This window comes from Polyodon spathula, chromosome 4 (assembly GCF_017654505.1).
Source record: "Polyodon spathula isolate WHYD16114869_AA chromosome 4, ASM1765450v1, whole genome shotgun sequence".
NCBI classification, from domain to species: domain Eukaryota; kingdom Metazoa; phylum Chordata; class Actinopteri; order Acipenseriformes; family Polyodontidae; genus Polyodon; species Polyodon spathula.
Genome location: NC_054537.1, coordinates 28,358,581 through 28,419,528, shown reverse-complemented (window position 1 = coordinate 28,419,528; position 60,948 = coordinate 28,358,581). Strand labels below are relative to the sequence as shown.

General features: G+C 36.7%; 1 protein-coding gene across 2 annotated transcripts; it reads left to right on the top strand.

Moving 5' to 3' along the window:
* The first annotated feature begins 20,986 nt into the window (after positions 1 to 20,986).
* Positions 20,987 to 39,068, top strand: LOC121313825 (protein ALKAL-like). 2 transcript variants are annotated; one of them, XM_041246618.1, is made up of 4 exons: positions 20,987 to 21,254; positions 37,154 to 37,207; positions 37,831 to 37,911; positions 38,995 to 39,068. In XM_041246618.1, exons 1-4 carry the CDS (start codon positions 20,987 to 20,989, stop codon positions 39,057 to 39,059), a joined length of 468 nt encoding a protein of 155 aa, XP_041102552.1. In that variant the 3' UTR covers positions 39,060 to 39,068. The 2 variants fall into 2 exon arrangements, 1 of the variants encoding a protein (XP_041102552.1); XR_005950045.1 differs by lacking the exons at positions 20,987 to 21,254; positions 38,995 to 39,068 and having other exon boundaries at positions 37,147 to 37,207; positions 37,828 to 37,900.
* The last annotated feature ends 21,880 nt before the right edge of the window (positions 39,069 to 60,948 follow it).

Sequence of the window (60,948 nt, the reverse complement as noted above, 5' to 3'; positions counted from 1 at the left end):
AATTGAAGAGCAATTATTCAATATTCCGTACCTGGAATTTCAGCCTAAGCTTCTAAGCATTGTCCTTTTCTTTAATTCTTCAGCTACGAATGTAGCCCAACAGTCTTTTAGATCCTTTGTAAAGCAGTAGACCTAGACTTGTTTGTTTGAAGAGTCCCTTTTTTATACATTGTATGTATATTTCTCATCCTGCTAGGGTCTCGCAGCTTCTCTCCCCAAGGTCCTCAGACTCTCAGGCTCCGACCAACATCCAGTTGAGGCTGGCTTTGTGGTTTTCTTCAGTCAAGGAGCAGCAGCTTTGGGTTTGTGCAGTTTGAGAGCATGGGGTAAATGGTGCACTCTCCATATAAGGTAATAATTTAAGTTCTAAGAGTTTTAGGTTTTGTAGTTCATTAAAATTCCATTGAATACTTCATCTAATTCTCAGAAAGAGGTAGTCCTGCTGATCATTCATTTTATGGTAGGAAACTCTTGATCATATCTGTCCTTTCTGTGACCTCTTGTACGTGCGGTAAACATGGCCACACTCACCGAGGTTTGTTTGCCCCTTTAAAAACCACTGACCCAAAACAAAACTTTTTTTTTTTTTTTTTTTAGCACTTATACGCATGTTTAATAATACAAAATAAACAAAAACTAAAATAAACACCTCGGTGAGTCAGGCACTTCACACAGCAATTGCCCAGAAGAGAGCAACTGCTTTCTTTAAATACCCTGCACCTGGCTCTAATTTAGAATAGGTGCAGGTGATAATTAAATAAATTAACAATAATTCAACACATTTACACATGTTTTTGGCATGGAGGATTTTAATCCCCTCCCTGCTCTGCTACACACTATAGTCATGTTGCCAGTCATTTCTTCTTCATATTTTACTTAATTAGTCAGTTTACTGGGAATACTTCCTGCATAAATAATCAGTAATTTAATTTCTGATGATAATAATTACACAATGTACTCATATGAGTGGTTTTAATGGCATAGGTGATGGGAGACTGTATTTATTTTTTTAATCTTAAAATAGATTAATCTGCTTCTATAAACTGCTTATCCCACCCCCACACAACTGTAGCAAAAATATTCAATTATTAAGCAGACAGGAGAGATTATGTTTATTAAACTCTGCAGCTGAATACTTTGCACTAGAATACAGCATAACTAAAATAGTGTTTAGCGGTCAAGGTTTATTAAAGGCCTCTAGATCTTCTGCTTTTCAATTTTTTAGCTTAAGAATACATTAACTGGTCTGTCTCTTCCCATATGACTTCCTTTGTCAAACTACCCTACATGATCTACCATAGTGTGGCCCTTTGACCAGGCCGTGGACAGTGGTTGCCGACAATCGCTGCAACGCCTGATGAAGACACATTGTATAGAAATGTGTTTGTTTCTTGTTCCCTTTCAAGTATGAAATGTAACCATTACCTTGTGGGTATTTACCTCCTAAAGATCTGAAACCTGAATAAAATCTGAAACCTGAATCAAAGCTGCTCGCAGAGCCTGTGACGCAGTCGTGGCCCGCCCCCGAGGGCATAAAATGATAACGTTCACAGACCTGTTTCTTTTACTGCTATAGATTTTCTCATTTATTGTGTTTTTATACAAAATATATGTGATACAGTACACCCTTGCCCTTCAGTATAATGAACCTTCGGCTATAACGAACCTGGCCCCTGGAACCCAAATAAAAAAAACAAAAAAAGATTATATTGTAATGAAAAACAATTGAAAACCCCTGGGTTAACTGCTTATTAAATTTCCATTGCGGTATGTCAACTTTTTACTACAACTGTATGTGTAGTTCTGGGGAGGACGTATGAACTGTTTTGATTTGTATTTGTTTAGTTGGGTAAATGGCTTCTCCGCCCTGACATTAGATAGGGACCACACGGAGTACTGTTTAGTTAGCACTCCAACTGAGAGCAAGCTTTATTTTGTTTGTATTGTTTTATTAGAGGTTGTTTCCCCACTGCAGTGTAAGAAAAATAAAACCAACACCAGTTTTAAAATGTAAATCAAGACTCCAGCCCCATTATTTACACTGCCCTAGGCCACATCACATTACAATTAGCAAAAGCACCTCAGAGCACCAGCAGTTTTAATACAGTATACAAATGTCAATGGTGCTCAATCACTGAGGACAATGCATCAAAACAAGTCCTCGTGGGTAAACAACTTGTTATATGATCACAATTATGTTTACTCAAGGCTGAGAAGAGATCATCTTGTGAGGGTGCCTAGTTTAACTGCTGTGCAGTGTTACCTGTGAATTAAAATGACATTACAGTACTGGTACAGTATTTTACTGTCAAGACTACTGCAGCATTTAAGCATCTGTGGATTACTTATTTGTAGTTGCAACGCAATCTCTGTTTTCTCCCCAATTTCAAATTGCCAATTGTGTTATTATTAATCTCGGTTCATAGTTTCAACCCCCCAGCAACTCTGGGAAACGGCGGCTGACATACGCGTCCTCCGAAACATGTCCCTGCCAAGCCATCTTTTTTCGCACCGCGGATCCACAGCGAAGCCATCAGAACTATAGTGCAGGAGGTCAACACACATCAGAATGGCTCCACTGCAGACCCCCAGGCGCCCTGTCAGCCACAGGGGTCACTGGTGCACGGTGAACCATGGATTGCCCTGCCGACCTAAGCCCTCTCTACCCGGGCGGCGCTCTGCCAATTGTATGCCGCCCCCCTGGGAACTCCCTGTCATGGTCGGCAATGGCATAGCCTGGATTCAGACCTGCGATCTCCAGGCTATAGGGTGCATCCTTAGTTTTGATCACGATATACAGTTGATTCTTACATCAATGATTCTTATAAAAGGAGTGCACTGTATTAATTAGTCCCTCCAGGATTCTGCAATCATGGAAAAAATCATAGAATTTTCTCTCTTCCGTGGAATTTAATTTTTTTTTGCAAACACACCCCGAAAACTCAAACATTTGCTCCCTACTATCACTGTACATGTCACTGTGCATACACGCTATTTGTATAGTTTGAAGTATGGAGAGTTTGAGTGCGATCTTTAGTTTAGCCATGGAGAGATTCTTAAAGCCATTGGTGAGCTCTGGAAACAAATCTAAATTAGCACCGAATATAACGGCAAAAGATAGAGCACAAATGCAAAATGCAAGCCAGTATTTCCAATAACTAACCATCATAGCTTCTGTTAAAACGGCAGAAGACAGTGACAACGACCATGGATAGACGTAGTGGCTACTGAAGAACAAAATAAAGTAAGACTATTATTATTATTATTATTATTATTATTATTATTATTATTATTATTATTATTATTATTATTATACAAAAGAATTTCATAGTTTAGTCTCAAGTTCAAAGCAAAGCGTTGTTCTGTTACTCCTATGTGAAAGGTCAGAGAAAAACAATGAGGACTTTGCTTGTACTCCCTATGGTGCAGGTCCTGAAAGATGTAATTCTAATTATATATGGAAATATACATGTTTTTTTGTACATGGTGTAGTAACATGAATGCTCAAAAACGAAGTGAGTGGTGAACTATATTAGATATTATACGATTACTTAGAACATTTTTGTGAAATTTTTTTTTTTTTTTTTTTTTTTTTTTTTTTGTAAATCAGCGCATTTGTAAAATTACCAGTGCTAATTTGAATCCCAGTGCATCACTAGTCTTATTTGTACAAATATGGTCCAAGCCTAAAAAAAAAAAAAAAAAAAAAAATAAACATTTGTAAAACAGTCTGCGATTTGTAAAATGTAGATTGCCTATTACAAAAACAATTAATTAAACTTCCCTAGGTAGTTGTTATCTTAGTATGTTTTTATTCTCTGTTAATTAAATTATATTAATTGAAAAAGGCAAGAGAGAACCAGGTTGTTATTATTTTTATTGTTTTGGTTTAATATAATATAGCAGGCTAATGTTCCTATTGAAGTAGGCTAAAAAAAAAAAAAAAAAAAAGCTTTCATATTTTGTTGTTAAAAATAAAAGAGCATTAAAAATAAAGCATTTTATGAGATTTTTAACTAGAGGTCCCGGGAATTTGACTCTGCAGGCCCAGAGGTTTTGGCACAAATTAAGCACTGGTAATGTAACGTTACTGTTACTTGAAGTGTATGCAATCTGTTACTTTTACCCTGCTGTAGTGATTGCCCGCTCTCATTACAAAAACAATTAATTAAACTTAGGCTAGGTAGTTGTTATCTTAGTATGTACTGCTTTTTATTCTCTAAAACAAGTTTGATTGTATTATTTGTAAATTATATTAATTGAAAAAGGCAAGAGAGAACCAGGTTGTTACCAGAAACGATGTGATGTAAGACCAGAAACAGAAACTACAACAAACAGGTAGTGGCGGGACAAAGTGAGCTGCTACGACACTCAATGCTTTATGTAATAAATATAAAAGATTTAAACAAATAGAAAACACTTTCAAAATAAAAGGGCATGTTGGTCAAACAAACAATAAAAAGTAACAAGCAGCAATTGTATTCGTTTTTGCTATTATAACTCCTAACTCCACACCCGTTCCCCACTCACGAACACGCTCTCTGTGTGCAGCCAAACTGCAGCTCTTTTATATTCTGGCCGAGAGGTTAATTAGCTATTAATTATCTTATTACCCCTCAGCCATAGTCTGCACAAGTTTATCAAGTCTGTGTGACTGTCAGCCAGTTAAACAATCAGTAGCCGACAGTCACGCATTTTCACGAGGCATTTAGAAACATAAACACGAAATGGCAGGTGGCACCTCGCTCCTCCTGCCAAATAATACAAAACATAACATTTCGCTGTCATATATAATATAGATCATAATACAAATACATCATAAAAATAGCACGAAAATATACATAGGTGTGCAGCGCAAAAGGCTTCAAAGGCGACCTCCCCCCTTAAAAATCCAGCAGCCTGGGTCAGGAGTCCTGAGCCAGGAACAGAGGCTTTAAGCCAGCGGCAATGCTGTCCGTGGAAATGCTGGCCACTTCCCAACTGACAATGGAAATGCTGCCAGCTTCCCAGCCAACAGCAGAAATGCTGCCAGTGGAGCCATCAACGGCTCCCTGGTTGGCTCCTCCAGCCCCAGAAAACCCCGGAGGTCAGCAGCAAACAACTTCCAAGGCAGGCATCACCAGGCAGTAGTGCAAGGGCAACCTAAGGCGATGCAGAGCTGGCGACCCCAGACGACGGCTGTGGAAAATATATTTTTAAATGTTTTAAACCGAAGCGCAGTTGCGCAACGTTTAGCTCAGGCTTCAGCTGTCAAGTCCTGAGTCCTTCAATAAATTGCCAAGGAACTTACAGAAAACTCGGCGAGAAGGGCTCAAACAAGAGGTTACTTATACCCACCTTACATAAGAGGTTAGTTATACCCACCTTAATAAAGAGGTTAGTTGTACCCACCTTACTTACCTGGTTGTGAGAGGCAAAACAGAACAAGCTTTCTGTGTGGTGACTATTTATTACCTTGGTGAGGCGGGACTGAGGACGGCACTTCACAGTGGGGCCTATCGGCAGCTTTGATATAAAATGCTCAGTGAATACCTGACCTGTGCAGGCATATCCCTAAAGTAATTGGCTGGTGGTCGTCTTTAAATTGAAATGGAACTCTGAATTGCAATTGACTTAATGTCTTCAGTTACTAGGAAACTGTGCACAATTAAAACCTGCCCAACAAACATTATTCAATCTCTGGCTAGTGCTGTTATTTTTGCAGTCTATCACAGTAATAAGACAAAATCAAAGCTACACAGGTTGAAGTTGAACAGGTGTGTGCAGGTAGCTGTCCAAAAAGCTTGAGAACCACTGTTCTAAGGGACAGGATAAATGTAACTTCTGTAATGCTGCTGCAGACATAATTGGTTGGAAGGATGCCATCTGTGAAGAGGTGTTTTGCATCCCTGTGAAAATGAAGTATTCTTCTATTTTTTATTATCTTGATTTTTCTCCAAGACACATGGTGCCAATATCAAGCAGTTAATGCAATAAAGCTTACTTGTGCCTGTGCAAAGCCCTTTAGACCTGTGGTGGTAGGATCTTGTGGCCCTTCATTTATTGCTTGCACCTAATAAGTTTCATAGCTGCGCTGTGAATATTTGTTTCTGCAGTAGTGTAAAAAAATTATGTTTTCTTTATGGTGTCTTTAAAAATCCAAATCTCACAGTTGAATAATCAAAGCTGTATGTAAAAAAACAATAATAATAATAATAATAAATAATAATAATAATAATAATAATAATAATTTTAAAAAGATACAAACAAGTTGACCAATTATTGGTGAAACTGTGCATTTTTTGCTTATAAATATGAATTTGAATGATCATATATCAAGGAAATGCTTCCTCTAGCCCAGTGGAAGCATTTCCTTGATATATACAGATGTGGAAATACTGCTGCTGTTTTACCCCCACTTTGATTTTCTGACCCCCTAAATAGCAACACAAAGGATCCCTTTAGAGTTACCTTACACATATAAAGGTCTAATCTGTATTCCTGAGTAACATCTTATCTGTACTTTTGTTTCCCCTTATCTTTCTACATTGTAAGCTACACTGTTAAAGTACAGCATTGTTTGATGGCTATTTTTCATTTCTAAATAGCCCATCAAACCCACACATATATAATATACTGCTCATCCACTGGAAAAAAAGGATTACAACCCCCACTTGCATCTAATCCAATCAACTGAAGATGTACTACAAGCAAACACTACTGGAGATTTAACACCTGAGCCTTATCATAATTCATAAGCTCTGAAACCACTCCTACTAGAGCCATATGGTTCTGAAGCAAATCTACACCCAGGGCAAACTGTTCCTCAGCAAAAAAAAAAAAAAAACTTTAGATATCTGTCCCATTTTGCAGGATAAGCAAACAGCCCAATAGGACTTACAATAGGTCAGAAAATCTAAACATAATGTTATGAACTGGAAAAGTTCAAACTACAGTAGCTCATGCAAGGAACAGTTTATTTTGATACTTTTTTTTTTTTTCTCTCTGTGCAATTAATGAGTAGGCTTAACACAGGTCATTGTTGTTATTCAATGTTTTCTAAAGAATCTGTCACAGGCTATTTTTCATTGGGACAACCGACATCACAAGAGGCATGCTTACACAGCTTGCATTTCCTCTTGAAAGATACTTCTCAGGTGAAGTCTGGTTCCACTCTTCCGTGTCCCAGGGCATGAAGAATGGTTCTGTCTTCATCCTCCAGTTCTGGAGTACTGCATTACCATTCACAAGAAAATGACTCCTTCATAAATTGTACCTGTAAGACGTATTACAGAGTCACAAATTGAACAAGACTTCTTGTTCACCATCACTACCTAGATCAATCTACATTTCCAGTGGACGCAAAGACAGAAGAGTCTATAGGTGCTCCCACTCCAGGGAACAGCACAAAGAACCAAACAACTGGCATGTTTAAGAATCTCTCTAGGATGATGTCTGCAGCCCAACTGCCAGCTCCTCCCACATTTGCATAATTTTCATCTACACATTAATCTCAGGTTATTCATACTCCCCTACCTACCATTCAGTAGGTGAGAAATGGTTAGACATTTAATGAATTTAACTAACATATCTACTAGCAGCATTTTAAATGCGTCATGATCATCAAAATGGTTAAAAAACATATCCCAGAAAGAATCTCTATCATCTCAGTAACCTATGCTGGAATTACTAGGCTGTCAACCGTAATCCTTTCATAGCATGCCACTTTCAGAGGTTGATTTATGTTTGGTACACTACTGCAAATTCTAAACACTGTTGGCAAAGGCAAACAAACAATACAGTTCCCCCATAATAGTGGCATTAAATTAGTTTTGCTTGTCTCTTCCTTCAGCCTAATCCACATCATGGTCTCATTGAATCCTTTCACCTCCTGGATTAAATACAGGCCAAAATCACAAGTAAAACAAACACAAAATGGTTGGTGGTCTAATCTTAGCCCGCAGTGGACATTAATCTATCGCATAAAACCACCCATTTTGTTAACAATTGTCAGTCTTGTTTGAGAGTGGCCCAGGATGGAATTAGTGTTGATGTCCCTTTAAAAAAAAAACACTCTTAATCTTGCTTGGAGTTTTACATCAAATTGGATCTAATTTTATTTTACAGTCCACAGAGTACCAACGTCATACAGCAAATACGATGTCAGAGGAGAAATAGCAGACAAAATGGTAGCCTAATTCTTTGTTTATTAAACTAAAAAAAATGTCCAGGAGTAATAAAATAATTGATAAACAATATTTTGTTAATTAATATCCTGGGCTACATTAGACTTGGACTTCTTTTGTTTTTTAGAGTGGAACCTGTTTTGCAGTAAAGAAGTGAAGAAAATATTCTCAATCACTTCTCAACTGGCCCTGTAATACTTTTGCCCTTAACCTTTTTCCCCAAAAATTTACAATGGGTAACACAAAATGTATTTTAATTCAGGGGTGCAAATTGTTTTGAAAATCTAGCGCCATAGTGCCAAATTTGCACCCGTAAGTAGTTCAAACCATTCAGAATTGTCAGTTTCCTCATCTCCCTTTTCTTTATTTCTCTCTCTCTAGTACCATGTATTTTATGAGTCCCCTGAAGTTAAATGCATTTTAACCCCTACAGTTTTTTTAAAGATATTTAGAATGTTGAACACTAATTAAAACTAGAACATATTTCTATATAACTGCAACCAGATAAAAAGGTTCTGATTTCAAATTTGGAGCCAGTCTGATCTGTAATGATTCTGTGCTGAGATCTATGATCTATGCATATATATTATATATATATATATAAAGTAATCCCCTAGATATATATATATATAATAGATATATATATAATATATATATATATATATATATATATATCATGTGTGTATAACCAGTGCTGTTGGAAATACATCAACGGAGAACCTAACAAAGGTAATTCAAAATGATCTAGACAGCATTCAAAACTGGGTACACACATGGCAAATTACATTTAATATAGAAAAGTGTAAGGTACTGCACCCAGGCAGTACAAATGTGCATTATAAAATACCATATGGGAGATACTGATATACAGACGTACACCACTTGAACATTTTAAAAAAAAAATCAAACTTCTGTCCAACAGGTGCACTTAATCCAACATTGACCACTTTCACAAAATCAGTAGAAAAACTTTAATCTTAGCTCAGCTGAGAACAAAGTCATCCGAGAACTTTGATTTCCGAATCCTTAAGTCAGTTTATTGATTACTTTATTAAAAACATTGTAAAATGGTTACCGTTTTTTTTTTTTTATCTGGCACAATTTTCAGTTCCTAGTAATGCTATACTTGTTACGCTTGGTGTTGAAAGTTTGTATTCCAATATACCCCACAGGGGGGGACTAGAGGCCTTGTCATTTCTTCTTTTAAAAGAAGAAAACATACACGTTAACTTCCTATTGGAATTAAGCATATTTGTCCTGACAACAAATTATTTATTGTTTAAAAACAAATATCAAATTAAGGGCACAGCAATGGGCTTGTCCTTTTTCCCGAATTATGCTAACTTACATGGGACATTGGTAAAGCTTAACTATTAATGACAAGGCCTCTCTAATCCTGTCCTACAAGATGTGTTATTTTGGAAGTGATACATTGACGATGTATTAATGGTTTGCACTGGCTCTGAAATTGATTTGTTCCTGTTTAAAGATTATATAAATAATACCAATCCTAATTTAACATGAAACATAGCCGATCCTAATTACAGTTTTTACATTTACTCATATCTGTCAATATTAAGGGTACATTTGAAACATACATTTTTCAAAAATTAAGCGATAGGAACACAATTTTGCATGCTAGTAGCGACCACCTGAAACACATGCTCAAAAATATACCACAGGCAATTTTTACATTTAAAACGCATATGTAATAGAATATCTGATTATGAAATGAAAGCTCTAGATATGCAGAATAGTTTTCTCGCAAGAGGTTACAATAGCACAATTATTAATTATTTAACCTTACTGCCAATAATCTTTAAAGCAATCATTTTGAAACATTGGAACATTTTACAATGTGATCCTCAGCTTGGTACAGTTGTCACTACTCCACCGAGATTTTGTTTAGATGTGGTAAAAATACCAAAGACTCAGTTCTATCCTTAAGTATAAATCACCTTCTATAGAGAACTGGTTAACAATACCCATATGTGGCAACTATCGTTGTGGTAAATGTATTCATTGTCCTATTACATACAACAGTAAATACTTTAATCATCCACATACAGGTCAAACATAAACAATCAAGGGATTTATTAACTGTAATACACTCATGTCATCTATATGTTGAAATGTCCACGTGGCTTTGCATATATTGGACAAACCAAAAGAAATGTTAATAGTAGAATAGTGAAGCAAAAAGCTGCTACCCATAATAATGCTGACTATGCAATAGCTAACCTTTAAGCGGTTTGTGATGGTGGTCCACAATGAAAGGCGCTATATAAAATAAAGATTGATTGACTGATTACACTGTGTAACAAATTTTTTTTTTTTGTTGTTCCTGGGTAGTAAGTGTTATTTCCTAATTGCTTATGCCTCAAAAGTATAGAAAATGGCTATTATTCCCCACAAACTTTGCTTTTTTGACCAGGACAGTGATATTTCAAAATATCACTATTTCCAATGGGAAAACGGGCAAATGTGTGTCTTTTCGTTCACATAAAATCAGAAAAAAACAACATATGAATCCAAATTAACATGTATTTATACTAAAGTAATACAAAGATGACTACAAAAGATTTAGAAGTGAGTAGTTTTTCGAGATTTACAATTATACTGTAAATACAGTATAATTGTAAATCTCGAAAAACTACTCACTTCTAAATCTTTTGTAGTCATCTTTGGGAGTTAGGTTTGCAGCAGCAGGGAGAAGCCAGAGGACAGGAAGGAGAGTGGAGGATTACAGGGATATTAAAGTTAGTCATGGCAGGAAGCAATAGAGAAGGGGAAGTGGAAACGGCTATGGGAGAGGGTGGTGTCGAAAGGGAGGCAAAAACAGACAGGTACAGGAAGAGAAAAGAAAAATTAATGCAAACCTGGTCTGGAGTTGGAGCTTTCACATTTGTTGCTTGGATAGAACATTTTGCAGCCGGTTCTCATTGGCCTGTCCTCATTTGGGCTACCTGTTTAGACTACCAGCCTTTGGTAATAAGGCCCTTTGGTGAGATGGCACTCAGTGCTGGCGCACTAGATTAGCGTCAGTGCTTATATAGTGCCCTGGAGGTCGAGAGCTGTGTGCATCAGACAGTGGCTTGCAAATTACTCTAAATACAGTAAGCCGTGCCCTGCTGTTACTTGGCAAATTGTTAATTCAACACAACTCGCTCACGTTATTGCATCAAACTGGGCAAAAGCCACAAGTTGATGCAAAAGTGGACTTGCAGCTCACATTGAGGTTGCACAACGCTGTGTATGATGTAGTTGTTGCATTCACAGGGAAGTGCTTGCTGCAAAAGCAATGCCAAAAGAGCTGTCAGATATACTATTCGCTGCCGTAAAAATAGTTAACTTCTTAAAAGCTTGACCACTGAACTCAACGCTTTTCTCAGTGCTATGTGAAGAGATGGGATGCTTGCACAAGCAACTTTTGCTTCTTAGAGAAGTTTGATGGCTGTCATGGTGGGAAAGGTTTTGGCTGAAGTCTGCAAACTCAGGAAGTGTTGTATTTTTTTGATCGACTGACTTACCACTTCAACCAACACTTTCAGGTTTTACTGGGCTATTTGGCTGACATAGCTGAGCTGACATGCTCAATGAACTTAACCATTCTTTTCAAAGTAATAACTGTAACTGTAACAGGAAAAAGTACAGAGTTTAACCCAAAAATGTTTGCTTTGCAGTAGCTGTGTGATGCAAGACAATGTAAGTATCTTCCCGACACTGTCATCTGTCGTTATGGATTTTGGAATGTTGGTCCTAGAAGTTAAAGATGGGATAGTTGAGCATTTTTCTTCTTTGTATGCAATTCAGAGAATATTTTCCTGAAAGCGAGGCAAATGAATTGCAGGATTTTTACCTGGGTCGAAATCAGTTTTCACAGAACTTTGTAACAAAGGCCAAGATTCTTGTGACTCTAAAAGAGAGTTTGATTGACGTTGCTGAGAGATCTTTTTAAATTATGCCTCTTGACCACTTTTGGCTCTCAATTTGAAAAAGAGTTTACTGAATTGTCCCAAACAGCCATCAAAATACTTGTTCACTTTGCCTCAACATATCTGTGTAAAATAGGGTTTTCTTCGCATATTTAAATCCAGAACAAGTACATATAGCACTCGAATGTAGAAACAGATCTGAGGTTGAAATTCTCCAAAAGTCAAGCCGTAGGTTCAGCCAGCTCACTGAGGTAAATGTGACTCATTATGTGAATTTCATATTTATTAAGTGTTTGAATAGTGGTACTGTGCTACTTATGTTGCTTTCTGTCTTCAGAAAAATATGTTATGTAGGGAAAATCATATTTTTCTAAATACTGTACTGTTCATTAGAAGGGGAAAATGCAAGGGGCATGCATCTCGGAAAGGGGGCGCAGCAAAAACAAGTTAACTCTGTAGGTGGCGCAGCAAAAAAAAAGTATGGGAACCTCTGACCTTGGGAGTGTTTACCTCCCACCCCTATCACATCTTATTAGCTAGCTGTGGAAAAGGCAGCTATTCTATTGGTTATAAAAAAATACAATAAAAACAGAAAGGGCTGTCAAGAGAGGCTCAGGCATAGACTGCATCTTGTAGTGTTTTAAAGTTAGTTAAATCTTTATCGTTAGCAATTAAATCGGAAAAAACTAATCTGGAAAAATAAATCTGTTTTTTTGCTAAATATTTATTGTGCAAGTTAAATCTGAAGCTAACATGCAAATGAGTCCCCAAGTGTCTGATGTAGGCATGCCAAGAATAGAACAGGGGGGAGCGGCGGAGAGCAGTGTTGCAGAGTGTGCTTTTTGTTCCATTTTGCAGAAGATAATGATGCTAGGCGGGATGTCTATTTTTGGATGGTTTTAGCAAAACCCTGCAAGTTTTTTTTTTTTTTTTTGGTTTTTATTTTACATTTGAAACAGTGTTTTGTCAAACAATAGAGGATAGCTCTCATGACTGACACAACACATTGAATCAGAGTAAGACACACACAGACACAGACCCCTCCCCTGCTTAATTTACATGTTGGCTGAAGATTTAATTTGCAAAATCCAGATTTATTTTTTCATATTTAATTGCTAACAAATCTCTTTAAAATACTGAAACAGCGTGTATTTCAGATTTGTCTGTTGGCTAAATGTTGTAAAATAAAGATTTAAGTTCTGTGTTCTTTTTCACCGATTTATTTGTTAGATTCCCAGATGTTCTCACTATATATGCTTCCTTGTAGACATGGGGTAAATTACCATTGTTATGCGAACAGCACACAGCTTTATTTGTGTGTAAAGCCAGGATATACTGATGGGCTACTTACAGCTTGTCTAGCAGATATTAAGTGCTGGATGACTCAGAATTGTCTGTTGCTGAACTCAGAAAAAAACAGAGTCTGTGCTAGCGGTTTCCAAAAAACAAATAAATAATGTGGTATTACAAGAGCCTGAGCTTAGTAACTTCTTTTCAGGTCTTAGATCTGATATAAAAAACGTAGGTGTTATTCCTGACCCCGCTCTGTCATTTGAGAAACTTAGAGAAGTTACAAAAGTTTCCAACCATCATTTGCGAAATATCGCAAAAATTAGACACAGCATTTCCATATGTGATGCTGTGACAAAGTGCACGACCCTGTGTATATTATCTGTTATATGTTGCGTGTGGTTTGTTAAATGTTGGTGTATAGTCATTGGTACACGGGATATAAACGGGTCTGTGTAACACGAGTGATTAAAATGTATATTTGTATTTAGGCACGAGAATTGCACAGCACTTCACGTGCAAGTAAAAAGTAATAATATGTGAGAACGGGGAATTGCACTTTATTAATTCACGTGCAGTTGTACCGAGACTCCAACTGAATGATTGATTAGCAATCGAGTCTTGGTACAGCTGCATAAAAACAGCTCGTTTTCACCCACTCGGGGTTGGGTGTTCGGTGAGTGGAGAACGGGAAAGAGAGTAGGAGAGTTATAATTTCAATTGCTATTGCGTGCTGGTGGGACCAGCACGATACTTGCTTATTTAACTCACCGTGTTTGTTTGTCGATCTGCTCACCATTTGTAAAGTGTTAGTCCGTTTTTGTTTGTCTTTTTATTTTGGCGAATGTGCCGTGTCCTGTGTTTTTTGTGTTTGTTTAAACCTTTTTATTTACAATAAACCGGCGCAAGCAAGCATCGCATCATTTCACATTCATCTGTTCTGTCTTTGTGTATTTCATTCCTTCCTGGTTCTGACGCCGCCCACTTCGGCCGTCTCTGTGACAGATGCCAAGAGATTTATGCATGCATTTGTATAAACCAGAACTGATTACTGTAATGCACTCCTCTCTGGTATCCCAAAAAGTGTGCTATTTCGACTCCATCTCATCCAAAACATTGCCGCTAGGATCCCTAGCAAAAGGGAACACATTAACCCTGTTCTGGCATCTTTACATTGGCTCCCATGGAGTTTAGAATTGATTTAAAGATTTTAGTGCTAATCTATAAAACCCAGAATGGCCTGGCACCTGTTTATTTACAAGAGTTACTCACCCCATATGTACACAGTCATTCACTAAGATCACAGATGCAGGTTTTTTGATTGTCCTGAGGGTGAGTAAAATTAAAACGGGTGGAAGAGCTTTCTCTCACAGAACACCACAGGTATGGAATGCCCTTCCTACCTTTGTTAGGGAGGCTGGGACTGTTACAGCTTTTAAATCTGGACTTAAGTCTTACTTCTATACATTGGCCTTTCTATCCAGGTGTACCTTTACTGTCTTTTTAAACATTGTTTTCCTGTATATGGTTTGTTTTTGGGATTGTATTTGATTATGGATTGTTGTTGCTGTACAGCGCCTTGAGATGCCGTTGGTGTGAATGGCGCTTTATAAATGAAATTTGATTTATGTGAGGAAGTGGAGGTGGAGTACACTATCCACCCTCCATTTCTCAGAAGGGGATTGTTCTGTCCTGTAATTGGCGTACAAAAATGAAGCACTGTCTTCTCAATTTTTTAAAAGATTTGTGATCAGAAGGATTGCAGTGGTGGAGAAACAAAGTTTGATTTTTTTATATGTCAGTATCACTGTCATCCTCAGATTCTCTGTCACTTTGGCAAAATCTAGTTTTCATAGCTCTGTCCACACTTGCAGAGTCCTGCCAGTTTGTTGCTGAAGCAGGAGCAACGGACTCCATTACATTTCCCTGAACAGCCACAGTTAACAAGCACCATGAGGGCATTCAGAGTAGGCAAGATATCCATCCAATTGAAAGTGAGATCCCCTTCAACCACAGTCCACCCATGTCCAACAGGATCCAGTATAGTTGGTTTGGCTTCCAGAGCACATCTCCATGTGGCAGCCTTTGTGCCCTTTGAATGTGCTTCTGAAAATTTCTGCTGCAGAAGAGTTTGTCACGACACTCATTAACATCATCTCCTGCTTTACCATACAAGGAACAGACAAAAGCCTCAGAAGACTTGAGTAGCTCTTTGCTTTTATCAAACTGCTGACCCAGTTTGCTTATTGACTAACAGTGTCCTGCATTGTTGACAATTAAGTCAAAGGAGAGTTTCTTCCCCTTTTCATGGAATGCACTGGTTGTGGCTCAGCTTGTGAAAGCATGCGTTCCAGGCAGAGCTTTACACACAGATAGGCTCAAGTTCTTGCACATAGCTTCCATCGGGTGCATATTCTTGTTCCAGTTCTTCCTGGAAAGTACTTCTGCAAAAAGCAAGCCAGGACTAGCACATCTATGTCTGGAGTCTTGCTCACTACAGTGGTGTTTCCCTCATCACCTGCATTTCTGTCATAAGAGTGCATCCAGAGGAGCATATCTTTCACACAGTCTACATATGCATCCCACTTGCCTTCTCGAGTTGCCCTGATAAATGACAAGAGTGCCATTGAGCTGGAAGATGACGTGATCACACACAGGGCCGGATTAGAGAAGGGGCTTTAGGGGCTGCAACCCAGGGCCTCAAATTCTGAAGGGCCCCAATAAATATATAATTTATAATACAATATCTAAAAAATTAATAAGTAGCAAGTGACTATGGATCGGAACAACAGAGCTGTTTAACCAAGCCCTATTGTGTTGGAGGAGCAGGGACTGCCTGATCATATAACTTGACTTGCGATCAAAGCGATGTAGGCTGTTAAACAGAAAAAGATCAAACACAGTGCAGTTGTACGAGAGAGCTATTTAACAGTCTCGATCACAGCACCTGAACAGGGGTGTCTAGCCTGGGCTATGTGCAGTCACACGACCGGGGCAGCACGTAGCCTACGTTCGGAGTGAGGCACAGTCTTTAGGTAGAGGGCAACGAGACACCTTGTGCACCAAGCACCCAAGGGCGCTATGCACACTGAGGTACTAGACACCTGTGCACAGATTACTGTAAGCATTATGTGCAGCACTGTGTGCTCCTGCACTAGCTCTGTATCAGTGGGTACCACCGTCTGCACAGAGCACCATGCGCACCGAGTACCGTGCACTGCGTACACCTTGTACTGTGCATCACTGTGAGTTCTAAGTAATTGTGCCTACCCAAACCGCGCGGTCACACACACCTGGTCAGCGTGTAGCGTGCACCAGGGGGACACAAGGACCAAAGCCGCGGTGGGCGAGTTGAAGCAAACAACAAAAACATGGTAGATATTATAGGGGATAGCACACTGTTTGTTTACAAGGCCCGACTCACCGAGGTGGGCGGGCCTACGCAGCTAACAAGGTCTACTCGATAGCTAGGATGCAGCAAGTCCTAGCCCCGTGGAGTAGAGCACGACTGGAAGAGTCACTTGACAGCAGGGATACGGCAAGGCCTAGCCCCGTGGAGGAACTGTGTACTCTAAGAAAGAATATACAACCACTTGCGGGTGACTGCACAGACAGTCGCTCACACACGACAGCCAGGTAACAAAGAGCAGCCTACCATGCAAGCAAGGAGGCCACTGAAAGACAGAAAGGCAAAAGGCTCTGTATTTTCAAAGTCGTTGATTCCGGGAAAGCAGCGAGCCAGCTTTCAGCACGAATGCATGGGAAACATAATCGACTTTTCTTTCTTTTCTATCAACACGCTCAGTTAGACAGAGATCTTACCTTACTATCTTGAGAAGGAAAAAGAGAAATGGCTTCCTTTGGATGACAGTTTTAAACCCTTGGTGGGCAGGATCAAGTACATCATCCCAGGAAGGGTCCAATCGGCAGCTCTGGTATAGAGCTACATCAGTATTGTTTTGTGATAGAAAAAAAGACATTTCAATGAAAAGCAGTATTTTTTACTATTATTATTTTTTGCAAACACACACTACCCCACCCCTCCGTTACCAGGGCAACTCATGAAGCAATTGGCGCGCTGCACAAACAAACTAGATTCAGATAAAATGCCAAAACAAGTTTTAAAAAAGTAAACGTCAAGAAATAACACTATTTAACAATAACACTATTTGACAACTTTCTGTATGGAGTCCTGGAGTATATTTATATTAAACAGCGCGACCAGTTAACACGAGAACGGTGGTTTGATCTGCATTGACAGCGTTCTAAAGTCTGAAGAAGCGCAAAGGTAGGTCCAAAATAGGTTGCTTTGCATCTAAACGGACAATTATGCAGCCTGGCAACAGGCAGAAATGGAATCTAGACATATTAAGGAACAAAATTATACAAAAAAAAATAAAAATAATAATTAGTCTGACGGGGGGTGCAGCCAACTCAAAAACTAAGGGCTTTCTGAGTTTAGGCTCACGGCTATTGCCATTTCAATGTCATTCGAGCCGGACAATGCTCGAATGAAACCAAATGACCATTCTTCCCGCCGATGTGAGTCGCCCATACCGCTGCAGGCGGTAGCCGACTAAAACTCTGAATCCTTTTCGCTCGTTCCCTTGCCTGGAACGTCCTCTTCACAATTTCTGCATTTATTCAAATTGCAGTTATCTATACAAACAGCTTGATCCGAATCTGATTTTACAGAACTTGTGGCAAAATATTTTTGTAGCATACTGTCAGTTTTCGTGCACCACCATTTTGTGAGAATTTGAGAACTGTGACTATCAGAAATTACTTGCTTCGACTGTTTGAACAAATACCACTTTTCAGAGCAGTGTCGGTGGTGCCAGACTACGAATGTTTTTGAAGGTTTTTTTTTTTTTTTTTTTTTTTTTTTAGATTTTACAGTCCTTCACTTCATTTTCAGTGAAAGCGTCTGCCTGCTTACTGTACTCTAAATATGAAAACGTATTTTAATATTCTGGTGAAAATGAATGGTTTTGATTACTAAAGACAGTGTTCAGATACACAGGTAAACAAGGCTGTGACGGTCCTGTTGCAGTATCACCAAGGTCCAAAATACAGGATTTAGTTGCATTTCAATGTCAGTGGTACTCTGTGTACAACCGGAGGGAAATTGAAGGGTGCTGCGCACGGTTTAAAGACTCGCCTTCCAGCCGATCTGAGCTCCATATGGATATTCGAAAGTTTTCAGTTGCAGTGCATATATTTATATATATATATATATAGTAGATATATATAATATATATATAATATATATATATGGAATTTACAATATATATATGGACCTACTATACTGTTTTTGAATGTCCCTTGATGATAAGTACGAATAAGTATGTGTCGAAGCCCAATGATAAGTACGATAGTAAGTATGTGTCGAAGCTTAATAGTTAGAATTAACTGCAGAACAGGTTAGCGGAAAAGGTTTAAAAACAAAAACAGTGCAGCTTGTTATCCTTACTGTTTTATTTTTATTTTTATTTTGCTTAAATAGGCATAGCATGTTTTAAAGTACAAGGTAGTGCTATGTTAAACTTAATTTATTTGGCCGCCTTATATTGGGGGGGGGGGGGGGGGGGGGGGGGGGGAATCCAACTATAATTCCTAAGTGGTTTCGAGGTCTGTTTTGTGCTATAACTTATTAAACAGTAAAAGTTCTCAAAGACGCAGGAGAATGAATCTGGTTTGAATATAGCTTTTATTTGTGTCTGTCATTCTATTTTTCAAACTCAACGCACTGCATGAAACTTAGTATTCAGACTCACTAGTAACAGTAATCCCTCTCTCTCTCTCTCTCTCTCTCTCTCTCTCTCTCTCTCTGCTCTCTATATATATATATATATATATATAATGTGTGTGTGTTGTGTACGCGCCTCCTATGCCAGCGAGCAATGTATCCACCTGTCATTACTTAAAACAGGTGTAACTGTTTTTACAACCAGGCGATGCAGAACACCTGATTTACAGGTATCCGTCATCAGCCCGAATCCCTGAAACATGTGGGGCTTGTCCCAGTTGGATTCCTCAGCTGCAATAAGCCGGCGCATTCAGACACAAGTAAATTACCCTGTTAAGAAGGGGTTACAGCAGATATTGACACTCAGTTGTGATGGACTGCCTAAAAAAGGCACATGGGCTAAAGGGAGCGACCAAGAGCGAAAGAAAGAATGCCAAAGATGCTTTCACTGCTTGCCACCCACCCGAAGTCGATCGTATTGAATTGAACTAGCATCTGCTGAGCATAAAAAGTGAACCCGTATGGTTTCTTGCAAGACACAAGACAACGCACGGATCAACAGGCTGCTGTCTCCTTCAGAAACCAAACCAGCAGTACCGGGAGATTTTTTTGTTGTTGATTGATTCAACGTTTTTTGCAGACTGCAAACAAAACAAAGCAAAACAAAAAAAGCTTTCATCTAGATCTTAACGTGTAAGTTATGAAAAAAAAAAAAATTGCAATGTGGTTTAAAACCATTTAGATACTTTTTATGTTGCTGTTCTTTATTATTATTATTATTATTATTATTATTATTATATTATTATTATTATTATTATTATTCATATTTTTAGTTGAAACCCAGCGCAGTAATGGTCGGTGTTCACATGCTGTGGATCATCATAGGGTTCACGTTTAAGAATTTTAACTTAGAAATGGTTCAGACGACTTCATAATAGCTTACATTCCCACATGCAGTTTCTTTTGTTAGTATTGTATGTACTGTTCAGTCTGCAGATAACTATTAATAGTGAAGTAGACGATTATGAGTTAAGTTACAAAACTCCAAAACCCTATAGCCAACAATATACATGTAGTGATGAGGTGATAGCTAGTCGTCTTTGGTGCTTTAATCAAAACTCTGCGGTGACAAATTTAACAGTACCAACGGTATTCCAGTAACTCAACTGCATGAATCTATTGCTATCTAATGAAGTGCTGATTGTTTCTCCAAAATAATATATTGCCTTTCCTTAACTGCACACCACTAAGAATGCTAAATGCTTTATGGAATAGACTGATTTAACTTTTAGTTTATGTATTCATGCATGTTCACAGCATGCTAAGAACAATGGATTATATAGGACCCTATAGAAGTTAGTGTGGGTATGGTAGTTTAAGTGCACATTAAATAACATCTGTGTTATGTGAACAGTACAGCAGGATATACGCTATAAACATCAGACAAGAGTTTATGCAAAAGGTTATGCCACGTCCACTACAATTTCATTCAGTAATGTATCTGGAAGTTTTTAAAAACAACTGGAGTAAAAAATTCTGGCATTGTGAATAGACTCACTGATAATGTGAGGATAAGTGCAAAGTAAATCTGAACTAAAGCCTGGATTGTAGTGTGCTGCTTTGATAATACCTTTTTCTAATCCGTAGCTATAAATGCATCCTAGAGAGATGTTAGTTATGGATTGAAATCAGTGCTGTGGGAGGGGAGTCTGTTCTGTCAATTCCGGTGAATAGTCAGACCATGTGAAAAGCACAAAAAAAAATAAAGAAGCCCAATGAAAAGGGTGGATCAGAAGCAGGAGCTATATACATTTTGTATCTTTTTTTGCATATGCAGATAGTAAGCGATGCAGACTGAAAGGAAATGGCACATAGTCGTGGGCATTATCTTTCTGCTGGTCACCTCGGGCCAATGCATGGACAGCAAGGAATATAGGCAGAAAGAAAGTAGAACACTTCTAGATCTCATCCTACAGGTCATTGGGGAGAACCAAGGTGACAAAGGTGTCTCCCGGAGGTATGCCGGTGGCATTTACTCTGTAGAGCAAGACTACAAAATTTCCTCCAGAGAAAAGGCCTTGTTTATTCCCCGGCTGGACAACAACAGACCAATAGGTAAGTGGTTAAATTTTATTTTGAGCTGATGATACACTCTGTTCCTCTGGTTATTGACTCTAAAGAGATTAACGAGGCTCCTTGGATATCTGAAGTAGCAGAAAACTTAGGCCACTTCCCAAACTTTATGTATTTGTGTTTTTTCTGATTGCTGCTTTCTAAAAAAAAATATTCAAAGTTACTTAACACAGGTTTATTTATTGTTCGATTATTTTATTTGTTTGGGTGTTTCTTTTTGACAACATGTACTTATTTTGATATTCAGAATGTAAAGGGTAACATGGGTGAAGACACCCCCCCACCCAATAGGAAATCTAATTTCATGCACAGAAAATTATGGAAATTTTGGTAGCCCTTTAGATTGCATTGCACAAATAACAATGCAATTACTGTGTAATTTTATGGTAATAATCCAGTCTTACTGGGTAAATACCAATTGTTTTCAGTTCTTTCATTGTAACTACTGTTGGAATAAGTAGGTAGTTAAATGGAAATGGTCTCGTTTCCTGCTTATAATTACAATTTTAACACATTGCTGTTACTTGTCATCTTAAAGTGGTGTTCTCATTAATGCAGTTACTGATTGCAATGAGAAACAGGCAGCAAATAAATGAACAGTTATTCAGTTGCAGTATTCCAGGCTATTCCAACAGTAGTTACAAAGAAAGAACAGAAAACAATTGTCATATTATCAGTAAAACTGGATTAGTAGTATAATTACATGGTTGTTTGGGCACTGTAATTGGTGTTCCGCGTTTTCGGTTTTTATCTTTTAAAAAAATTCCAGGAATTTTTCGGAGTTTATTTTACATATATTAAAATAAGGATAAAATCGGTACAAAATAGTTTTTAATTGAAACATCTGTAAAAATCGGGGGGGAAAAATCTCAGACTAAAACACTTTACATGTTGAATATGATGAGTAGCAATTCTTGTTTCTGATTAATAATGTCCCTGGCAGATTAATCATCTGTGCAAGTCGAAGCCACATTTTCCCAAGTTAGCTGGTACTTTGGAAATGTTTGGGCAATTGCTGTGCTGACGGAAATAGTATCTACAGAAGGTATGAACATGACATCAGCACAAAACAAGCCAGGGTTATTCGCCTTGAAATCCTAAAAAAAAGAAAATTGACAACTAAAGCATCACCATTTTCTGTCACATATTTATGATTAAGATTGTCGGTGTTAGGCAGTGTTTTACTACAGACAGTACTGTCGCACAAAGTCACCAATACATACCTCTTGCAATAAACAGTGGCTGTGCAGCAAAGCACAGCGCTCTGACAAACTCATTAACATGTCATTTTGCACTTTCTTTTTATTATAGCACATGTAAAACCAGGATAAATGAATTGCTTGTCAGGTGATAGTGTGTTTGTGAAGTGACAGAGAACCACATTTGAATGTTATTGGATCATCTAACGTCTAAACGTCTGCTGTATCCTAGGATATACAGTGTAGGACTACTTATTGCAATGTCAAATAAAACAGCATTTTAATCAAAATATTGTGCATTTCCTAAAAAGTAGTACCGGGAAAATATTGGATAATAGACAGAAAATCGATATAAAATCAGTAAAAAACGATGTCCAGTTAAAAAAAAAAAAAAAATCCTGTAATTTTTCAGTAAAATTCTAAATTAACAGGGAGGGAGCAACTTGCCTCATAAATTCTAATCAGATGTTTGGGCCTACTAAAAATCCCCTGTTCTCACCCTGTACTTTAACTCTTGGATTTATACACATAAATCTTTCCTATCGTCACAGCACATGTTCTAGAACAAACTGAAAGTATTCATGTACACCTACAACTTATTTTCAAAGCGAGAAATGAATACAAACTTACATAAAAACGGTTCTGGCACTCAAGCTTGCACGTGTGCATTGCTTCCGGTCTAGATATATGTTGAAAGTGAACAGTAGGATGCGAGGACTGTGTTTACAGTGCCATTAAGTGTTAAGAACACAAAGTAATAGGGGTAAGCATTTTATCTCATGGGGTTGTCTTCCCCATGTTACCACATGGGTTTATAATGTTTAATTAAATTTACCGGTAATCGTCATGGTATTAAAAACAGATTTTCTTAATTAGTCATTGTGGCAAAAAGTTATTTGTGGCTTTTCTGTTTGTATTTCTTTTCATAATCCAAACATAGTTAGTTAATGTAGAAAGTTAAGTAAATGTGCCTTGTATTCTGTGTAAGGTATTTTATTTGGAAATGTTTTATTCATAAGTAAATTTTAGCAACGCATTCCCTTTTGTTAAAGTGTACATTTACTTAAGGCAATAATTAAGAAAGTTCTGAGTGAAATGTGTGTAACCATTAGACTGTTACGGATGAATCCAGCCTGTGTTAAATACCTCAGTGCAAACAGGATCATATCTTTTCCAAGAATAAAAACATAAAAAGAGCAAATAAAAAGCACAAATAAATTATTCAACCACTACTATGTTTCTTAGGATTCTTGTATTATCCTATAAAAATATGCTCTGATGGATGCATAGAGACAGAAAATACGAAGTGAAGTGATAAACTTGGAGGATTTCAGTGCCAGAAGTAGCGTTCCATTTATCCTTGTGTCATGTACTAACTTAAATTCCATATCAAACGTATACTACATATTGCCCAGGGTTGTACTCTGGGTTTAATATTTGATCTAGATAAATAAATGCTTTTTATTTTTAAGAAAACATCGATTTATTATTTACAAATGCCTTGAAGACCACTGTTTAATTAGTAAACCTGCAAAATATATTTGACATCAATATACGTTATTTATTCTGAAAATCAATTCAGCACCAATTTCATTTTCTAATGGAAGAGTCGTTTGGTAATGTAAAGTGTAAATGCATACATCCTAAGTTCTGTAGTTGTGCACAACAGCAACTCTTTCCCAAGAGCAGTCACGTTTGAATCCCATGATGGGATTGCCAAAGAACAGTAGGCCTACTACTAACAGCTCGTGCAAATCGGCAAAATATATTTTTGAGTTTGTTAAAACTGTAATGTTATGCACGTTTAGAAATTCAGCCTCTAGCAATGCAAATATGTAATTGCACTATTAAAATAGTTTGCATTTGTTCTGCCCAAACTAACCTTTGTCCATTGTTTGCTACTGCATCTTCAGCCCAGTATAGCCCCAAGGTATGCTAAAACATGACCATCTAATTGTAAGCACTAAAAATATACTGATGCACAATGAAAACACAACACCCTCTTTCTCATCTGTGATCACCCTATTCATACACTGCCTCCCTGTCACCTCTTTCCACACACACACACACACAAACAAACTAGCCTCCCCAGGCGACGGCGAACTGGCCTGCCCAAGCATTGCAGGCTTGGGCAGGAGTTGATCCTTGGGAGGTGATGGGAGCACAGGTAGTTTCCCTCTTGCGGTGGAGGTGGGAGCTGCAGTCTCACTCTGGCAGTGGAGGCGAGAGCAACAAGTGGATCTCCTTCTGGTGGTGGAGGTGGGAGCTGCAGATATTCCTCCCATGGCGGCGGAGGTGGGAGCGTCGAGAGCGGTGAGGTAGGCCTCCTAACTGCCCTCCGGACGTCCCTCCTCAACCTTTCCGGGGCAGGGGGCAGTTGATGACGGAGTGGCCCCCTTCCCTGTAAGAAGGGCACCAGCTCGAGGCCTTGGCAAGGCGTGCTGTTCCTGTGGTGCCAGTTCCACCTCCTGCCATGGCGGGGTTTGGTCGGGTGCTATGTGCCCAACCTTGCCAACAGCAAAGCACCATTCCTCACCTTTTAGGCAGGCAAGGCATATGTCCTGAGTGGCACAGATGAGGCGGGACTTGCGACCAGCAACGCGCTGCTGTTGCCCCACCTTCTTCTGTCTCTTTCGCCCCATTTTTATTGATCCTTTTTCTTTCTTCAAAAAGAAAAAAATAATTCAAAAAAATAATAATAAAAAAAACTCCAGCAGTACTTTCTCTGGCCTGTGTCTTAGAGGTGCTGTTGTCCCAGTTCTGACACCATATGTGACAAGCTGGCTTTTGCAGTGTTGTCAAACTTGGAAGAAACACACAGCACTGCGAACGAAAACACTTTTACAAAAACAAACGGCACATTAGCCAAAAACAAATAGACAGACATGAAATAACTAAAATAAGTATCGTGTTGGTGTTGAACCAGCACGCATAGCAATTGCTTCCTTGTAGGTCTTCTTATACCTTCTCTTATTCTCATTCTCCACGCATGAACATTCCAACCTCGATCAGCCAAAGCTGCCGGTTTATATACTGTACATGTGACCGTCTCCAAATTAGTAATAAACGGTGCGATTTGATGGGATTTCCCTGGCTCTGCTTTTTTTTTTTTTTTTTTATCCCTGGGACTGCACTTTTAGTTGTCATTCCAGGTGGGGGATACAAAATTTGGAATTTACAGTGGCTTTGTTCGAGAAATTTTAAACATCTGATATTTAAAATTTATAAATGTGTGCTGCATCATTTTTGCACAAACTGACTTCAAAAAGCTTGGTCTTAGCACTTCAGACCGTAAGATCAGTAGCACATTGTATTAACATGATTTAAAAAAAAAAAAAAAAAAAAAAAAAGTGGATCAGGCTCCGATTCCACTCACCCGTCATTGTCATTCAACAGTAGCACTTCACGCACCGTAGCAAGGCAAATGAAGCAATGAAAATCAACATCATTCAGTTGCTTTATTTCAAACTGATGATAATCAAAAATAACAGAAGAGCCTTCTGTACTAAGGAAAACACAAAATGAAGACAGGACACCAAAAATCAGTAGTAGCTTTTTTTTTTTAAACAGTCCCAGAGCCAAAGACTAACTTTTACCCACGGAGTCACCCGCTGAGCAGCATGGAAAAAAGGCGTGATGGTGGCAGCTGCAGCAAGGTAAATGAAAATGACGATGCAGGTCTGCCCCCCACGGGTACCGACACTACACTAGAGAGCTCTGGGCTTAAAACAGCAGGCAGTATTAATTGGAGGCTGAGTAGGGCAGGCTCGTTTTGAGAAATGGAAGACATAAAATGTAATTCTAGGGTTAAACCTAGTGCTGCCTGATTATCAAAAACATATTAATAGATTAAAATTTTCATTGCTTGCACAATATTTTACCACCAATTTTACTATTTTTAGATAACTAAGATATTTGACCTGTGAAATACCATCAATATGGTAATGTCTTTCCAGGTTACTGATCTAAACCGTGGCACTTTGTTAAAAAAAAAAAAAAAAAAAAAAACCTGTCAAAATGTGTTTCAGCTGCCAAAAATTCTATTTTATGTTGAACTACACATTGTTTTCATGTTTACTTTACTGGTCTCCTTTCCCATTTTTTTGAGTCCAATCCATGTGATAATATTACTATAGCATTGAGACTGTTTGTGTGTAACTCAGCTTGTATCCACTTGGGTGGAATTCAACATTTTCTTGCATATATAGTTAATATTACTACCTGTCAATTTCATTTGAAATTTAATTTTGCATGCTACTGCTGCACTGACACTTCCTAATATAAATACATGAGATATTGTCATAATCCAATTTATTGGCTGATCTGGATTTCTTTCAATAGTATATTCATTTAACTCTGCTTAAACATCAGTAATTGCATAACTTCCATGCTAGAAAAACTAGTATTGCTTCACTGCTGCAGAAATATTATGATCTTTCTAATAGATGTATTTTATCTACATACTTTTCTACTTTGTGAAGATGGCTGGTTTGCCCTACTGTTCATGTTCCCTAGGTTAGGTGAAATCATGTTCTGCATTATCAGTTTTACTTGTTTAGGGTGTTGTAAGTTTAGGATCCAGGTAGATGGAACAAATTATCAAATTTCCTGATTTCCTTAAGCAACTGCTAACATTAAACCTATTTTAAAAGTAGCTTACTTTCTTCCAGAAACCCTGCCAAACTTTTTTTTATTTATTCCTAAATAACTAGGCATATTAGGCTGCACTGTTGTAAATCACTGTGTAGGTTACACATTCTGTGGTTTGGGGGGAAAAAAATACATATTTTAATAATGTTTTTGGACATCAATGTTCAGTAATGTATTCAACACACCAGATAAGCTGTGCAGTGTTTTTTGTTTTTTTGTTTTTTTTAATGTAATTATATAGAAAATTGAATGCATAAAGAATACACATAGCAATTTTGCTGTACAGCTTTAGCTTATATATTATCAAGCTTCTTATACTTTTTTGTTTGCTAGCGTCTCAATGGTCAGCTGGAGAATGGATCATAGAAATGCCGGGGCAGCTAATTGTAGGCTGTCTGGGAATTGCCAGAAACACGTGACCAAAACATAGGTTGAATCCACTCGCTTGCAATGTGTGTTTATTTATTTATTTTTTGTGATCAAATTTTTATTTGAAAATGGGGGGGGGGGGGGGGGGGGGGGGGGGGGGGGGGGGGGGGGGGGGGGGGACAGTACAACAATTCAAAACAAAAGCACATTCCCATTTCCCCTCCATTTCCCCCCTCGTATTCCACCCCCCTCTCCCCATGCGGCAATGCGTGTTTATGAATAAAGCGAAGGGATTCTTGACCCTTAGGATTTCTCTGTGCTGACTTAGTCCCCCTCAACCTAACCTACCAATTTACCTAACTGAATTTGTGGAAGGTAAATCTGTATAATAAAAAAAAAAGTATATTGTGTTTGGAGAGAGTCAGGGTGCTTTATAGGGCTATAGTAAGGTAAACAATAAGAAATACTGATTATCGTTAATTTATTTGCATTAGCACAGTATCACATTTTCCAAAAACTTTCAGGAGAGTTGACCCATTAGGGTAGAGATTTCCAATATGGTAACAACTTGAGGCCAGTGAGAAAATCCTATGTGTCCCTGATATGATCCTCAAATGAATAAACTTCTTTACACTTTTCCAAAGTTTCAAACCATGTATCTTGTGCACTACACATGACACAACATGTCAGCCAAGTGCTTCTTAAAACACTACTTTTTATTAATTATTATTAAATATTCCTCATGCTCTGAATCAATTGCTAAAATATAACCACATTAATATTTGCAATTACCATACAGTTTGATGCTGTTTTAAAGTACTGTTCAGAGTTTATTAGTCTATGTAGTTACCAGTATCTGTATAGGTTGAAGTATAAATACCTACATTTGTTGGTAGCCTGGTGGAAGTCCCTAAACTCCAAGATGAGGAAACATTTTCTCAATTGTGCTGGCACATTTTAACCAAAAGTATGTAGCACATTTTAACCAAAAGTATGTAGTACATCAACAATGAGCGAGAACGTTCTTCGATTCACACACACTTGGGAACAATATACATTTGTTACTGCAATTGCCAACAGCCTACAGGAAATGTATAATTGTTACGGCCATGAATGTTGGAGACGGGCGTCCATCCATCAGTACTGGAATAATGCCACTGGTTTTGCCTTGTGCTTCACATCCCACCCTAGACATGTTATCCCAGCACAACACTATCTCTTTAGTGTGTTACTGCTTAAAGGTAGAATGAAAAAGGATTTTAAACAATTGATTATTGTTTTACCCGTCGAGTCAACCCGTCTATAGGGAAGTGTACTTCCAACCGGTTGTACAATGTAATGAATAATGTTGCAATACCACATTGTTGTGTATTTTGGCATTTTTATTTTTTTTGATGGACTTCTTAAAGTTTTTTTCTTGTTGTTTTTAGTGATAAAAAGTATTAGGCATATATATTTATGTATATTTATATGTATAATTGCTTAAGACGAACATTGCAATATTAAGAAACCGAAGACGGCAGACCAGAGTAGCCCAGACATTGGATATAAGAACTCATGAATTCAGCTACACTCGATGTTATTGATGGATTAAATGTACAATTAGCTGCAACAACTGATTAGGTTTTAACTTAAATGTTTTTTTTAATCAACAAAACATGTTTAATTGTTGCAGTAAAATGAAGAGGCTTGCGAAGATGAAACATTATTTTGCAATATTTAAAATGCATTTATCGTTGCCTGTGAAGTCTACAGTTGCCCACATACCTTTTTGACTTGCTGATTTAATTAATTGGATAAAAGTGTGCTGCAAAGACATGTCATGTGACCAGTTTCTGCAGTTAAACTTCCCACACGACACAAACCTTCTCTCCTGTGTATGATTATGAGTGTGGGTGGATCATGTGAGTAGTCCAGACCCAATGAGAAACGATCATCATTTATGGTTGCTAAGGAATATATATTTAAAAAAAAAAACAGGTGCCAGAATTTAATGTTGCTGGCATTGTATGAGGTACCCTGGTGCTAGTATCTAGCACCATAATGCCAAATTTGCACTACTCATAACCTGGTTTTACTGGTAAAATGGGACTCTATTTTTATCTGTAGCCAATATAATCAATTGTTGATTTTTTTGTGAATTTCATTCACCAATAAGTTTGATGGTATAAATGTAGGTATGTGTAAATTGAATATTAGGTGGCTTAAACAAGCGTGGAAATTCTAAAACTTAATTTATACTGCTATGATGGGGGAGGCGTATTTGTGTTAAGCCAGCAGCTACAGGCACAACAAATGTCACCGGGCACAAACCACCTGAATATGTTATCTGTAATACTTTTAGAAAATACTGAAGCGTCTTCATAAACAGAACTATGTTTGGTTCTGGTAATTTACTTCACACTGCTACCACTTCCTTCTGTAGAGTTAAAAATGAAAAGCTGACATTTGTTAAAAGTGTTGTTGAACAACTTGGCTTTTTCTTCATTGGTGGGATAGTGTGAGCAGTGGGCTAATCATAATTAAACAGCTTTTTCTTGCTACTGTTTACTTGTCCGATTACAAGGTGAGAGTTCAGACCTGATGTTTGCATTGCTCATATCTATGAAGAAAAGTATTGAATTAGACTGCTTTATGGATGCAATCTGGAGAAACAATTAAGTAGTTCCTGTTGTGGAACTATTTATTTTTGCTGTAGTCCGGCGACTTTTTTTGATTTCTTTGAAGACAAAGGGAGCTTGCAGTTAAGATTGTACAGGCTTGGATAATGCCAGATTATATAATTCAAATATATAAGATTCAGGGACAGTAAAAATTAAAATAAATGCAATTTAAGATTAAAAGAAAATAATTATTTCATTACAACATTGATTAAGTTGTTAACATATAGAATTACATGCCGCTTTGTAGTTTTCCATATACTTAGCTGAACTGACAGAAATTTTAAAAATGTGACATTTCGAAATCTAACATGAAATACTGTACTACTATGGCTTATGTCTCAATCCTGATTGTAGGCGATACAAAACTTTTAGCCATAGCTGTTCAGTATTGGTCATTGTTTGTGCATATTCTCCTCACCTTCCAGAACTACTGTCGAGTGACAAAAGCCAGACATTCTGGTAAGTGAGTAAATAGCCCTACTATTCCACCACAGAATATTTGTATTTTATGGATTTCAAACTTGGTTATTACTACTGAATTTCATATCAAGGTCCTTCATTTCAGCCCTACATCTGTCTAGCCCAACTACTTTGGTTCTTACTCCTCTCTAGTACACTGAGGTTTCAGCTATTTAAGCAATTATTGTTTTCCATGTTTCTAGCAGATTTCAGAAACTGACCCGAATGATTGCATGCATTTAGTTTTAAACTCTCTGCATTCCTTCTGTCAATTGTAGCATGCAGATAGCATGCGTGACTTTAATCATAGATTTAATATATTTTTGTTCTATAGACTTAATGCACACACTCACAGTGCATATATTGTATTCTGTTGGCTGGTTTAAATTCACTGACACATGAAGTGATTGTGTTGCTTGCAACACCCTTCGATTGCCTCAATCAATCAGTTTTGTGTATGCACAAAAAGCAAGGGACACTTGCACAATGAAATGGCAGTGAAATGAGAACCCCATCTACAGCTTTACGAGGTAGACAAAGTTCTATATTTACCCTCATTTGGATGAATATATTGGCGCAGGTTGGCATGCGCCATGCCATTGCATTATGCTGTGCATCACAACTATTATATTTACAGTATAATACAATGTAATGAATTATGTCAGTATTCGTAGTTTGTCAGACATGAGAGTTTTCAAAGGCATTACATTGTTATATGTTTTTGATGAAATCATGTATGTGTATTTCTGGAGATTTCTGAATCATTCCTTTTAAAATGTAAAGGTATTAATGTTGCACTTCATCATGTTACATTTTAGACTGTCAAAAGAAACTGGGTTTGATTGTAGGTTTTAGAGACAGAAGAAATTCGTTTTAAGAAAACAAATTAAAAAAACATATTTCCTTGCAGGCCAAGGAAAAAGACACTCTTAGGACAACCACTTAAAGTTTGCAAAATGGCATTTGAATGATGGATATAAGTTCTGGTTAAAGGTTTTGTGGAGTGATGAAACAAAAATCTAGCTGTCTGGTCATGCTGATAGTTGTTACATTTGGAGAAAGTCTGGTTAGGTGTACAAAGAAAAGAACACCATACCTACTGTCAAGCATGGAGGTGGTAATATCCTTCTATGGAGCTGTTTTTCCTCTAATGGCACAGGAAATTTAGTTCCAGTACATGGTAAAATGGATTCCATAGATACCAACAGATACTGTCCAATCATCTGAAACCCTCCACTACAAAACTTGGTTTAAAGCGCAACTGGACGTTCCAACACCACAATGATCCAAAGCACACATCAAAATCTACTTCAGACTGGTTAAAGAAGAATGAAATCAAGGTTCTGGAATGGCCTAGTCAAAGTCCCGATCTAAATCTGATTGAGAATCTTTGGTATGAGTTGAAGAAGGCTGTGCACAAGAGAAGTACTCGGAATTTGAATGACCTGGAACAATTTTGCGTTGAAGAATGATAAAAAAAAAACAAGCTCATTGACAAATATCCCAATCCTTTAAAAGAGGTTATTATTGCTAAAGATGCCTTAAGTATCTATTAATTTATTTTTCCTTGTCAGGCTATGAATTACTTTGAATTAGCATTTTTGCAAAAAAGAAAAGTGCTGAAATAAATAATTGTCTATTTCTTGTAACTTATTTTCCTCATCCACAAAAGCAAAAGTTTTGCTACAACTGTGTGTTCGTGTGTGTGTGTGTGTGTGTGTGCATTGTAATACAGCAGGGAGGGGGTTAATATCCTCCCTGCCAGAAACATGTGAAAATGCACACTGGTTTAATTGTTTAATTATTTAGTTATCCCCTGCACCTGGTGTTAATTGCAAATTAGAGCCAGGTGCAGGGTATTTAAAGAAGGCAGCCAGTCTGTTCGGGGCTGCTGGTGTGTGAGGAGCCCGATTGTAGGTGTGTGCAATCGTAGTAAAAAGTAGTGTGTGAAGACCTTGTTTGTGTTTTGGTGTTGACAGGTAAACGGCTTAGCCGTCCTGTATGAGTTAGGTTACGGCTTGTGTTAGTTAGTGCCCCAAGAAGGAGCTAGGTGTTTGTTTGTTTTGTTTATTTTTGATTTTTACTCGTGTTTGTAAAATTGTGCGTTTCACACTATTACAATCTATTTCTGTGTCCTGGGTCTGGTCTTAAAGGGGCAACGCACCTGTGAGAGTTGTGCAATCTTGTTTTACAGTATGTGTATGTGTGTGTGTGTATGTGTGTGTGTGTATATATATATATATATATATATATATATATATATATATATATATATATATATATATATATATATATATATACATACATACATACAGGCACCTACAACATTATTGGCACCCTTGATAAAGATGAGCAAAAAAGGCTGTAATTTTTTATTTTTTTTTCTCAGAAAGATAGGTGTCAATTATTGGCAACCCTAAAGAGTCTAATAAAATCAAGAAAGTAGAAGTTAATGCAGATTTAATTTTGTTTAAGTACATCTCAGTCTTAAGAAACTGTATTGTGGCCTTCCATGGCTTCCTGTTTCACTGGGATATAAAAATGAGGTAAGACGCATATAAAATTAATTTGTCATCCATCACCATGGGGAAAGGCAACGAACAAATGAAAAGAGACACATGGTTGTTGACCTTCATAAATTAGGCAATGGGTACAAAAAATAGCTAAAAACTTAACTATACCACTTACCACTATTAGGGCAATAATTAAAAAGTTCAAAACCAGTGGAACAGTGGTAAATCTGCCTGGTAGAGGATGCAAGTGCATCTTGCCCTCACGCACAGTGAGGAAGATAGTTCGGGAGGCAAAGAAGAATCCACGGGCCACAGTTGGAGAATTAAAGAACTTGGTTGCATCTTAGGGTCACCAAGTCTCCAAACCTACAATTACACGCCACCTCATTGCCAATAGCCTATTTGGAAGGGTTGCCAGAAAAAAGCCTTTATTGAGAGCAACCAACAAATGTAAGCACCTGGAGTTTGCTAAACAGCATTGGTACTTGGATTGGAACCGGGTGCTATGATCAGATGAGACGAAAATAGAGCTCTTTGGCCACGCACACCAGTGGTGGGTTTGGCATTGAAAGAAGGCTTTGTACGCAGAAAAGAACCTCATACCTACTGTAAAATATAGTGGTGGATCTTTGATGTTATGGGGCTGTTTTGCTTCCACTGGTCCTGGGGCCCTTTTAAGGTCAACGGCATCATAAACTCTACCAAGTACCAGGACATTTTAGCCAAAAGCCTGGTTGCCTCTGCTGGAGGCTGAAACTTGTCTGCAAGTGGATCTTCCAGCAAGACAGTGACCCCAAGCACACATCAAAATCCACAAAGAAATGGTTGCTGGACCACAAAATCAACATTTTGCAATGGCCATCTGTGGCAAAGTGGCTGGTAGGGGAACAGGTGTAGCGGTGATGCAGTGCAGGAGTGATAAGCAGACAATGGTGATTCAGTGAATAAGTGCTTTATTGCTCTTTTTTCCTGGTCTGGTGACCGTCAAATAATAAATCCCCGGCAATACACAACAATGTGTAAAGCACGGGGATAATGAAAACAAGGGCACAGTCCTGTACAAAAACAATGGCACGGTCACCAGTCCTGGGTGAATGAAAACGTGCAGGTGCTCAGTGCAGTGGTGCTCAGGACAGTGCTTTCCTTTCGACAGCTCTGGGAGGTGTGCATTAACTGTCTATTTGTGCGACAAAAAAATAAACAGTGACTCGTAGACAGAAATAACACACAACACATATATCTTTTTTTAAACTGAGATCTCCTCTCTCAGTCCTTCTCTCTGTGTTTCTGTCACACCATCTCAGTCTCTGGACTTGAATCCCATTGAAAACCTGTGGTATGAATTGAAGAGGGCAGTCCATAAATAAGTGCTGACCGAAGGATATCAAGGATCTGGAAAGATTCTGTATGGAGGAATGGTCTAAGATCCCTTCCAACGTGTTCTCCAATCTCATAAAAAATTATTGAAAAAGGCTCAGTGCCATTATCCTTGCAAGGGGAGGGTGCACAAAGTACTGAAAACAAGGGTGCCAATAATTGTGACACCCAATTTTTTTGGAAATAAATTTATAATTTGAGACATATGTAATTTTAGTTGATTCCCTTGAATCATTAATAAAGTACAATATATTCCACATGTTGTAAATTACAATATAGCTCATTACCTGTGTTTATTTTATACAGCCTTTTTTGCTCATCTTCATAAAGGTTGCAAAAAAGAACAAAAAAAAAACATTAAGTATAGGGGGAAAAAAACTACAAAAAAATGGGTGTCCAGATCTCGTTAACCGCACAAGGTGGTCACGAAACTTGCCTCGCTTTCACAACATTGCAAGTCAATGGACCATGCAACTTTGTGTGCAATTCCGACAAACCCCGCCAAAGTTATTAAAATGGAAAGTATGAGGTTTAACATTGAGCACCCAATATTACCGTGCCACTATAATTTATGAGTCAGAGGTCAGTCAAGTGAAACAAGAGTATAGAGTGATCCACTAGTTTTTTAAATAGTTTTCATCCCTTCAGTACCAGTAATAAGTGTCAAGTTACAAGTAAAGCATATTGTTGTATTAAAAAAACTAAGAGGCAGGATGCATATATTTTATATGGAGAAAATCCAGGATCAAGATTGTCTGTTGAATTAAACAAAGGTGTCGAGTTATCCACCAGTTGAGTTAACCAAGGTTGACTGTAATATACTGTGTATAGACAGAGATGTAAAATCAGATAATTTAAATCATATTTATATTTTTTGCAATTGGGATAAAAACATACAGATCTACAGATAATAACCTGTCTCTTCAGCTGTGCTAATTTTGCAAAACTTTCTATATGGAGTTAATTTTCCTACAATAAGAATATGATTTATTTTATTTTATTTTATTATTATTTAGTGTAGATGCTGTAACAACAAGTACATAATACAATTGACTATTTAGAAAAATGCTGGTTACACACCCACTTTTAGTTGTAGTAAGGATTGGTTTACCTGCTGTCTGTCTGACTTCTTTTGGGAATTTTCCTGTGATAGGGCCCAGCATTGCTTAGAGCATTTTGTTAATTCGCAGTAAAGTGACCTTTTTAAATGTAATACTGTACCAGCCTCCATCACACACCATCACAAACATTAATGACAAACCACTGCTTTGGACACATTCTTTAACAGAGCTTGAATTAGTTATATTCTGCATTCCACATATATTCATATACAGTCCATAATTGTTATTGTACATTATCAAAGTTAGTTTACAAATATAGGGTTTGAGTCTTGAAAAAAATGCTCAATATGAAAGGGAGTTTATTTTGTAAATAAGTGGTTTAAGCAGTCTCTGGGAGGATAAATGTGTGCCGGGAGGCTGCCTTCTGGGGAAAGAGGGCATGGTATTGCAAATGTAAACATTCCCTTTACATTACAGACCATATACAAATTCTCAAATGGTTAAATACAAAGCATACTTCACATCAAAACATCAATATCATGATGCAGGGGAGGTGGAACTGCATAGTATGTTTTTCCAATGCGTACCCATACAAAATGAACTAAATAAACACCATGCTCACAGCAGGGATAATGTCACCATTGCTCAAAGACATCATGTAAAAAAGAGTATCAGCTGGTCTATGTGTAAACACCACAGACACAATACAAAAATGTAATATTTTTTATGCAACTTCATTGTGTAACAGACAGTGTGAGGAGAGTGCTTTTCGAAAACTAAGGGTATACAATTCTACTGTGGTTGTTTGTTTGTTTTTTTCTCAACATTTTACAGTGATTACAAAACTTTATTGTTTGTTGATACATGACACAGGTCTGCCTTCATTTCCCCCACTCATGTTCCCTGACAAATTTGAAACAGGGATGCTAAACTATATGAAACTAAATCAATTTCAATTGTGTTTCCGAACTCTTGCATTTGTGAGATGTGAAAATACCAGCTTGTCCCATAGAACAGTAGTCCACTGAAAAAGATTGGATTACTAAATATATTCGGAGCAAGCATTTAAAAAAAAAAAAAAAATCTGATTGAAGTCACGAGAAGGGAACTAAAATGAGATTCAACAGGTCCTAGGAACAAAACATACATATTGGCCATGTGAATTGCTGAGGCAACCATAGATTTCACATATTTTCTTTTTTATTGCAGCCAGATATGATGAACTTTTATACAGTTATGAGCCATAAAAAAGTCCAAAGACAGCATGTTCCCTCCAGGGTGATGCAGCTCCTTTATTAACAGTCCAGTAGCACAGAACCACTTTTTGAAAATCAAACTTTATTTAATTGATAAAAACAGATTTTGTGAATAGAGCACTATGGTACCATAAAAAAAAAAAGTATACAAATTGATGAATTGATAAACAACAGAGCACAATAAAGACCCCACAGGCTTTTATGTGCATGCTCTATTACCAGTTCCTGTCAGAAACCTGACTTTGTATGATATTTGTGTAGCTGTGTGTGTGTGTGTCAATTATGTTTGTATTATTTTGTACTATAACACTAGTTCGATATTTTATTCCAACAGAAATTGTCCCAAGAGATGTTAACTTGAAAGACAAGTTTATAAAACATTTCACAGGTAAGAACATGCTGAACCAGGTTTGCAGTATTGCTATTTTCTTCCAGATCTGTGTTAAAAGAATCACACTTTGTCTATTCTGCCAAAAAATATCATGGTACATTTATTATGCGTGGCTGTTTGCCCAGATGTTCTGGTACTATATTTGTTTTTAAATATTTGCAATGTGTTACATAACAATTTTTGGCATGACATATTTTAGTTCACTGTTAATCTCTATGGATAGTTATTTTAAATGTTACCCGTTGTGCTACCATCAGCAGTCTTATAATTTTGGTCAGCCCAGTTGAGACCTTATGGAATGAACTTGACCGACAGGCAAGACAAACCTACAACATTGCACAATCAGTTTGAGGCACTGAAAGGTGAATGGTCCCTTATTGTTCTGTCCTTCATGTTGAAGGAGGATAAACTTTTTAATTGTGATGTGCATGCATTTTTATATTAGAAATGTAAACACAGTACAATCATATTCAGGAAGTAAAACAAGTGTTACACATAAGTTTGAAATATACATTTCTGTATGTATTTCCTTCCATGCTGTTGTATAAATGAGTATTCTTTAGCTTTTTAACATTCATTGTTAGAGTACATTTTGATAACCTTTTATTGTTTTCAAGCAGGACCGGTCAAGTTCTCAACTGAATGCAGCAAGCATTTCCATCGACTCTATCACAACACAAGGGACTGTTCCAGACCAGCATGTAGGTTCCAGTGTTACTGTGCTGATGCTGTTACTGTTCTAAATTAAGTGTGGCTTTCAAATGAAGCACATAACTTCTGTGCGACAGATGTTTATTATAATGTGTATGTATTGTGGTGGCTAGGAGTAGTTTTTTGTTTATTGTTTCAGGCACCAAAGAAACCACAACATCTAACATCAAGAAAGTGCCTTTAATCTCTGAAAAAGAAACAATCATGTTGGTTTAGCAAGACTCCTCAGTAGTACCCAGGTCAAATAGTGTACACCATTTTACAGCAAATTTAGTAATGTATCTAGCACATCGAGTAATGTTCACAAAATAGCAGTATTCCAAATCCTATGTCATTCTGGCAATATTATCTTTTCTTAAAGTCAATTACTTTTAGAATACTTTTTTTAAAATTTTTATTATTAATGTAAGTGAGCAATTCATAAATGCTAGCATTAAAGTATAAAGACTTTTAAGAGATCCATAAGCAGATGGCATGATTAAAAGAAAAGGTAAAAGAGCTCAAACTCTGCAGTAAGCCATCATTACGTGCTTAGCATACAGGTGGTAAAGCAGCAAACAAACCTGAACATGAGATTGGTGGCTGAACATAGTTAAAGAATGTAAATACTAGGCCAGTATTAAGGCATTACTTACTACTGTGTACCATATTTGCTGGTGTTATAATTTATTTACCCTTGTCATGATAAAATGCACTTGCACAATTTTTTTGCCATTGAAAGCTATGCTTATGACATCCCCAAAGGCTAGGCTAAAAATACCTTTTTTAATAACTGTGTCAGAGTTCAGGGAACAAAGGAATTATATAATCTGCTGATACTTGGACACTAAATTTAGCGTAAGTTTATGATAAAAACCAAGTGCAATACACTTGGACCATTTATCCTTCAGGTAATATGGTTCCAAATCACTTTGGTTTCTCAGCTCAATCAAAGTAGATCATGCAATGCTATCCTGCTTTTCATTTCTAACCACTGTGGTGATAGGAGGACTATAATCCACAAGAACACAGTTCCATGTGGTTTCACTGAAATATAGTATGCCAAATAAACCTTTTTTTTTCTTTCTTGACAGATTACAAAAGGTGTGCAAGATTGCTAACGCGGTTAGCAATGAGTCCCCTGTGTACACAGTCTTAGAAATCTGCCATGTAAGTATTGTTTTTGGTAACAAAAGGGCATTGTTGTAACATCAGATAAGCAGGTTCACACAGAACTGTTTGGTGTTATTTATATAAACAAATATTTTTAAAAGTCTGGAAACAGCAAGAAAATAGACACCACAAATCTGCATTATTTTATTGCAATTTCAAGAATGAATGGATTTCAAGCTGTGGATTTGATATAAAATAATGTGTCTTTTAAAATAAGGAGAGTACTATTCGACTTTAACTAACAGCTAGACAGTGTATTTTCTAATAAACCCAGTGACACAGATAGGAAACAACTGGAGGTTCAACATTTGCAAACTAACAATGAAGATGGTTGCTGATGTAGCCAGCTGGGGTTATAGAACAGATCAGCTGTGTCACTGTACAAATCTTGCAACAAGTCCCAGAGGTTGATTAAATAGTAAAGGGTTAAAAGATAGGAATAATGTCGTCCCTAAAAATAACAGTGCGGCTTACCGTATAGTCATGGTTGGACATCTGAGAAAAAAAAAAGGCAGCAGAATTTCTAAGGGCAGGAATAGTGTTGTGGATGTGTGTTACAGAGCAGCTGCAGCAGGGCTGAGATCTAAAAATATCTGTTTAACCCTGTGGAACCTGGCCTTTGGGACTGTGAAGATATTTTAAACACTTTTGAGTAAGTTTTTAACTGATGTTCATTATTATGAAAATGGAGGTGTTGTAGTTTTATATGAAAACTTTTAATCTTATATAGTGCAGGCATCTGTTTGTATGCATGTATTGTGTTCTGCTATTTAAAGAGAAGTACATTCTGAGCAGAACAGACAAATTAAAAGTAAATACATTGTACAATAAAGATACAAATGTTATACGCAGTTGTTAGTTCTTGGTGTATTAAGAACTTGCTGTGTGGATTTTTCATATATAGTACGTTAGGTTACTTACCGTAACCCTGGTTCCCTGAAAGAGTAGACAACCACCAACCAATAGTTTTGGGATATGCCTACCTTAGGAAGGTATTCGCTGAGCATTATATGTCAGAGCCAGCTCTCAGCACGAATGCAAGGGAACTGCAGGAAACTCAGAGCAGTTCTTTCAAAACACACTCAGGTTAGTGACACAGATAACTTATCTTACCGTAGTGAGAGGCAAAAGAGGAAGTGAGCTCTGCGGAGTGACTATCTATTCCCTCGGCAGCGGGACCGAGGACGTCACTCCATGGACGGGCCTATCAGCAGCTCTGACATAAAATGCTCAGTGAATACCTACCTAAGGCAGGCATATCCCAAAAGTATTGGTGGGTGGTCGTCTTCGAATTGAAAGGGAACCACAAATTCACATATCCTAAGTGGTAATACTGTATTGTTATTTGGATTGTTAATCAGGAGCAAAATAATTAAGGTGCTTTTTCACTAACAGCTTTTATACAGTGTTAAGAGCAAATTGTGGATATTTGAGAAATGCAAATGGTTCATACTATTACCAGCACAACAAACCATTATGTGTAATCAAAAAAAATCCTGTTATCTTGCTTTCAGAGTACAGTAGTTCCCAGAGTGTAACAGTTTTGCTTTTAGAATGACAGCAAACAGGTTTCATTGGGGAAGGAAGTTTGTATAAACAGACAAAATTAGTATATTTTAGTATTAAAAATGATATTATTGGGGACATTGTAGCTTTTAGGTTTTCTAGTGTTTTGTTTTGTTTTTTTAAAACGCCAATTGCCTAGCTTCATATTTAAAAGATAATAACTCCTTTTTTTTTTTTCTTTTAATTTTAGAGTGACCAGTTATTATTTTTATTTATTTTTCCCCAAATTGTTCTCCTTACCACAGCGGTGTACTGTTACAAAATGAAAATCAAAACACATTGGGAGTAACAGAACTGAAATATATAACTTAGTTGGTTCTAGATTTCTTCAAGTATCAGCCATTTTATAGGAGTTGTTTAGACTGGAGTAAACACGTTAACTACAGCCTTACATTTTAACTAATGTTACTTTAAACTGCTGTACAAAAACTTGGTCTAACCATAAAACACCCCTTTCCTTATTCTCCACCTGTGTTCACCAAGTCTCCTCCCACTAGTACTAGGCTGTTACAGTTTTAAAAGTTGTTTAAAAAAATTGATATATATATATAATTATAAAAATATATATGTATATTTTTTTTTTTAACTGTACTGATATGCAAATAAAGAAACAATTACATTGTATTCCTTTTTAATTGCTTTGGTATAGCAATACAAATTAAGCACCCCCATTCTCTTCAAACACAGAATATTGTATTTATTATGTAGATTTACCTTCCAGAAATTCAGTTGACAGTTCAATTAGTAGTTTAGGTTGAGGGGGGCTAAGACAGCGCTTAAGGATCCAGTCGCTTATTCACCAGTCACAAAGAAACATTGTGAGGGGATTCAATCATACATTAAAAAAAAAAAAAAAAAAAAAAAAAACATATTGGTCACTTGTTTCTGTCAATTACCAGGTAGCTTCCTCTGCATTTCTGTGATCCATTCTCTAGCAACGCCGTGCAGCATATTCACAATTAACCACTGAAACCAAGGAAGCACAAAAAGCTAGATAACATGCAAAGTCAAGCTGTGCAGTAAAACTGCTATGCGCGTTCTTTACACATTCAATTTAAATATCATGTGGAATATTCACCTCCTGAAATCTCCCTGAGCCAGGTGTGAACATTAAAACCTATAGAAACCTTAAAACAATTGTCTCATGTTAACACAAGCCTGTTTTTATTATAGCAGAACTACTGTGACTTCTACTAATAATAATATTAGTAATAATAATAATAAAACATGACCATCATTAAAACCTCAAACAGAAACCTAAAATAAAGAAAACAGAGAGAATTACAAACTTAAGTAGGACAGTGTTTTTATCGATTTTATCAAGTAGTGTTTACATCTGCCTTGGATAAGAAACCAGCTAAAGTCTATAATAATTCCATGAGTGTCAAACTTTATTTGATCATCAATACAGACTTAAAAAAAAAAAAAAAAAAAAAAAGCATTCTCTGTGAATAGGGACCAGTGTCACTGGTAAAACGATTTCACCATAAATTATAAATGACACTCTTCAGACCAGCTTCTGCTGCAGTAGATCGCCCAAAAACTGCTCGAAAGTGTGAGTTGATGGATATTTTCCCCATATAACATTCCCAGTGCCTTTGCTTTATTTTTAACGACTAAACAAATCATATTGAAATGTGATTTTTATTTTTTTAGGTCCAATTAAAATGAAGAGGGAACTCTAATTTGCCAAGAAAGTGCCTTGGAATCTTTCCTAAGATGGTCCTTCTAATGTCATCTTGATAACATTTTTTTTTTTTTTTGGGTGGTTTACAAAACAGTTTTATTACTGAACACCTTTTATTTTCATATTTGAAACATTCCTTTATGTGTTAATAAAAAATATATATTTTTTATTCATAATGTTACTGCTAGTGTTGATGTAAGTCAATTATTTATTAAAATACTATGTATATAATGGTTTGCAGAGATAAAATATTTCAGTCATAAGCAGAAAATCAAGTATTGGCTAGATAACTTTTTTCATTATACTCATGCCATTTTCTTCTCAGTCTGATGCTCACATATTGCACTGATCTTAATGTAAGACAACATGTAACTGACTTGTTCTGAGAACTTTTGTTTCTTTTAAATTAAGTTGCTGGATATTATGAGCTTTGTGAATATGCAGTTGCATATTATGAAATGTTGCTGAGACAAGTACAGTGCTTTTCAAGAAAATTTGTAAAGCTGTTATTGATTATCATCAGTTACATCTGAACTGGCACTTCTGTAAAAGTTTGCAAATAATGTAAATTATATAAAAGAGTGGAATACTGCAATGCAGTTTTGAAGGAATAAAGATTATTAATCAAACATGTTGTAATAAAGATCAGGGGTCACAAATGGAGATTAGATAAAGGGGAATTCAAAGCAGAAAATAGGAGGCACGTTTTACACAGAGAATTGTGGGAGTCTGGAACCAACTCACCGGTCATGTCGTTGAAGCTGACACCCTGGGATCTTTCAAAAAGCTGCTTGATGAGATTCTGGGATCAATACGCTACTAACGACCAAACGAGCAAGATGGGCCAAATGGCCTCCTCATTTGTAATCTTTCTTATGTTTGTACTTCAATGAAGAAAAATGTAATTGTCAGAATTTGAGAATATCAGTGTAACATCAGTTGTGGATCACCATTCAAAAAAGTTTGCAGGTGTTACACACACTTAAAAATACTATGATGCCAGATATAACAAAAATGATTTCTTATCTACTTCAAGCCAGTGAAAACATTAAAAGATATGGCTGTGTAAATTAATTCCATTAGAAAACATACATTTTATATGCAGAAATGCAGTTTTTTATTTAAGATGTGTGATTTTAATGGCATATGAAATACAAATAAGAAATTAGCCTTTTTTTATCTCCTTGGTATGCACGTTGATTTTTTTTTTTTTTTTTATTCTGTGCACACGCATAGTGGCAACACTCTTAACAGCTTGTTTCACAGACCCTGATTAGCACCACTCTTTGACTTCCTTACCTAAAGAAACGCAGTGCTATTTAGGGTCTGTGAAACCTGCTGCATATTTTTGTTTGGTTTGATTATCCCAAACAACTTGCATTGGCAGGACCAACTTAAGTAAGTACTCTATAATATTCTATTATATTCTATTTATAATCTACAATGATATTGAGATGGGCAGAACCCACCACCCACACACACCTCCCATACCCACACAAAAAGTGTCTACCTATTTCTGTGTCTTCCACAAGAACCAGCAAATAATTTCCTTGGGTATATTGTTGTGTTGTGGTCACACTCAAAGCCTGAAGAAGTGCGAATTTAGAAACCCTCACTGTTTGAGCAGGAATGCTGATATCTGTGCAAACAAACATTAATAATGGACATTGGCATGAACATGAATATTACAAAGTTATTTGGGTTCCATATTGCACATGAATTGGATCTCATTAACTGTAACCAATTACCATTGGTTATTTACCACTGAGTGGTACTCATTTGTAAAGGTAAGGGAAGGACAGCGTTTCTTGTTTGGAAATCAACACATTAATGAATGGATTTATTGGTTTCTGTACGTGATAGTGGTATGACCCAAAGTGGGGTTCCTGGCTGTTTTGGCTTGATAAACAAAGACAAAAATAATAATTCTGCTTATAACTGTGACAAAAACACAAACGGATCTCATTGCAAAATCCCTTCCAGATGCAGGCATACGTTTTTAAAAATGTTTTGTGACACTTGTCAAGGTGGTTTTTGTGAATGCTTATTTAAAATACACTTGCAGATTTTTGAAACTGTTCCCTGGCATTACAAGGAGCAGACTTACATTAAACACTCAGTTTAGATTATTTTGTTTGTAAAAATCTATAAAGGTAATTATGTGCTGATCTACTGTTACCTTTAGGCAACTACCATAAAAAATATACCAGTATTTACATTTTTGCTTGAACATCAAACTCTTTCACACTTACGAACAGGAATCAACCAGTGTCTTTAAATGTAATCACCCAGCAATAAAGGCCTAATTTATAAACTTTAAATCGTTGCAATGTCTAACCATTATATTTGTTGAAGAAAGTGTTAACAGTGGGATAGTACGATAACATACTCAATTGATTGTTTTATTAACATTTTAATGGGGTTGTAACAATGAGTTGTATATGCACAAAAGTCTTTTTTCTGGTAATGCCTACTGTATATCTGTAATTTATTTTCTAAAAGCCCATACAGACTGATGATGATGATATCTCACCTGAAATCTTCCTCCAAAGCAGATTTGTATGATGCAAAATAATTTTGAGATAACCACAATTTATTTTAAGATATCTACATGGTTTAGAAATATCTTGAAGCATTTTAAAATAACTTGAAATGAAATGAAACCTCCATGTTTGACGACTACTTTTGTGTTTTGCAACACATCCTGAATTTCTTATGTGCATATAGAGAATATGCTGAATTGGTGTTAAACAAAATGTAGTGGACTGCTCACAAAAGCCTAATGTCAATCTTTCCCCAATAGTAAAACCACGGACAGCTCATTCTGCTACATTAGAGCCAGCTGTAGAGATTTTATAAACAATGGGAACAGCAGTCGCGAAGCAGTTCATCTTTCAAGATGTGGAATTAATTTGACAATTTTTTTTCAATTTGTTCCAATTTTAACCAAAATCCCACCAAAGATATGTATTTCTGGTAAATTATACTACAAGTGGATTCACACTTCACTTCGTGTCAATCAAAGGGAATATTTGCTGTGCTGAGGAATGAGATGAAAACTTGTAATGTTTGATTTGAATACGAACTGTAACCCCCAGTTTCCTTTGCATTTAACTAGAAATAACTTTGCCAGCTCCACCTACTGTTCATAAAGAGAGAGCATGCAGGCTGATATAGGTGTAAGGTTATATTGACATAAGGTTTTAATGGAATGATAAAGGTGTTTCGTTCATAGCATCTCCAGCCTAGTCAAACTAAGCTCCAAACCAGGTAAAGGAAGATATAGAGAAAATAATGATAATCCAATGTTGGAGCAACAGAATCCATAACTAATTATTGCAAACATTCTTTTTTAATGCCAAATTTACTGAAACCATTTAGGGACCAGAACCTGAAGATGTGGGTTGAAAAACATAACTGTTACAAATAAAAATTATGCTCATGGTTCTGCACTGCCTTTAGCAAAGCAGATTTATACTGTATGCTGACATTCTTCAAATTGTACATCCAGCCAGAGTGAGAGACTTTAAGCAACTAAAAGTCTTTGTAAACTTAAAATATGAGAGAGAAATAATTGGGACCTCACATTGCACAAGGAATATTGAAATATGTTTTAAATACTTAACGTTTTGTGTAAGAGGCAGAAAATAGTCGCTTGCTCCTTTTCAATCCTTTTTTATTTGGACGCTCACTCAGCACCCACACAGCTCTGAACAGCAACACAGGATACAACACACAATACAGGAACCATGACAACCAGACCAGATCCAAATCGGGGCAGATCGACAAACACACATCCAATTGGTCCTTGGCCGCACACTAGGACCAATGGGCGCAGACAAACAACAGCCAATGGGGACAGACAAATAATAATAATATAACTATCTTTATTTTTATATAGCTCCTTTCATAGTGGACCACCATCACAAAGTGCTTTACAGAGGTAGGCTATGAACTGTGCATTATATGCAGAGTCACTTACAATAGGACATTGATATTTAATCCGCACCCCGCTTGGATGTTTTCAAAGTTTTTTGTGTTACAACCTGAAATCTTGATGCATTTAAATGGTATTTTTTTCTTTGATTGAAGAGGCAAGAGAAGTTTTATTGTGAAATGCATTTAGGCCAAATAGTTCAATTTTTATTTAATCAGACCACAGAATATTTTGCCACATCTTTTCAGAGTCTGCCACATGCCTTTTTGCAAATTCCAAGCTGGATTTTACATGGGCTTTTTTCAGAAATGGCTTCCTTCTTGCCACTCTTCCATATGGGCCAGATTTGTGGAGTACCTCAGCTATTGTTGACACATGGACAGTTTCTCCCATCTCAGCCATGGAATGCGCTACATTCATCCAACTTTGTAGTAAACTACAGGTATTCTGTGATAAGTCAGACTGTGTATAGCTTACTACAGGTTACAATAGTGCAGTATGAAATATGAAGGATTTCTATTTTCATGCACCACATTACAATTTTTAGTATGCATCAAGTATGTAATTCCATTAAACTGTCATGGAGTGTATGTTGCAACACATATAAGTAGCAATTTATGTTAATAACTTTGGACAGACCTTAAAACAAGATGTGTCTTTTAATGAAACATGTCCCAACCCCAAGCAAGTATGTCATATAGTAGGGAACTGTACTACTGTAAAATGTAGTAGGCTGCATTGTGCATGTTATATTAATTAGTCATTTAGCAGACACTTTTATCCAAAGCGACTTAGAGACTGGGGGGTGAACTATACATCACAACTGCAGCTGTATAATACAAAGCTGGATAATGTAGTACCATGTACAGGTAGTGGACAAAAAAATGGAAACATCAATGTAAAGTCACTTAATAGGGCATTGGGCCACCATGTGCGGCAAGTATGCGCCATAGCATAGAGTCTATCAGCCTCTGGAATTCTGCAGGAGGGATGCGGCACCATTCTTCCACGAGAAAGTCAATCATCTCACGCCTGGTTGATGGAGGTGGAAAACGTTGTCTCAGGTAAGGTTTAGATCTGGTGACTGAGAAGGTCATGACATATGGATAACATCAGTGTCATGCTCATCAAACCATTGGGCGACCACACGTGCTCTGTGGATAGGGGCATTGTCAACCCCCCCCCCCCGACAGGAAAGAAATGCTGTAACATGGAGTGAAGGTGATCACTCAATACCATTAAGTAGCGATTAGCATTGACCTTGCCTTCTAAGGGAATGAGTGTACCCAAACCATGCCAGGAATATTGAGCCCCACAACATTACGGAACCACCAGAAACCTTCACTGTTGGAACCAAGCACTCAGGGCTGTAGAGTTATTTAGGTTGGTGCCACATGCCAGGGTCACCCGCCCGTGATTAAAAGGGCTCTTTTGAACCATAAAAGAACCAGTTTGTTATCCTGATTCTGAAGATGTGCAGGCACCTTTTGCTGTGTGCAAATTTACATAGCCACAGAACCTCCATGATTTCTCCCTTCCTTGCCATTTAAAGGGGTACACAAAATTATTACAATTTATATCAAACCTCAAAAAATCTTAGCAGCAGGCTTTAATTTGATAGCGAGAGGATTTTGAGCTTGATCTAATAAATTAAATGTTACGTTCGGTTATTTTAACTGTATTTTTTGTCACCCATTGCAATCCTCACAAATTCGACTAATTACTGAATCAGCTTACCCTCCGGGAGCACTTCCGGCCCAGGCTGCTCTTCGTCCTGGCAGGCCCCCTTATTGACTGTTGTACATATTTTACTTCCTTATGGAAAAGGTATAAAGTAGCTTCCGAAGTTGTGCATTGCCAGGTCGAGTATGCTTGGGAAAGCTGAGGGGCTCTGAGTCTTCTCTCCTATTAGGTAAAAGAAAGAAGTGGCTCACTGCCAGGCTGTCAAACACAACTAACGAATAGTGCAGAGCTCCAGGTGGGCAACTCCACACAAGGGGATAGTGAAGAGTTCCTATTTAATTAATTCATAATTCATTGTTTAGGAATAGGACCAATTGTATTAAATATCTGTTGCATAACACAAAAAAGCTTTACTAACATTAGCATTGAGAAAATGCCGTACATTTTTTAACTTTTTTAACAGTAGACAACATTGTTTGTATACTTCCATTGGTTACAAGATGTCATGTGGTTTAATTAAATCAATCGGCACAAAACAAGTTTATTTAATTTTTTTTTTTTTTATCTTGTAGACAAAAAGCAATATACAAATCCCAGAAAATGCCTGTCTTATTTTAAGATGCAAAACATTATAATCTTTAGTGATTACTTTAAAACAAGAGGGTTTGAAAAATACAAAAATATAACCAAGGAAGAAAACAATCCTTTTCACAAAAATAAATAAATAAATAAAAAGATATATAAGGAAATCCACAATTAATGTTAAAAAAAAAAAAAAAAAAAAAAAAAAGAAGATTATTTTTGGCAAGGGTTACTAATTCTCTCCTTGGCTGGAGCAAGCCCACAAGCATACTGTGCTCTTCCTAAAATGTTTACAGTATCCACTTCAAGGGGTTTTACATGGACCTTGTTTACTCCTTTTAGCAATAAACTGCACAGGGTATGAAATGTAGAAAAACACTTTCAAAGCCAAACTAAAGGCATAAATTGATACAGCTACAAATTGAAGGAAGCAGAGGCCAACTAACATTGTAGTTGCTAGGCACGGAGATCTTGTTTATATTAACTTAATTAAATAAGTATAGTGCATGTATTTGCCAAATATTTAGATCAAGGTACAATGTTCTGGAATAAATCTAGAAACCATGATAGATATTTGAAAGACTCATTGCATTGCTGGCAAGAAAAGGGATCCACTCAATATAAATCAACTATATTACATACTTGATTGAAGAATTTCTTTATTTTCAGAACTATATTAAAAAAAAAACAGCAGATGTGGATAGTGTTACCTACATGAACAGATACCACAGATTGTTTGGTTATGAGTTAAGGCCCATTTTGGCACTTGTTCCGAGCTATAGTATAAGGTTAGATTTTATTTTTATTTTTTTTGTGCTGAGCAACTTGGTGTACTTCAAAATAAAGCAAATATAACAAAACATCAAATATAAGAAAACATTAGCCAAACTGCAATACAGATGTGTATTTAATTAGGATGAGAAACTGGAACATGCATGGCATTTACATGGGGTCTTGACAAAATAGAAACGTCTTGCCAGGAAATAATAGCAATACCATTTTTACACTCAGCTTTAATTAGTTTAGTTGCAAGAGCACACTGGACTTTTAAATTAAATTATATAAATTGGGGAGTAAAGGCTGCTGCACATTAGATGTGATGTGAATTTTCACCTGGGAATAAGATACTTTCACAGCAACATGACCATACACACCTGAAGCGACACAGATACGATGTGACAGATTTGAAAACTGCCAGAATCTATAAAACTATTAAAAATTGCTATTGACAAAACTGTGATTAAGACTGGTACATATTCGACAACATGATGTGGAAATTGAGTGTCTTCTGTGGTATTTCAGCATATGGTAATAAATCATACTTATAAAATGGGTTGGGAGATATCTGCATCCTGATTGGCTGGTAGGCATTCCAAGCCATTGAATTATTACAGTGCAACCAACTAAGACTTTTTACAAACAGATATTATTGCGCTGAGCTTTTAAGATGGTTTCATTTTTTTGGCCGCCATTTTTCAGCCCAGTAAATACAAAATAATAATACAATGTCTGCCTTCCTCCATGTAAATATTAACTTGTTTGGTGACTCCAGTGTCCACACATTTCTGGAGGATTTGACTGCAACAGTTTTGTAACAGAACCGACAGCAATAATTGCAAAAATAAATTTAAAAAATGAAACTGTGAGTACTACAAGACACCTCTCTCTCAGTGCTGCTGAAGTTAATACAATTGAAGCCAATAAAGAAGAGCGAAATGCTAAAAAAGTAGCCGCTTGGGTTGTGTCAGTTTTTATGATTGGTCAGCACAAACCAAAAATAATATGTTCTGGAAAACTGCATCTGACTGAAATAAACAGTTTTAAGACGTTTCTAAGTTTCTTTGCTGAAGTGATAACATAGTAACACAGTATGTAGTTAGCAGTTACACAAGCTTGAGAGCTGGCGTTCCTAGAATACTATATATAATATTATACTATATATATATATATATATATATATATATATATATATATATATATATATATATATATAAATTATGAAGGCTCAAAGTCAGTAGAGGCCATAAGTGAAATCCAATCTGTCGGGTAGAAAAAGTAACTGGATTTGATGCATTAAAACTAATATTTTTGGAGCATTTTGATATCAGATATGTATTTTATTTAAAATTAAAATGTAATAATCTATTTTGGAATTTGTTTGTTGAAATCTAAAATTTCGTCGAATCACCATACTAAAGACGCCAATGTGATGAGGTCAGTCTGGCCATATGTCAGGTGTGGTCTTGTATGCAGTTAGCAGGGGGCAAGATCTATGCCAGGATGCCAGAAAGTTGCATATACTGATAAAATCAACAAGGAATTCTTCTTAGGGTTGCTCTCGCCCAGACTATAATCCCCCAAACTATCAAACAAACTCAGATAACAAAGGTTCAAAGTTGCTGAGGAATAGGATCAGGTTTGGATAGCAAGGATAGGATGCTGTTCCTACAACATCAACAGCATTGAGTCTCCACTATAGAGGACCATATGACCTCTTTTATAGCATAACTGATGTTGGCAGAGACCTTTCCAAATAACTCTATTTCATGCAGTGACCTCACCCATAAGGACCGCACCCCTCAGAAAATGTTTCTTTTCTTTTCCGTGTGCCAAGAGGCTTTTGCTGTCCTTCCTATGACATATTTTTTTGTTTGGTTTGATTTTCGTGCTCCACAAATCTCATACAGAGGCTAATGCTCTCTGTACTCCTAACTCATCTCACCTCTGGGCTGTAAGTGCGGCCGCTAAAAATCCTGATGCACAGACGGCACTCACTCTGACCCTCATTGTCATGATTGCAGCTCATTATTTGTATGGGTTGGCCACAGTGCAAAATAATTGCCTGGCTGCTAGGCAATTTGGATTTTGCAGCCGCAGTTGTTTGCACTGTGCCTATCCTTATAACAGTCTCAAAATGTTAACATCTAGCTTACTAACATTTTCTGCTAAGAATTTTTTTTTCATTTTTGTTATTGTTTAGGTAATATATAGCAATATATTTATCAACCAATGAAAAAGAAAACAGCTTAAACTGATAAACATCAGATGCCTACAGTACTTTGGTATCATCAGCTCAGATGATTGTCATTCTCTGAATATAGTAAAAAAAAAAAAAAAAAATGAATGTTTTTATATTGCATGCCTGTCATTTATTTTCTTTAAGTTGTATATTTGGTTACTTAACTCAAATATATTCTGTATATTATTGTGTTGTAACAGTTACTAATTGTAAAATGTTTTTTTTTTTTCAAGCCTGAATTTTTTCTGGTGACCATTGGGACCTAAATCCTTGTTTATTGATTTTGGAATTGAGGATGTCACCACCGGGTTTCCTGTTAATTGAAATGCAATTAACTGGGAAAGGCCACTAACAGTTCACAGTGTGTGTGTGGGCTGTTTGATATTTCTTTCCCCAAGGTTCAACTAATTAATTTAGAGAGCTACATGTACAGCTCCAAATACTCTGCTCCTTTTCAAGAATTAATGATTATTAATCTCGACTAAATTGCCATTGAACGTGTAATTTCACCACACAATCAATTATTCTTATTTTTTATTATTATTGATTTATTTATTTCACCATAATGGATATCCCAAGTTTTTTTTTTTTTTTTTTACAATGGAGCTCATTCATGACTCACACACACCAGTCTGTTGTAATACTGCTGTGACCTAGAAGTGTCTGGCTAGTCCACTACATTACAGTACATTACAGTAAACATTTGTTATTTATGTCCAACTCTTATGGGGTTATACTAAGTATGCATTTCCTTCATAGGACAGTCTGCTCAGTCTGCAGTGCTCAAATTAACATCTTCATTCTTTCCGGTCAGGTAGCAGGATGGTGAACTTTGATACAAGTCAGTGTGTCCCCTTTAACACAAAAAAGTGACTGAAACTAGAATTTTTTTTTACTGCACATTTTATTTTAGTTGTTTAGCGTCACTTTCCAGAAATAAGAGTTTTGGTTACCGACAGGTTACCATTTTACTAGTGAAACAAACAAAAAAAAAAAAAAAAAAAAAAGCTGCAAAGGGTCTCCAGTATTTAAAAATTTGAAATGTACCTATTTTTTAAGTGCTTTTACTGAAATGATGATCTCACATATTGCTTAATTGTTACTGTTCAGTTTACTTCAAGCGGTTTTTTTTTTTGTAATTGTAGTTGTTGTGGGGGATGAAGTGTTTTTAATTTGCTTTGTTTATTGCACTGCATCATTAATTTAAAAAAATAAACAAAAAAAACAACAACTTGGAATCATTTTAATTCTGGTAGATCCTAAAGCACGATTCGCACAGCACTAAAAAAACAGGAGTGCGTTCAATAGGCAGAGCACCCCATGACGTTATGTGGCTTTTCCTAGTGAATGATACGCACGCCGAGAGTGCTTACTAACAGTAGCGAGTCAAGCTCTGAGCTGCTTCACTGGAGGTTCAAAATGGCCGACCTGCATTATCAGTGCGATGGCTTCAAATAGATTTTTTCAAATATAGACAATACACACCGTTCAATAACTGCTAACATATATTACAGGTCACCACGAGAGAGCACTCTGCTTATTCAAGGCACCCCAGGTGTCCTCAGAGTTGGTCAAAAACAGAAGACGTCTAATAACATCACAGACCTGGATTAGTTTTTAGCAAGGAAAGTCTCTAAATTCAAAATGAAATGCGATGTTGTGGCCAGAGAAAGCACTTTGTTTGAAAATAATTATGTTTTGTATTTTTGCTCATCCCCAATTTGGTTATGCCTAATCTTTATGTTATACTGATCTCAGGACATATCATACCAATTTTAACATTATATTATGGTTTATCATGAGGCGAATACACCAGAAATGCTACATCAATTCTATCATAACACTGACATGGTCAATTCGCACGGGAGTAAAAAAGACACAGGATGCTTGAGTTTTACATTTTACATAAGGTCCCAATGTCTGAGAATTATCTGTGATAATAAAAAATGGACAGTTTGGATGGGAGTAAATTTCACCGATGTTGGTATAAATTCAGAAACTACCTGTTTATGTGGTGAGTTTTAGTCCTGTGCAAATCGGCCTTAAGAGCTGGTAACATTATAAAAAATCTCAACCTCAAATATTAATTTTCGCTATAACGACAGATACAATTTTGATGATCATAAATGGGGATTTTGTTATTTTTTTAATCACATCATCAAGGACTTTAACCCACCCCACCCCCGCCATCATTGTCTGTCATCATATGTTCCTCCTTTGATGGTGTAATACCCAAAGGGTTACAAGAATGAAAAATGCTCCATTTATCCAGGCAAAAAGAAAGCCCCTCAGAATCAATGTGACTTGGAATATAAGTTACAGGAAAACTCCTCCAACCATTCAGAACTGTCAGAATGGATCTGGATTAAACTTGCCTGTTGTATTGCCATCACATAAAATATGTATTTCATCATATTCTTTCTCTTTGCTTTAAAAGTTGGTGGGCAATAACATCATCCCTCCATAGCTCAGGCTCTTATATAAACCCTATGTGAGAGAAGAGCTTGATAACTTCCTGTGTAATTTGTTTAAGAATGCAGATTTGTTCAGCACCAATGACCTTGTCTGAAACCTTGAGGAATTAAGAAAGGCAATTAAGATGACTGACTGAGCCGATGAATTAACTTTGCCCATCAAACCAAAGATTGCTCATTTTACTCAATTTAATAACAGCATGAGGAGAGGCACGTGGATTCCAGTGGTGTGACAAATAACAAATAAACATATTTTGTAACAAAGTGCTGCTCTCTCTTTATTTCACTACTTGACATCAAAAAAACATGAAAGAGTGAAAACAATAAATTAGTGAAGGGCAATGAAACAGTAAAATACGTACTAATACAATTTTCTGTCAATGTGTATTAACCAAATTCATGAATAATTGAATTGTGAAATATATTAGAGCACTGTGCACAAATAAATCCTGTATAACTATACAGTGATTAGTTAATCTCTCGATTTGCAGCTCTTCATTAGTGGTTTTGATTGTGCTCTGAGCTTTCCTCATGCTCAGCCCACACTGACCACAAATTACTCAACAGGTGAAGCATCAGGAGTAACCAAGCGTTCATAAAAAGCATCATTTTGCGATAATGATGCAAACTGACCCAGTCACACTTTGCCCTGTTAAGTAAGGTTGAGTTTTTTATTTAAGAGACTTTAGTTCTTGTAAGCTAAATCAGCCTAGTCTGGAAGCACATGTATTTACATCAGTCGCAAAATAGAAAGTATTATTTGTACTTTCCAAATGCAAAAAGCAGCGTCTGACATCATGTTTTTGGTTAGAACCATTCACCATAGTAATCATTGTCTTCCTCAGTATGCATAGTCACGCAATTTACTGCATATTTCAGGACGAGGCCAACATAGAATCTGGTAACATATAAGATACTAAAACAGTTCTGACAAAATAGCTGTGAGTTCTTTTCCGGGTTTAAGCTCAGTAATTCCAAAATAACCTGGAGTTCACATAATTATCGTTAAACTTTTTTTTAAATGATATACCTGTGGGAATTAAGTTTTTCCAAAGTAACTTATTTTCCAATAAGCACAATTTAATTTATTTATCACTGTACATATATGCAGACATGTAGAAAGATCAGACATTTAAATTACAGCATAAATAAAATGATGAGGTGTTTTTGTTTCATGTGCAAGCTTTGCAATGCAATTGGTTTGCATTTATTAAAGTTTGACCATCTATATTAGATTACACACATGTTTTAAGGATGCTAATTATGGATTAGAATAATTAATTTTTGATTCTTACACAATAGGCCTATTACTAGCATTACTGGGTTGGGCCTTTTGCTGCAATAATGGTTAAAGTGACTTTAAACTTTGTTTCTTTCTACAACTAATTGTTTTCGTAAATGTGGAATTCGGTTGCATTTCTATGTATATTTCAATGGTGATTTGCTGCAATTCAGTTTTCCTCTTGGAATGCAGAGAGAAATACGGCGCTTGAAGTTCAGAAGAAGAGACAGCCCTTGCAATACTTTCCTTTCCCAGAGCTACATCACATCCACCTGTTTATAACAACAAATTTAAAGGATTAACAACTGCTGGCTCATTATCTTGTTTACTACTTGAGTCTCCCTCTGTTGGTTATCTATTTGTTTGGCAGATTCATGCAGTCTTTGCTCTCACTATTTAATCTTATTATAACTGTACTACCCCACCCCCTCACACACACACACACACACACAGTTTGTATTTCACACATACTTTCCTGTAAAGTTCTTGTTTTAAACAATCCTGTTTGGTCTTGAGCTGAATCTGTCAATAAAACCTAACCATTCCAGAGCAGTGTGCAACTGTAGAGATCAAAATAACGGTTTACCAAGCCGTATTCTGTTGGCGTAGCTACTGCTTGATCACATGACTTGGCCAGCGATGAAGTCATGTGCCACTTTAATCAGTTGTGCCGCGGCGCGAACATGACACAGTTTAGAACTGGTGAAAATGTTTGACAGAGCAGTGCCTAGAAAGTATGGGAGCGATAGTGAAAAGTGGAAAGTTGTTTAAACAAAACACCAGAGCTGACAAGATGCTATAATAAAATACCAGCAAATATTTATGGAGGTACCTATACTTCATCAACGGGAGGAAACGACCAACACTGATGGATTACCATGTGAGTTGTAATTTTTCCATTTAGAGAGTTTGTAAGACAGTCTGCAATTTACATTTCCCAATCTTTTTGACGTTCAATCTAACATCTTTCAGACTTATGTTTCATTGATACTTTGTGCCCTAGTACATAAGTGGGCATTTGTTTTTTTGTTACTTTCCATCCCAGCCCATGATGGGTGTTAACACTTCGGGTTAGTGTTTAATCATTTATTACATATTTTATTTACTGTTTGTTAACATATTAATAAAATAACCTATCGCACCTGTGTTGTCTGTCCCTGGGTAGGTTGGTCTCTGGTCTAGCTCCTACTGTTCACATACCATTTTTTTTTTTTCCTAAGCAGGAGGGAGGATGTAACATGGTGTTACTTTAATGTATTTTTATTTTTAAGTTCACAATATTGTTTGTCATTTAGTATCGCTTAGTTTATTATGATTTATTATGTATTATGATTGTTTATTCGCTATTTAATTATTGTTTGATCACGTCATAAAGTGTGTGTGAATATTTCATTTGTTTTGTGTTCCTACCCCTGCATCCATGCCTTGAGTGACTGATCTTGTTGAATTTCAGAGCATGTCATTGATTTTGAGAAAATCACAGCTGTCAATCCAGGTTGGAAACACAGTAGAAATAAAGCATGCCTGTTATGCATGTTGCTTTATGTCTGTCTGTCTGTTTTTGTTAAGAACATAAGAAAAGTTACAAACAAGAGGAGGCCATTCGGCCCATCTTGCTTGTTTGTTTGTTAGCAGCTTATTGATCCCAGAATCTCATCAAGCAGCTTCTTGAAGAATCCCAGGGTGTCAGCTTCAATAACATTACTGGGGAGTTGGCTCCAGACCCTCACAATTCTCTGTGTAAAAAAGTGCCTACTATTTTCTGTTCTGAATGTCCCTTTATCTAATCTCCATTTGTGACCCCCGGTCCTTGTTTCTTTTTTCAGGTCAAAAAAGTCCCCTGGGTAGAATGTAGCATTGACACCTTGTAGAATTCTGAATGCTTGAATCAGATCGCTGCATAATCTTCTTTGTCAACACTGAATAGATTCAATTTTTTTTATCCTGTCTGCATATGACATGCCTTTTAAACCCCAAATAATTCTGGTCGCTCTTCTTTGGGCTCTTTCTAGAGCAGCAATGTCCTTTTTGTACTGAGGTAACCAAAATAGAACACAATATTCTAGATGAGGTCTTACTAATGCATTGTAAAGTTTTAACATTACTTCCCTTGATTTAAATTCGAGCGTTTTGCTTGCCTTTTTTCATAACTTACCCTCATTGTCTAGATGAAGACATTTCTGAGTCAACATAAACTCCTTCGATCTTTTCATAGATTCCTTCTTCAATTTCATTATCTCCCATATGGTATTTATAAGAGACATTTGTATTGCCTGTGTGCGGTACCTTACACTTTTCTCTACTAAATGTGGTTAGCCATGTGTCTGCCCAGTTCTGACTGCTGTCTAGATAATTTTGAATGGTCTTTGCTGCTGCAACGGTGTTTGCCACTCCTATTTTTGTATCATCTGCAAATTTAACAAGTTTCCTTACTATACCAGAATCAAAGTCATTAACGTAGATTAGGAAGAGTAGAGGACCTAATACTGATCCCTGTGGTACTCCACTGGTTACCTCACTCCATTCTGAGGTTTCTCCTCTAATCAGTACTTTCTGTTTTCTACATGTTAACCACTCCCTAATCCATGTGCATACATTTCCTTGAATCCCTACTGCGTTCAGTTTGAGAATTAATCTTTTATACAGGACTGTCAAAAGCTTTCTGTAAATCTAAATAAACCACATCATATGCTTTGTAATTATCCATTGTCGATGTTGCATCCTCAAAAAAATCAAGCAGGTTAGTTAGACACAATCTCCCTTTCTTAAAACCATGCTGACTGTCTCCCAGGATACTGTTACCATACAGGTAATTATAGTTTTTGGAATTTCTTATAGCTAACATATAATAGAAGTCAGGCTTATTGGTCTGTAGTTACCTGGTTCAGTTTTTGTCTCCCTTTTTGTGGATCTGTATTATGTTTGCAATTCTCCAGTCTGTTAGTACAACCCCTGTCTCAAGAGACTGTTGCATGATCTTAATTAACAATTTGTAAATAACTTTCTTGGATTATTATTTGGAGGATCTCATCCGGCCCAGGGGATTTGTTTATTTTAAGAGCTCCTAGTCCCTTTAACGCTTCTTCCTTTGTTATGCTAAAGTTATTTAAAACTGGATATGAACAGGTCGACATGTGGGGCATGTTGTCCATATCCTCCTTTGTAAAAAATTGTGAAAAGTAAGAATTTAATATATTTACTACTTTTTTTCTCTTCATCTATGATGTTGCCATTTGTATCTCTTAGGCATTTTACTTCCTTGAATGTTCTTTTGCTGTTATAATATTGAGAAAACTTTTTGTAATTGGTTTTAGCCCCCTTGGCAATGTTCATTTCTATCTCTTTCTTGGCCTTTCTACCTTCCTTTTTTACTTGCGCTAGCAGTTTAGTACTCTACTATTAAAAAAACTTATGTTTTCTGTGAGATATCGAGCTACCTTCTGTCATCTTAATTTTTTTTGTAATTCTAACAGTTTGCAGACTTCATGTGTCCACCAATCACAATCCAAGAGGTACATATGGGGTCAGCAAATCTTTAAGATATGGGGGAGCAAGGCCATTTAAAGCTTTCTAAGAAAAATGCAGGACCTTAAAATCAAGCCTAAACTATACAGGAAGCCATTGTAAGGTTGATAACACAGGGGTACTTGCTTCTTTGTTCTTGTTAAAACTCTGTCAGCAGCATTTTGCACAAGCTGCAACCGAGATAAGACACAACTTGAAATACCAGAGAAAAGAGCATTGCAATCTACAAAGAATTTTACTAGACTACTAACAATTTAAGATGAGGTCAGTTGTAGACCCAACAGTAAATAAAAAGTGGAGGCTCTTTCATTTGTACTGTTTTTATTGCTGGACATGGCTAAACAAATTAACTTAAACATGTACAGTCACAAGAATGTTAAAAGATTTTAGTTATCATTATTAGCTACTACGATCATTAGTCTGTCTTTTGGATTATTCATAGCTACTTTGCATCTTACTATTGTAAAAAAAACAAAAAACTGTGTTTGTCAGTCCATCGGTACAGGTTTGGGTTTTTTCATTACATAAATCCTGAAATTATGGGTTTTTTTGTTTTATACAACCAGTGTACTTTTCAAGATTCTGTATACCTGGTCATGCACCGCTCTCTTGCATTTTAGTCTTTGTATCTGTACTGAAGATCATTTGCCTGTACTGTGGATAGGCTATGAACTTTATAAAAACTGTGTACATTGAATTCAGGACTCCACACAAAAAAATAATCACATTATTGATATGTTTAACCAATTTAATTTCATTTTTTTATGTATAGATATACATACAGTTTTAAACCCCATTTACATGCACTGGGCAGTACAGACCCCCTCTTTCATTTGAGGGTTTATTATAATGCCATAGCACAAATTGTCAACCACAAAAAAAATATATATATTCACAGTCAGAGAGTACAGGGACAACAGCAAATGGTTGAACCCATATTAAGGCTTGGAGTATATTTAACTACAGCTCAAAACAAACAGTAGAGTTCTGTCAAGGTCAGTACAGCAACCATTCACACGCCAGCTTGTCTCTCTCAAGATGAATATTATGGACACAGGATGTTTGTAGTAATCTAGACTCGCTCACATTCCTTGTAGCATGAGCACTCAGACTTGGCAGGGGATTGCTCTGTTAGAGTTAATACATAACTCCTATTAGAAGGAGCACTGAGAATTGGCAGGAAATTGATTTATGAGGGTTTATACAGAACTCAGAACCACTGGGGAGTATTTAATTTGCTTTTTTTTTTAAATGAGTCACACCTTTTTGTGAGATAATGAGGTCACTTTATTTACTAAATTGGTAATTTACACCCATTTAGTTTTTTTATATCTTCCCAGAGGGTCTTCTATATTTGTTCCAATAGGCAGTCTGTAATAGACACAGAATTTTGCCATGGCTCATTTTATGACAATAAATTATAATAATGATTTATCTTTTTTTTCTGTACCTCACTTAAGGGGAACATATTGTAATCCTGCAAAGAGTCAATATAAGATTGAGCCATTTAAAGGCTATTTATTTTAGCATATCGTCAGAAACAAAGCACTTTTTACAAGCCTGTATTAATGCATTATTTAAAATGTCATTGCCTGTTACCTTTGAACTCTCCTAAAGGTCAAATGTAAAATTGCCTTGTAACTCATAATAGAGTGCGCATAGGTTCATGGTTATTATGTAGAAATGCCATTCTGCAATCTTTTCTAAAGTGTTCAGTACTGGTATTGCATTCTGCATTGTTTGCTAAAGTGTTTGGTACTGGTACTGCATTCTGCACTATTTGCTAAAGTGTTTGGTACTGGTACTGGTCCTGGAAGCCGTAAAGTTGCTGGCAACTCTATTTTTAATTGTTGTCTGTTTTATTTTGGCCAACGTGCATTTTTGTTTATGAAAAGTGTTTTGTTTCTGTTTTTGTTTAAACCTTTTATTTATTTATAATAAACATGTGCATCAGCATTTCATACCTGTCTCTTTCTGGTCTGTGACTTCACCACCAAGCCATCCATGACATAATGTGACGGGCTACATCCCGTCCCTGTGTGTGTGTGTGTGTGTGTGTGTGTGTGTGTGTGTGTATATATATATATATATATATATATATATATATATATATATATATA

Excerpts from the sequence above, each read along its gene's own strand:
- LOC121313825 (XM_041246618.1), top strand. The coding sequence starts at position 20,987 with ATGCAGACTGAAAGGAAATGGCACATAGTCGTGGGCATTATCTTTCTG. Across the intron at positions 21,255-37,153 it reads GGACAACAACAGACCAATAG|AAATTGTCCCAAGAGATGTT; the intron begins GTAAGTGGTTAA and ends TTATTCCAACAG. Across the intron at positions 37,208-37,830 it reads GTTTATAAAACATTTCACAG|GACCGGTCAAGTTCTCAACT; the intron begins GTAAGAACATGC and ends GTTTTCAAGCAG.